The 67042-nt window shown below is 38.5% G+C and overlaps 2 protein-coding genes across 5 annotated transcripts; one reads left to right on the top strand and one right to left on the bottom strand.

The window, feature by feature from the left end:
* The first annotated feature begins 10190 nt into the window (after nucleotides 1-10190).
* LOC108668746 lies at nucleotides 10191-49859 on the top strand. Its single transcript, XM_018155992.2, has 14 exons — nucleotides 10191-10228; nucleotides 10811-10838; nucleotides 11300-11533; nucleotides 13565-14227; nucleotides 16163-16381; nucleotides 38568-38690; nucleotides 39891-40027; nucleotides 40344-40559; nucleotides 40886-41113; nucleotides 41434-41581; nucleotides 42031-42286; nucleotides 42612-42817; nucleotides 43336-43458; nucleotides 43801-49859. Exons 1-14 carry the CDS (start codon nucleotides 10191-10193, stop codon nucleotides 48478-48480), a joined length of 7299 nt encoding a protein of 2432 aa, XP_018011481.1. The 3' UTR covers nucleotides 48481-49859.
* Nucleotides 49860-50229: 370 nt separating this feature from the next.
* LOC108668747 (NADH dehydrogenase (ubiquinone) complex I, assembly factor 6) lies at nucleotides 50230-58313 on the bottom strand. Of its 4 annotated transcripts, XM_018155994.2 has the most exons (9): nucleotides 58037-58313; nucleotides 56077-56176; nucleotides 55593-55721; nucleotides 55127-55286; nucleotides 54428-54555; nucleotides 53912-54019; nucleotides 52021-52178; nucleotides 51871-51916; nucleotides 50230-51771 (listed from the first exon to the last, which is right to left on the bottom strand). In XM_018155994.2, the coding sequence occupies exons 1-8, from the start codon at nucleotides 58195-58197 to the stop codon at nucleotides 51889-51891; spliced, it is 972 nt and encodes a 323-aa protein (XP_018011483.1). In that variant the 5' UTR covers nucleotides 58198-58313; the 3' UTR covers nucleotides 50230-51771; nucleotides 51871-51888. The 4 variants fall into 4 exon arrangements, with proteins under 4 accessions (XP_018011483.1, XP_018011482.1, XP_018011484.1 ...); XM_018155993.2 differs by having other exon boundaries at nucleotides 50230-51916; XM_018155995.2 differs by having other exon boundaries at nucleotides 50230-52178; nucleotides 56077-56172.
* Between the last annotated feature and the right edge of the window lie 8729 nt (nucleotides 58314-67042).

The raw sequence follows: 67042 nt of genomic DNA, 5'->3' as shown, positions 1-67042 counted from the left end.
CGTAGCTGCCTCAGTACACGTAGCTGCCTCAGTACACGTAGCTGCCTCAGTACACGTAGATGCCTCAGTACACGTAGATGCCTCAGTACACGTAGCTGCCTTAGTACACGTAGCGGTCTAAGTACACGTAGCGGTCTAAGTATACCAAGCGTCCTCAGTACATGTACGGTCTAGTATACTTAGCTGATTAAGTGCACGTAGCGGTCGATTTCTCGTCTGTGATCGGTGGATTTAGCTTGAAAGTCATCAGAGAGTGTCTGTCTTGGTTACAAACTCGTACGTACTTATTTGTATAGCACGCCTACCCTATTTGCTACAGTACGGCCTCAGGCCTTCAATCTTATTTGCCGAGATAAATTAGTCCTAGTCAATTTTATGTTTTCTATAGTCATCAGATATATGTGTGGATTATAGCCAGTTATTTCGTAGCTCAGATGCCGTGTTGTCCGAAATAATTATGAGTTACTAATAAGGCTGTCAGCTGACGGCTTTTCAAGCTAAACCCAGCAATCACTTACGAAAAATTGTTCGCTACTTGTACATAGCCGCTTCTTGTACTTAAGCAATTTTTGATAGTACGGCTTCAGTTCTTCTATCTTGATTGCCGAGTGAAATTATACCTACCTAGAACATTATGTGTTTATTTCGGTCCTCAGCCATGTACTCGTACGTTTAGATTTTACCAAATTATTTCGTATGTCATGTGATTTCAAGCCCTGGTGATTTTTCAACAGATTCATGTATTTAAGAAGGATCTGTGGTGTATTTAGGTAGAATTACAGTACTTGCAAGCTGTTTTACCGGGACATGAAGCTCAAGTCAAGATTTATGAATCTCTGAGACTCAGATAACTAGCAAGCTTCAACAGTCAACTGAACCAATGTTCTTTGTTTCATTTCTAAATTTTTGGTATTTCTGAATGTTTACAAGTTCAACTGATGTTATTTATAAGATTACGACGTACGTATTTGTTATTTGTGAGTTATTCGTGAGCCTAATAGTCATGTAACGAAATTAAAAATTGTAATTAGACTAGGGATAGTACCTCATAGTAATCGTGCTTTGTGGTCCTTTTTTCTGGGTCAAATTTGAAGAAAACTACGATTAGAGCGGTAACTCTAGTGCATCCAGTCCATGCTCAGTCTGATAATCTGATAGTCACGAACCGTATTCTAGTTAATTAATTGTGACTGAGCATATTTTTTATGAAAATATTGGGTTATTTTTTAGTGGATTGAAAATTATTAATGAATATATTAAATATCGATTATTGAATTATTACTGAACTCTCATTTGATGATCTGGATAGAAATAGAAAAGTTCATCAAAATTGGACCTCTGAAGTTAAATGTGCAGTAAGGACACACGTCGCGGGCTCGGTAATAGTGAGCATTTGTGGACGAGGTAGTTTTCTGCCGTACTATTAAAACTGGCCGGAGTACACGTAGCGGCGCTCTATCTTCTGTGACAGATGGTTTGAGTTTGAAAAGACGTCAGATTTGAGCTGACGGCGAGTTTGAAGGAAATATTGGATACATAACATTTTTTGGGGAGTACGGAGACAAAATATTGTTTACGTACTCCCAAATATTTTCTTGATTGTATTTGTACGGGTCAGACACTATTGTGTTTCTGAACTCGCAACCGTTCTGCTTATCCGTTCAATATAATCTGTCAGCGTTAGTTGCCAGATTTGTTATGAATTTTTATTCGATTTCTAAACATGCTTATGTCAGCACCGTAATTAACGCAAAGTCATACAACGTAGCGGCAAAAATCACCTGTGACATTCCGTTAGAATGTGAACGTGCAAAGACTTGTGCCGTACAAATTTCGTTTTTAACCGAGAACACTTATTAAAAACCTCATAAAATGAAGAAAAATTCGAAAAAAAAGCAACAAACGTCCACTGTGTCATACCATTAGAATGTGAACGTTAAAATGTGACACACTAATTTCGTTTTTGAAAGAGGAGAAGACTTACAAATAATCTTATTAAAAGAGCCTACTTTTATTGCTCCTGCGCTGTGACGTCAGTGGCATCAGGCAGACTACACAGACAGGCTTCCCTGCCCCGTCTGTTATGGGTCTCGTTACTCTTGTTTTCTCTGACCGCCTCATTAGTCATGCTTGGCCACCTCCTCACCAGCTACTCACTCCATATATTTATTTATTCTAATGACTCGTGTATTATGTTTTTGGGTTGGATGGTGGGGCATTAGATGATAATTCTTTGTACCTACGTAAATAACAGATATACCTACATTATGACACATATGGCTACCAAATCAAAGTATCATACTTACGTTTTCCTAAGGTTTCCTTAGTATTTGTTTCGGACGTAGCAAGTCCCAGGCCACGATGGATCGCTGCCTCTGATAATAAGCGTTTGATTATCATATTTAAATTGAACATGATTTATTTGTAGGCATATTTTGTTGGAGTTGAAACACACGGTTTTATTTCGAGTAAATAGAAAAAATCTGCACAATAAATGTTTAAATTGCAGGATAATTAATCGATTCTCAGTGTCAATTTAAAGTCAGTTGTGAACCATTCGATAAAATTTCCGTCAAAATAGGTCAATTCTTAATTTTCGCCATGTTGCGTTTAAATTTATTCAGGTTTGGAAGCGACGGCCTGCCTACTTTAAAGCTGTCGACATTGGGAGCAGTCGAGGTTCTTGTATTTCAAGCGTTCAACTTTAACGTAGCTGTACAACTTTAGTGTGCTGTTATCAATCGATGAAATTATTGTAGCTTCGCTATGATGTATTATTTAACTGAAAAGACTGTCATTTGTATTCAGAACATTTTAGCAGTCTGGGTTCTCCAAGGTATCCGAAAATTCTTTCAAAAATAGGGTCGGTGAGGCCGCGTATAATACAATACAATAATATAGATATAGATATAATATATTTTATTATATTATAATATAAAATAATAAAATAGATAATTTCATTGTATATAACTGCTCTTGCTCATGTTCGTCAGTTGCCGATGTAAAGTTTAAGATGAAGCGAATTATGGCTTAATATAACATGAATCCACGCGCAGCAATGTACGTAGCAATTATTCTACTCTTGTCGGTCATGGTCGCAAAAAAAAGGAGTTTCTGTCTTAATAGTCTTTACTAACTTCATCGATTTAGCGAGAGGCTTCATATTTTTGCTCGTGCTCTTACTTCGAAGGATGAATTAAGAAATGAGTTTTGCTACTCATATTCCAAAAATTGTTGATATGCCTTCTTTTCATTAGAACGTTCCCACTGCGCCAACATATTCACATAAACCTTTTTCATCAAAATGTATAAATCATTCTTCCTCTTGCACCTTCACTTGATGTTGAACGCACGTCGTTCACCGCTGCATCTCATCATAAAATTACCTCCTTGTTCACCACTGCACCTCATCATAACGCCCCTCATCCCCAACTCCCCACCACTCCCCCCCACGCCGCGTTAAAGACGCATCGCTGTCTCGCCCCGGTATGTCGACCTCACCTGTTCAGTAAACAAACGCCCCAGCTTCTTGAGTGCCTCACTTCGGCCGTCGCTTTGACGTTCTCACACTTTAGTGCAGTTCAGAATTATGTTCTTTAAATTACACAGAATGAGCAAGTGAAATTAGAAACTCGCTGCCAACCTAAAATTACATAAAAGGAGCTGATGAAATACGAAGTCCCGCTCTCATTCTCGTTGACGGTGTTGCACCGAATATGAATGCAGTAAATTTGCTGCAAATTTTATTAACTCAAATTTTCAAGGATGTCTAGAAAACGTAACTAATTATATATTTTTGCGAGGTGATGAGTGGAAAATTTCTACTTCTTTCCATTCTAAAATAAATATGCATATTCTTTGTATGTGTAAGCTTTGTATGAACAGTGCATATTTTATCAGCTTAGCTACCTTTATATTGTGTTGGGGTAGTTCGAAGGGAGCTGAGTCTTGAAGTGCACGTCTTCCTTATTGTGCCCTCAGCTTGCTCAGGGAAGTAATTTTTGAGGTTTGAAATCTCATCTTGTTGTGTTATCGTTCAGTTCGCTGCTGTGTAAGTGATGTTTCTTGAGTGACGTTACTTGAGTAATCAAGTGGCACTATTGCTCAAGTGACACAAGTTGGGTCATAAGTGACGCTACTCCAGCCATCAAGTGACGTTATATCAAACCTTCACGTTACATTACTCGAGTCATCAAGTGACGCTACTCGAGTCATCAAGTGACGTTACTCAAACCTTCACGTTACATTACTGGAGTCATCAAGTGACGTCACGTTGCAGCTCGCGTCACGCAACTGCTAATCAAGCGACGTCCCAAACTGCAAGTCATTCTCTGCTCTGTCGCAATGGCGCTCATGCGTCAATCGCACGAGCCTCCCGCTGGGCAAATTAATCTTTAATTATTATCAAAAGTTGAAGCTTTCACTAAGTACACCATCGTTGAAGGCAATAAATACCTTAATGGAGATCCCCAATCTGTTGAATGTTTTGGACGCTTGAAACTTAGGGTCCAGGAAACGCTGGTAACTAATTATAACATACGACTCTGCTGTGTATAGTTAAGAATGTTTGTAGGAGTTCTGAATTCGCCGTCATTTAACATATTTTTTCTATAATTGAAACTATACTCTTATTTTAAATAATCACTTCGTCTAATTTTACCCTGAAACTTGTACGGTCCAGTTTATACAGTCCTCGAGTATCAATTACAACGCACTTCATATTCGTACACTCGACGTTTTGCTGTTCGCCATTGTTTAGCAGAACAAGGAGAAAGTAGGAAGACAATTGGCTCAGTTTTTGTGCAAATTGTGCGGTTAGTCGTTGTGCACTGCTGCGCTTGCGGTGCAATTCCTGCCTACGCCACATGTACTCTAGGCTCCTTTCTTTTGCTCTGCTAACTCTCCACTTTATTGTGGGAATTATCTTCGTTGAAAATGAATAATTTATATATGTATATTTTGAGTGGGAAATTTGATGTTGTGCGCGTTCAGATGCTCTCAGCTGACGTCGTGAATGTGAAATGGATTGTTTCATTTAACGGAAAAGGTGGCTTAATTAAAACAATAATTTATTTCACAAAAAATACACTATCTTCAATATTATGATAATATCGATGTACCAACATTTCTTATAAACGCACTTCCATGCTCGCCCACTTTATACTGCTTTGCAGCTATTCCAATCATCAGGGTGAAATTTTTTAGATACATGTATCTTGAGAGGCCAGGCATTAAATAATAAATTCTGTAGTTAAAGAAATTAACTGGGCCGCGGTGGCAACTTCGTGTCAGTCTCCGTTCACGGTGCCTGGTGTGAGGTGGTGCCTCTTGTATAGTTCAGGAGAACGAGCCCCACCGGTATATACATTCCTTAATATTGTGGATTTCGCGGGTTTCATCTAATCTCTTGCTTTATAATTGATGAAGATTCGTTAATCGTTATTAGTGTATGTGGCATCGTACTTTCAATACTGCACGTGCCATACGTAGCGAATTTAAAATCAGCGCTGGACAAATATTTTTCGAATATTCCTAACTTATATTGATCGTTTGTTTCTTGTTACAACAAATTTCTTCATTTAGGACTAAAATTTCCTAAACATTTTAATGCGCCTGGTATTTTCTTTCGTTATTTGTTTTGCACGTTCAGTATCTTTATCCGATCGTCCCATCTGCTCTAATTAAAGCTCACATACCACATGAACAAGAAAAGTTTAGATTTATTATAATTTTAGATCGGTTACTATTTTGAATGTCTACTCGCCTAGTACGATTTCACCGTGTTAATTTATTCTTCTATTTATGCTATTTCTATTTAGGAATTGATCCAAATTTCATCAGGCACAATGTTCGTCTTCTTTGATGTCATTAGTCTCTTAAAGTAGCCTATAGTGCAGCACGCATTTGTTAGCTTAACTCGTCGCCGTTTGGTCTGATCGTAAGCACTAAGTTTACGACCTCCTATATGGGGTTACGAGTTACTAAATTTGTAGTGGTTGCACGGTCCTCGTTTACGGGGTCTTCGGACTTTTTTTCCACGAGTTTATATATTTTAGATCTTATGAAGTCCAGGAAACGCTTGTGATAATTCATCTGTAAATATGAATAACAAGGAAATTACATCCCGATGAATACATACAATTTTCTATCTAATAAATTTACACTCGTTTCTAAACCGATCGAAGAATGCGATTGAAAATGAGATCGACTTGGGTTTTGTTGAGTCATTTCCGTTAGTGAAGTGACGTCACGGAGTCGCGACTTGTTCACGTATGATGATGCATCCAATGAACGCTTTATGTTCTTGACTTATCAAAAATTACTGGAGTTTTAAACACGTGTCAAATAGCTTCAGTGTGCTCACTAATCAATATGGAGAATATTAGAAAGTTTATATTTTTGCATTAAACTGAACTGAATAACGTAATGATAAATTTTATCCAATAAATGGAATTATTGGCAACCGCTTATACGCGAAAGAAAGGACCTTTCGAAAGCTTTATTTCACATAACACTCTACCCCTTTCTCTTTGCTTTTTTTAAATTATGGGGACTGTACAAAAATTATATGGGTGCCAAATCCGCACGTGCTTCTATTGCATGAATTAAATCATTACGATAGCTGCCTGAACTCTCGCGTGCCGTCGTGTTTTTTGAAGGACCTAACCACGATATTAACGGTCCTAGCAGAGGGAGTCATTGTCTCGACTATCTAATGTTAGCATCGCCCGCCGGTCATTTCGTTCGAGTATATCATTTCGGATTCTAACCAAAACTTGGATCCATAAAAATGAAATTTTTGTGCAATTTATGGGAACGCACATTTTGTTTGTTGAGTTTTAAAAGTTTTTCAAATTATCCAGTACACTTAATAATGGGTTACCATATTTTATGAATGAATCTTCATTTATTCGTTATTTGAATAGCTTGGTTGGCGAACAGAAAGATACGAGCGGTGCTATGAGCTTTATACACTGTGCACACATACTGTAATTGGAATGTGGAATAGCGCAAAGGATTAAATATTAGCAAGAGCATGTGTTATAATAACATACGTGAGCGATTGCTTGTGTTATAATAATAGTTATGAGGAAGCGAGCTGTCATTCTAGCTTTGTACTAGCACATGTGTTTACGGGGGCCACGGCGTTCTAGGGCGCCGTTTGTTGTTACGTTGCTGCTGCTGCTGCTCTCTTGGCGCTCTGCTGCAGTGACACCTGTTGGGCGCCGCCGGTGCTCCATCGCTTCCGGTCTGTCCTGTGCTGTGCCTGCTCCGCTTCTTGTTACTGGCGATTGGCGCGTCTGCGTCTCCGTTTCTTCCTTACTCTTTTCTTTCTTGTTGTTATTTTTTACTCTTTTGCTGCTAGACATTTGTGCTATCGCTCATCTACTGATTTTTTTATACTTCTAATGCTTAGAATTCCTCTTTGTATTAATTTGCTTTGGTGATAGTATGGTAAGCGCATATGCATTGTTGCTACTATGATACGATGGTACGATGATAGGTACAAAGGAATGGTGACCACGAGTCGCCACATGTGCAGCGGCCATCGCTCAGCCCTTCTCAGTCCTTGGCTTTGATCTGAGAGAAGAATTTTTGTTGAGCATATGACTACCTCGTGATAGATCACTCCGCCGTAGTGATGTAGACGTCAAACAAGTTCACAAACACCACTGAAGCTCTTTTCCTTTGGTCAAAAGTATTTCTATTTCGAGATCCATTGTTAGCTGCCGTCTATAGGCATTGATTCGTAAGCAGTTCAGGAATAAAGTACACATCGCAGTACACAGCGGAATTTTTAGGGTGGTTTATGATGTTTTTTACCTACCTACGCGTATATTCAGCACAACCCTCGAGCCTCGCCTAGTCTTGCAGTGAGACCTTATTTGACTTGTCATGCAAGACTGCGCTCGTATTATTCACGTGTTCTCCTATCCACTTTCTGTAATTCAAAAGGCAATGGGTCTCTTCGGCTGCGGTGGCTGAACCTGCATTCCTAGCAAAGCTTCGACCAGAAATATGCCGTAGTTTCAATGGAACGTGTGAAATTCCGTGAGCCTTGCCTAAATTTTTATTTAATAAAGGATGCCGTTATTCGCCATTGTTTCTTGTCAGTATACGTACAGGTTCACGCTGCCAACTTGAGCCTGTTTAGACAGCCGGGCCCAACCTTGCACGCGTCACGTGAGCCCTTATTTTCTTTTTAGCTGCTGTGCTCCGTTGCTAGTTTCTTTAGCCGGCAGCGCGCGCTTGGTGGGGGTCGGGGGTTTAAATACCGGGTCGTGTTTCGCTAAACCTGACGCACATGGTGCCTTGTCTCTTCTGTACCGTCAACGGATCGTTCGTTGCTAGTAGCAGCACTGCATGTCAGCGTCACACACCGTGGGATTTTTGTCGATACTCTGAGCTATTTAACACTTGTCGGATTGTATAGGTACAACTGTCACTACACTCGGTACGACTGTAACTTTAAAAATTTAGTCAGTCTGGCAAGGTTTATGCTTCTTGAACCGGACACTTGTTACACTGATCATGCAGTAATCCTTCAGTGGTTGAAGTCAGCGTTGTCGGCCGAATCACTTTCTGGGTGAACCAGGATATTCTGTTATGCGAAGTGTACATTTTTACTCTGACTGCTCCATTAACATGACCTCGCTCCATAACTTACTTGGATGAGTTGCGCATGCGCGTTTTTTTATTATCGCCGGCGCGCATTTTTGTCGTGCTTTGCTCTTTATACATTACTAGAGCGAGCATTTGTGCGTGCATCAGTTAATTCTTGGTTTATTATTCATATAGTTTTATTCATTCCCTTCCTTTGATGGTTGTGATTGATGGCAGCCTGTTGAATTTGTTTGTGATATTTTATAATTCTTTCCATCAAGTTTTCCCCTATCTATTCGCTAATGTGTTCATCGAGCATTTTTCGCATTTCCAATCAAAAATTATTTTTTATTTGTTTACTTGCTGCATGACGGAAGTTCTTGAATGTGGAAATGAATTTCTCCTTGTATTTCACAGTAGAAGTGTATACTCAGCTGTTACCTATACCACATATGGTATCACGGCCGTGACTGCAGAGTTTGGTGATGCGTTGGTTCTTGTACTTGGTGGCGCTAGAAGGCTTCGGTCAAGTAGAAGCTATCGGAACTTGTTCGTGCGAGTGCGAGTATCTGATGTAAAGTGACGGACTCTCACTATACCACAATGGTCCCTCTGTGCTGCTCTCGATATTGCTGGTCCTACTGCTGCGGTTATTGCTACGGCTGCTGCTCTTCTTACTGCTGCGATCATTGCTGATGTTGCTACGGCTGCTGCCATTGCTGATTAGATTGTTACGGCTGCTACCCTTCTTACTGCTGCGATCATTGCTGATGTTGCTACGGCTGCGGCCATTGCTGATTCAATTGTTACGGTTGCTGCTATTCCTATTGCTGCAGTTATTGCCGGTTGCAGTGGTTACTGTTGCAGCAATGTTGTTGCTGATGTTGATGTGACTGTTAGTGTTCCTGCTTATGTGAAAATGGATTTTGCGGCTACTGCTTTTGGACTGCTGGAGTTTTACTGCTACTGCTGCTGCTACGGTTGCTGATTTTTCCATTACATGGATTAGTTTTCATGCTGCGTACCATTCATTAATTGCTATCGTGGCTGCTCTAGTTGTTGCTTGCTCGTGTTCATGATGTAGTTATTGTTGTCTGTTTCGCTGAGAGTCTTGCCGCTGTCACGATCACTGCTTTTATTGCCACGTACTCTCAGTCTTTGTTTGTGTGTTGATGGAGACGCAGACTTTTATAGAGTAGACATGATTTAATGTTCTAGATGCGAGTGCGTAAACGTTGTAATAGCATACAAATGTTACAGTTCTATACCGACAGTAGGTATGAATCAAGTGCGCTTTAAACAGATATTTATTTCGGTTTGTTTTTCTCTTTTTATGCAGTTGAATATAAATAAGCGATTACATTATTCATTACGATAAATTAATTTTTAAGTGAAGTTTCCACATGATGGCGCTAAGTGACCCGCTTGCTCGCTCACTATATCATGTTTGTTTATGTGATCTGCAACCTTGATCCATTCCGCGGAGTTTATGAGCATAAATCAAGGATTATATTAGAAAGCACTTGAGGACCTTGGGATGGGCTGCTGCTGTTACCATCTGCGCATCTTACGATACTCCGACCACGATGTTCACTGCTGTCGAGATCTCGCGTCTAAGTGTTACGTGAGTCTAAGCGTTTGCCGCCAATTATATTTGTTGTGGAGCCCAAATATTCCGAGTTTTTCACTTTGCAAGACTAGTAGATAATTTTAAATTTCACACTGAAAACTGCGTTTCAGAAGAATGCGACTATAAATTGGAAATATGAGACTTCAGCTGCAAATCAGCTATTGCCCAAATTTCATTGTTTGATTTTTACTCTGGGACACAATTGACTGTTTAATTCAGTTCTATGATTAATACGTACTTCATGTGACCCCTCTCATTCTCTCAGTCACTGCCAATTCAATGTCATTGCGGGCCACATGACGACAATGTTTATATCCTTCATGCACACTCACTCCTGCGTTGTTATCACATCATGTGCTGCAGACAGGACAGTGGTCCCTAAATTAATTTAGCAATTTATTTAATTAATATTATTTCTTAACCCTTCATTATTGACGTTTTGCGTTGGGGATAAGAATAGCGATGAATACAACGAGGTATCATATTGGATTGAGCGGTACGAATTCGTTTAAATTTATTTATCTAAATGTGGTTCTTAATGAACTGTCTATGTCTATACGTTCTTCGCTAACGCAGCAAAAGAAAAGACGAAGAAATTGAACTCGTGCGTCGAGCACTGTTTTACTTTGATGCCGCAACTTGACCTTCTCTAGTCGTATGTTGAAGGCGTGGGTTGAGGTTAAACTTTATCCGAATAAACTGTAATAGGTACGTTTATAACATTATTACATACCGACAAGTTTATAACAGCTTTGGAATTCGTCTAAATTCAGCTTATAAACCGGAAATAGTTTTTGTAATATTTGTGGAAGAATCTTACTTTGTGAGGTGTAATGTTTGGTCCTTCCCGAAAGTGACTATTTTATGACATAAGATACATCTAGTAGATAAATTTTCGTGACTACATCCTGCTTGTGCTACTCGTACCGTGAGTGTAATGCGTACAATAAATATCACATAGCGAGACCATGTTAACTATAACATGTTGTGTGAAATGTAACATGTTATGTGAACTGTAACACGTGATGTAAACTAACATGTTCTAAGAAGTGTCTTCTACCACAGAGCGGGCTGTGCTTATCCAACGATGGACTGCACTCCTCCACTAGCGAGTTCGTGCGAAGTGGAAGCGTTCGCGCGAGCCACCACAGCGCTGGTGGAAGTCCTTCCCTAGCCGGTGGGGAGGGTGGAGCAACATCCCTCAGAGGGAGCGCCCTCGACGACGGTGGATCAAGGTTCCCCAGACTGGACCAGTGCGCCCACTTTCACTACGAGTACGTCGAGCTTCCCCCTATATCGGTGAGTGAAGAATAAGGACTTGAAGTAAATTAATATACAAAATATTACTAAAAGTTATTTCAGTGACAACTTTTCTTGAAAGAAACTCATTCTGTTCCAAAATTAAGTCACAAGTCCACGCAATTGAATTACCAGGAACGGTTTTGTAACCTTTAAAGGTCTAACTAACACTATGTACCTTTTCTAATTTTTTTTCTGCTGCATTTGAAAAACGGTCTCGTAAATGTTCGTTTCGCATCACATATTAGATAGAATCATTCAAGATTATCAATTCCGTCAAATTTAATGCATTTGTCATCTCTGTTATCCGAAATTGAACGAACCATCACCACAGTTGTGGCAAAAAATCTTCAAAAAATTTGATTATATTCCGTTGTCATTTTAAATTTACGAATGAAAAACATTCGGCGGAAAAAATGTTGGACGGTTCCCGGAAGAGCAAGACAGCGTCCGCAAGATTTGCAGGTTCGGCTGCCACCTTGATTTTCGCGCTTTCGTGATTTTCGCTGGGAAAAAATGTATAAAATCTCTTCGAGAGAAATACCTCACCGAGATATGAACACATTTCCACTTTTTCACTTGGTGTCGGTGATGTTTCTAATCCATTTAATCTAGTTCACCGTCGGCGAGATTTATATTGAATTTCTTTACCTTTTCACCTGTTGACACGGAAATTTCGTTTTTTCTGTTTCATTTCTTTTCGCTATTCGTTTAGGTCTATCCCATGATGTGTAGGTATACTTATTTGGCCTCTTTTTCAGTTCGTTTCTTGAGGTTATAATTGTTTTGTCTTCCTGACAGTGAATTTTCCTAAAACTTTCAATTTGTTTTGTCCTCAGCTGCTTCCGTCTTTTTGTTTTTCCGAGCTTTTGTGTGTTTTATTTTCAGTGTCGAATCCTCTTTATCGTAGTGTTTGCTAGCCCACAATTCGTCCATAAATTGTTTGACGCAACTATTTTTTATTTTCTTCCTACTGGCTTTCCTGCATTGTCTTTTGTGTCCTTCAAATACTTTTTGCTCGGACCACATTCTATTCAATCTCTGTCCACTTCACCAAAATTTGAAATTCCCACTGCTTCTTATTTTTTTATATTTCAACATTCGTTTCTCCTCATCCTGTCATTTCAAGTCAATGTACTTCTGCCATTCTAATAAGTTAAATTCTGGAAAAAATGTTCACATTTTCTATTCTTGGTTAGCTTCTTGCTCTAAGTCTTCTAAGAGCATATTAGGTGGCAGGAAGGACGTGACTTAAATGATTGAATTCTGTGAACTTGTCTCGTGCTAATCTCGTTAAATCACTAACCTTGTAATCGAAGTCCCAGGTTCTATTTTAATGGTCTTTTTGATGATTAAATATCCTTTATTATCCATTAGCGCAACACAATGAACACTCACTGTGGAGCTAGTACGGGATGTTATATGAGCGATACGACGGTTTAGTCTTCCAGTTGCTCTGGATATTACCTTTAATGTTCGACCTTTGATGCTCTCTATCTCTCCGTGCATTCACCGATGCCTTTCAACGCAGAACTTCAAGCTTTCGCATTTTACCAAATGTTATTAATTTTGTAAGTGCTCGATTCTAAAACTATTAGGTAGAAAGAATGTTTGGTCATTATGCCATTCCAATATCTGAGACCTCTCTTGCATTTTTTAAAATGTAATCTCAAATATTTTCTAGGCTGTTATTAACAATTATCGGTAAAATTTTAACTGTTGATGGCCTCTTCACCTTCTTTCAAACTAAGTATAAAAAAGAGTTAGTAGAATGTTAGTCCAAATGAATGTGTACAACTGAGGCTTGCGTAAGAACTATAAAACCATTCTGGTTCGAACATACTATCGTTGATAAATAACACTCGAGATGAATTTCATAGTTTCTCCATCCATTCTATAACGATAATTACAAAACGCCGTTCATGATGTAGCAGACAGAATTTCATCTAGAAACAAATTTACATCCCTGGTCTACACGTAAGACTGAGTACGTATCGAGGTTGAGGTCTCTAACTAGCTAATCATTTGCAGGTTTGCCTGGTGTCGGAAGATCTCAAGCCCCTGCCGAGGAGTACGTCGATCCGTTCGTCGTCTATAGACAGCAGAAGGGCTTCAGATCAGGACTCGCGATCTTCCTATGGGGACGGAATCATTGGCAGCCTTGCAGCGGAATGCGAAAATTATATTGACGCAGCTGTCGGCAGCGAAGATATTGCGGACGAGGTCGTTTTAGATCCCGAGAACAAGGAGAACACAGATCTTGGGGGTAAAATTGACCCTTCACTCGCCTGTAAACCTCCCCGGCCAGGCGTCGGTAAAACATGCGTTGTTGATGTTCACAAAGATGCATCTGCGTTTCCTTCAGACGTTTCCCGAAATTCTAAACCTGACAACGCCGTCTCATCCACAGGGATATCCTCCCTGTGCTCGTTTGCGGCATCCAAAACGCAAAGCACTTCGACAAAAAATCTTACCAAGACTTCTAATGAAATTCTCAACACTTGCGCTGAAGACTCCGAGAGCAAGAGCTTCTTGGTGCAAGTGACGTCTTTGGAGCGGTCGTGGGTGGTGAGAAGAACCTATGAAAATTTCCGTTTCCTTGACCGGCAGTTGCATCGCTGCTGCTACGACAGGAAAGTCTCGAAGCTCTCAGAACTCCCGCCGGAAGATCAGATGTCTGGGCCTGATAAAGAGGTGTGTGTTGGACGGTTCTTATTGATACGGTTTGTGTATAATTAAAATAGTGATACTAAATCATGAGCGCTTCATTTTAACTCGTTCATATGGCTTACCTATATTTACTCCCTCTGTTATTTTCTTAATATTTTACGGTTTATCTTGCGCCTAACTCGCACTACAGTTTCTATATCTCCTGCTCAGAGCAGACCCTCTGTTAGAGCAGATTTTGTTTTCAGACCTTCATATATATTCGTTAAAAATTTCCATCATTATGTACCATGTTCGTAATTCTTGCTGCAGACACGTCGTACCTTGCTCCCCTCAGTTGACTTTGGCTGTCCACTGGGTGGCAGTCTGCGCTACAGTGCCTACCGTAAAATGTGGTTACTTTGACCGGCGGGGTAACTTTGACCACTTTTGGTTTTTTCGACAAAAACCCCCAAAACTCAAAAACGATTCGACATAGAAAAATCTTGTCAATGGCCATCAAAGGCCTAATACTGAGGCTACGTAACACAATAGAAAGATTTAAAAAGTTTGCATATCTAATAGGTTAAAAAATTAAAAATGTGACCCACAAAAAAGAGCTATTATTTAAAGCCTGTCAGAGTACCCCCTCCAATTTTTTTATTTTTTGGTAAAATAACTCCAGGTTTTGATGCATTGTAGTAAAACTCTTCTAGTTACATATGCAAAAGACAAATTTTAGAAAAGTGTCATAGTTTGCAAAAGGGGGCGCTGCCCCCCAATGGGGTAACTTTGACCACCTAATGGCAGCCGTGACGGGGTAACATTGACCGGCTTGGAAATTAAGTTAAAATTACCATAGGTACCTATATAACATATTTTATGTTTGATATACCTATTAATGTTTTTTTCTTTATGTTTCAGACTCTACAGAGTCTTATATATGGTAATTTTAACTTAATTTCCAAACTGGTCTATGTTACCCCATCACAGCTACCATTAGGTGGTCACATTTTGCCCATTTGGGGGCTGCGCCCCCATTTGCAAACTATGACACTTTCCTAAAATCTGTCTTTTGTATATGTAACTAGAAGAGTTCTACTACAATGCACCACAACCTGGAGTTATTTGAAGTTATTTTACTAAAAAATAAAATTGATTTTACCACCCGGTCAAAGAAACCCCAAGAGCTGGGGTAACAAAGACCATCACTTTTTTTAAATTACATCAAAACTATGAGAGGCAGGAGCCAGCAATTTATGGTGAGTAAAGCTAGAGTATAGACCTGTATTTTGCTTGTTTCAATTTAAGTTTAACTTATCTAGTAAAAAATGGCATCATTTTGAAAAAAAAGTGGTCAAAGTTACCCCATTTTACGGTACTATCCTTACGTTTAGGCGACGCTGAATTCCTATCTATCCCCAGATGCTGACAACGCTGTAGTGTTCCAATGAACATTTCCTCCCTAAAACCAACGCCGCAGTGTTCCTTGTATTTGTTCCAAATACCTTCCCTCCCCAAAACCGACGCTGCAGTGTTACTTGTATTCATTTCACCGTACCTTGCCTCCCTAAAACCGACGCTTCAGTGTTCCTTGTATTTATTCAAACGTACCTTTCCTCCCCAAAACCGACGCTGCAGTGTTACTTGTATTTATTTCACCGTACCTTGCCTCCCTAAAATCGATGCAGCAGTGTTCCTTGTATTTGTTCCAACGTACCTTGCCTCCCTAAAACTGACGCTGCAGTGTTCCTTGTATTTGTTCCAACGTACCTTTCCTCCCTAAAACTGACGCTGCAGTGTTCCTTGTATTTATTTCAACGTACCTTGCCTCCCTAAAACTGACGCTGCAGTGTTCCTTGTATTTGTTCCAACGTACCTTTCCCACCTTAAACTGACGCTGCAGTGTTACGTTGTTTTAGTTTTTACAAATTTTTTCCCTCGTGAACCGACGCTAATTTCCCCCTTGTCACCTGTCTGCAGGCGACGCTGCAGTGCGTGTTGTCCTCGTATCTCGCTGGGCTGAGTCGCATCGCGGGACCGCTGATCACATGCGGCCCCGTGCTGGGGTGGCTGGAGCTCGACAACAGAGGACATCGTCTTATCGTCACCGATGACTCGGACATCAACACGCCCGCCGTTGCCGCCGCCTACGTCGTCAAGCGATACCTGGCACAGGCTTCTGATGAAATCACCTTCGAGGTCAGTCATCGTGCTTTTGACTCTCGAAGTTGCATACATGTGATTAATGCGTCTTGGGAATTATTTCGCCTCTTGTGCGACCACAGTAGAAAACGGACGTTATTCAATGTCATTTTCCCGATACTTTTAATCATTTCTATTCCAATCTAATTTTTTAGCTTCAGATAATTTTTGCAACTGTCTGTTTACTGGATCAATGTATTTTTCTGTTTATAAATGTCTAGTCTGATAAGATTCTAAGACTAATTGATGCTCTCGTCGAGCAGCTCTCACGTAAGCAATTCGCTCGCACTTTCAAACGGAATGTTCGCCTCTGATAACACAGTCTGGATTATTGCCTGATCGTGTTTCTTGGCTTAAATTTAGGTTGGAATTTGCCCCTAAGGCATAAGTTTAAGGTTTAATGTTCTCACATTATTTCCACACATTTCCCCGAGGTATTTCATATCATTGTTTACTGCACATGCTTCCAAATTATTGCGTCATTTCCCACTGCCCTACAATCAAGCCTTTAATTGTACATGATCTGGAAGCGATCCTTTCCTTTTCATCTTTTGCTTGTTTTACGGTCCAAAAAAGTCCGATGCTCATAAAAATCACGTTCACTGAACTCACAAAATCAGCTACGAAGCTAAATACAATATGCTTTGAATATATTTTCAATTATATTAGTCGGTTTTCGTCTGAATATTGTCTGACCTTTTTCATTGCTAAATTTAATTATCACCTCTAACTTGTGACGGCCCATGAAGGAAAAATAGAAGATATCGACCTTAATGAACGTGCTGCGAGACCGTCTATGCTCGAGTTCATGCCTATTTGTGTCCTATGACTGGAAGTCCGTCGAATCTAATGGCTCATTGTAAGTTAACTGCTAACTGATCGTTATTGTGAGCAATCATTTCACCTTGGAATCGCTCCTAAGATGCGCCGAACTCGCATTCGATGGGCGCATTTCGCTGTCGTCAGTAAACGCGCTCCGGAAGTTGATCCTGATTTCCTTTATCGTCTCTTGGTCAATAATCGATTGTGCCAGGCAACGGTTCACGCCATAGCTCCAACGGTGTTGTGTATAATGAATGCCCGTCATTAAATACCTCATTATTTATGACGGTCGTTATCTCGGTGTCTGTCCATGCATTCGTAATTGTGGTCACTACTTGAAGCTCACTACGCTGGTGATATGAATAATTCATATTCTGGATGACGAAGTGGGAAAACTGAACTGCTCAACTGCTATGTTTTGCATTGGTATGACGAAAAACCTAACACCCTACAGCTAGTCAACACTGACCGCCACCGGTTTTACTGACCAATAAGCCTAATCAAGCTTTTGCGAGTCGTGTTGAGCGATTCTTACGTGAAGAAACGTGTTTGATTTTTGTGGATGCCGCTCGTTAGTGGCTTCTGAAGCCTACTATAACCCTTCTACTCGAGGTCCCCTGCACGATAGGTAATGTCGGCTAGTTATTAGCCAAATTGAATGGCTGCCGTAGGTCGCCTCGTGTCAACGCTCATTATCATTATTATAATGGTTCCTTGGTCACCGACAAGGCTACAAAAGCGCCAGGGAGAGAAATCGGTGTAGAAATCTCAACTTGAAAGATTTGCCTTACTCAGATCTTGCCTAACTAAATCCATTATAAAAAAACAGAAGTTGATTACAATAGTTCTAATATAAAAGTATGCTAAACGGTCTTTCAATATTCGTTTGCATAAATCGACCCTGAGAACATCGATGTTTATCGCTAGTGTTGTGACCGGCATTTCGGCCACGCGGTCATGCACGCTCAGTCCTAACCAGGCAGCAGGCACTGGGTTTGCGTGGAGCTAAACGTGTTGTGTGGGGCGGGAGTGTTAGGTACCCAGTCGTCTAAAATTGTTGACCAGTTGTCCGTTTTTTGTATATCTGTAAAGTTACTTACATTTGGAGGTTTTAAACTTCATTATTATTACTTTTGAACTTCATTTTTATTACTTGTAAACTTCATTATTTTTAATAAAATTTGAAGTTCATTGTTTAATTCGTGCAGCCTCACGTGTGTCGTTGAAAATTGTTCACCAGTTGTCCGTATTTCGTATATTATCTGGTATGCTCCTTACAGGAGGTTTTGAAGTTTATTAGCCTTAGTCAGTTTGTAATTGAAAGTTGTCCAGTGTAACTGACAGCTCAGATATATCTGGATAATATTTAAAGTAAATTGGAAAGTAGAATAAGTTTAACGAAATGATCATACCTCGGGCCCGGCTGATGCTGATCGAGGTACTATTTTTACCTATTTTTAATTTTGATTTTAATATTTTTAGAAAAGTGAATTTAGCTGAAACGCACATTATTTTATCTCAGAATTTAGAAAAAATAATGCCATTTTATGTAAATTCACTATGTATTTTTAATTTAGATATCAATATTTTTAACACGTAAAATTAGCAAATACGCACTTTATTTTACCTCAAAATTTAGAGAAAATAATGCCCTTTTAAGTAAATTGAGTATGTAGTTATTTTTTATTGTGACACTTAGCCGTTGCGCTCCTATATGGATACATTTGTGAAACAACTTATATGCTAATTTTATAGTAACATTAAAGAACTTCAAATTTATTTTGTACATCTTTAAGACTATTGAAAGTTTGAATTAAACCAGCATTACGCAACTTTAATTGAAGAATGGCAGCAGAACTTCTGTGGTGCCTTGTACGTTACGTACTTAGTGCGATCCTTGAGCTGGTTAGGATTCTTCATTCATTTTTATATCAGCTTGTAAGGGGTAGACTAGCTTGCGATGAATTAAATCAAGTCATACATTCATTCTAACTCACGCCCACTCCTAAATTCATTGAATACGAAATTTTTCTACTGCCAGAGTGGGCATACAGGTTCAACAACCATTATTTATCTGATTTCTACCTATATTCGTGGTGCGAATAAATAATTTTATAGTCAACAAATATTCTTTGTTTTACGTTGAAAGTCAGTCTCGCGGAGCTCCTTTCATCCGTAAAGCTGAGAAATTGAAAATTCGGTGGACAGTTTGCTCAGCTCCCATGTCCCTCACAGTGATGACAGACAAGAGTTTTCTTTACTATTATCATTATTGTATCAATGGGTATTTTTTTCTGATAATCTCCCACTTCTGGATTGCAGACAAACTTGTGCGACAAAAAAAAAATGAATCGCGATTAATCGTATTGCGTCGGTAAATTTTCTAGTGGGTTTTTCACATAGTGAAGGGTAAAATATTAACAAAATCTTCTAAATTTATTTCTGGTTGCGACCTGGCAACGCTGTGCTGCGGTGTGTGCGGATTGCGGAAAGTCATTCAGTCAGAGTCTCAGTCTCTCAGAACAGAGTCAGTATCTCTACCGCCTCCGCAGGGTAAGGTTGTGCGTCGCTCGGTCACACGAGTTACAGGGTTTCCGTTCTCTATAGTTCATCCTACGCGGCGCCTCCGTGACCACTCAGATATCGAACCCGCTTGTGCTTGTCTGCTACTGCGAATTTATCGTTAGCGTGTCACTTCATTGAACATTGTGAGGAAAGGCATCGTGTAACACGTGGTGTAGCGGTCATCATTTTGTCGTGTGCTGAAAATATGTCGTGTTCTTTCTTAGGAACGAAAATTCCCGAACGAAATTTCAGTCTGGATTTCTTGTGTACGGAGCACACTCCTCGTGTAAGTGTATCTTCTAAGGAAAGTAGTATTGAATTTTTCTTGTAACATTCTAGCGTTGGAAAGGCTGCAGTTACGTTTGTTCTTCGACAAAAGTTATCATTCCATGCTTCAAATTTCTCGATCACGCGATCGTCTTGAAAATTGCCACACTAGTAGAGTGTGAGTGAAATTCAGATCTCACTCCGCATATTATTGAACCTAAAACTTCAAACACATGGACATAACCAAACCGAATGTGTGCCAGTCAAGGCAGAGAAAATCAACAAGGTCTGTCTTCTGTTGTGCACTGCGCAGTGGATTGTAATGTAGTTTCAATGTTTAATGTGGTAACACAACTGTTTACTATTTTTCCTCTTTTCCTGACCTATGAAGTGATGGTATTTTCGAGTGTCGTGCAAATGCTGGTGTGATTCTAGCGCTACACAAACACAGCATTTCACTCACGGGCAGTTTTGCGGCGAGTGAAAGCGCCAGTCCTTGGAATATTGCGCTCCTGCTCACCGCATTTCATGCAGTGTACATCGCCATTATTAATTATTTTTCTGGAATAGTAAAACTCAATTGATAACAAAGCTCTGTAAGTTGGAGTTTGTTTTGTATCTCATTGAACTTCCATAAATTTACCGACGCTCGATTAACGTTCTTTGATCTCGTTTATTCACATAGGAGTGTTTCAGATGTTTGCTCTGGAAATTAGTTCAGAAATTAATACTGAGTTCTGAAGCATGTGTCCTATTCTGTAACTTAACGGTTCAATAACCTCAATCTTCCTTCGTACTTTTAATTAAGTGTAAATTTCCAGTCAATTTACCTAATTCTACTTGATTATAAATTATTTTACAGTTTTCATCACTGAGATTTTTTTATTTATTTTTTTATTGACCCACTCTAGAGCGGCTTTAGAGCTTTTCAGTGTTTCCCCCCCCCTTGTTTTTCATAGTACCTATAGAGGAACGTCGCTTCTCCTTTCATGCTCCCCCAGTCGGCTGCTCAAAGACAACTCCATGTGTCGCGGCGTGGGCTTCCCATGCTATGTATAGAATGTTCTTAGCTCGCTACTTGAGTGCAAACATTTTAATTCCTTAATGCCGGGTAGCGCACATTCATTAATGCACGAAGATCTTTTACACGTTACAAAAAATAAATACTTGAATTTAACCATAAATTACCGGAATTTTCTCAAAAGATTGTAAATCCATGTATGACATGTACCACGCACCACTGTGTGTTTGACAGGTTCTCAAATACAACGTTTTCTGGATATTGAGTTAGTTTTGTCATTGTTTTGTTGATACCTATTGCAGAAAAGGTCTACTTTTCCGTTTACTTTTTGTGGCAGAATCGTTAGTTTTATTGGTGATTCCTTCTCCCTTCTTGGCAAAGAAATTTGCGCTCACGTTTGTGCAAAAAGTAAAGACTGAAGGAACTCATTCATTAACGTCGAGGGCATCAATTAGAGAATTGTGCTTGTAATTATAAAGCTTCTTTCTACAGCCCTCTGTGCCATGGCTTAGGCTCAATTAATTAGCTATAGCAAGATCAACAACCGACCACTGCGGCTATGGTGAGTAACTTGTTACATTTTAGTAATTGATCATCATTTTAATCATTTTTTAATTCATAAAGTCTGTTACTAAAATTCTCTTAAATTCAAACTGTAATGGATAGTAACCTTATTTCTGCTGCCTATTTAATTGTCATATACTTAGATCTCTATGGTACATTTTTCTAGCTGAAAGCGAGTTTTATCTATTCCTCTAATACACGTACCACAATGAGCTCGCCAGCTCCATTAATTGCCCTTTGACACTTGGCAGTCGCCATGTATGTTAATTTATCTCGTTTCCCTGCCCTCGGGATTCTGCTTAGCGCTAATGAGATTCCTGCTCCAATAATCAGTTCTGGAGGCGAGAGCCGGTCGCTCGGTGTGATCTCATTAATAATAAAGTTGTCAGCTGCATGAGCAAGAAGAAAGCCGATGAAAGCTTGTAGAATTCCCAGTTTTTTTTTTTTTAATTTCACTTAGTTTCCCCAGCCGATGAAATCAAATTTAACTTTTTCTTTTAAGTTAGCGTGTAAACTTCATAATTTTACTACGTTTTGCTCTGCGTGAAAGGAGGCTAACGTTTATTTTTCATCACGGAAAAAAATCTCAAACTAGTTTACGCTCTCTCGTTGACCACAGGTCTTCCCCTCCTAAAAATTGATTCTCGAACTAATTTTGTTGAAAATTGTCCTTCGCTGTGGCGTGCTAATCAATCCTGCTATTATTTATCACTCATTCGGGCATAAGTACTAATCGCGAGATCTTCACAAATCTTCAAAAAATCTAACCGATCTACTTTGAAAAAATGTCTAGCAGCAATCAAGCAGTGTAAATATTTCATGATTGAAATGAACGCAACTTCCTTTTTTATGCAACCTACCGTCAACGTGAAAGAGGGTGAAGAACGCGTGTTCATCGTACCAGCTCCACCCTTAAATTGTTGCAGTTTGTGTAGTTTATTACCGCTTCCTATAGTTTATTGATGCGGCTGAAAATCGTCTACTATTCCCGAGTGCAAACATTTTAGTTCCTTAACTCCTGCGCATGGTAGCGCAGATTCGTAAGTGCACGAGTTCGTTTACACGTTGCAAAGGTTAAATGATTGAATTTTTTCATAAATTAACCAAAATTTAACTGCTGTTCAAGTGCAGCTGCTGCGTATTCTTCCGACGCCAGTTTTCAGTCCAGAACGAGGGCACGCGCTATGTTCATGCATATGGTGACTACCGAGCTGAAGATATCGCTCGACGCACGACTGCCCTGGGGTACGACTTCTAATTGCTGCGCGCTTTCTTCCAGTTGCTTCCAAACTACGCTGCTTTTGGTTACCTTATCCTCATTGATTGGTCGTTTTCTTTCACAGTGATCAAAGTGAAATTAAATTATTTGTAAATTTTAATACTTTTAAACACATTTTCTCCTGGTACAGAACATATAAGAACTTTTTGTATGGTGAAAATTTTCATCCTATTAACGACCTTAGAATCGAACACAGTGCAATTAATATAGGTAACAATTCTGAATCAGTTGGCAGTTGCAGCTGTGTGATCCCGAGAACAATTTCGTTTGCCGGCTAAAAGTAAGTGAGACACTGTGATATTTGCGTATTTCCATGAGACACTGTGATATTTGCGTATTTCCAGCAAAAAGTTTATATTCCCCCTAATACATAGCGCATATGCAGCGCTCTGGGGTTTGGATGCAAAAGTAGGCCGTATCTTGTATACGGGGGCTCGGGAGAAAGCTTGCTCATTTGCTCTGAGCCAGAGAAACGAGCACCTCTTCTGCATGGTGTTCATCTTGACATGATTCGTATTGGGCTTGTTTGGATAATTTTTGTCCAGTTTATTGATATAATCGTCATGTTTCGAAGTGTTTTTGTTTCTAATGGGTAATACATTTTACCCTTGTTAGCAGAATGCAGATTCTTGACGTCAATTTATTCGTGATTGCAGCCGTATGTTTACTCGTTTCAAGTGCAACACAAATTGAAAATAACGTTATATAATCTTGGTTGCTTTATGCGATTTGTTACTGACAAATAAACGCTGTGATTTCCTGACTCAATTGATCCCGAACTTTCCTCGTCGGCTAGGCTAACGCTGTGGCGAGCTTTCAATGCAATTCCAAATGTTTTAAATTGCGAATATGAATATTTTTATTTTATTTGTTTTTATCTCACATTTTTATTTATCTGTGAGCGGCAGGTCGTAGGCCTTTGGATGGCAGCCTATTTACAAAAAAAATGATGACCTCTGCGGCATGGGTAAAGGTCGTTGAGTTTTGCGCTGAGTGTGCACTGCGCATCTGCATGGGGCTTTCAAAAAAGTTTAGACGTTTTTTAAAGCCAAGAATGAGGTTCACGGCTGGCGGCTTCATGGAGGCAGAAAGTTTACAGGTTTACTGGGAGTAGCAAAATATCTTGGTTCTTTGTTAAAGATTGCAGGTGCTCTGAAATTTTTCTTTCAGGCTCCCGAACATTTTTTGACCGTGAATGACCATTTTTTGTTCAGCTTAAGCCTACAATTGTTTGTTATGGCTCGACTCTTAGAGCTTAGGATGTCCCTTGTGGTTTTTACCTGTTTATTTGGCGTCGGGCTTTTCTTACTAATCAATTGTTTTCGTTCCTGGATTTTCTTTGTTTGTTTTACTTTTTTTTATCTTGACACGCGTTTTTTCACTGTTCTTCTTTACGGCAGATTTTTTTGAATTTATTCCGTTGAAATGGTATTAAAATCTTGTTTTTTCTGAATGTGGCGTGTATAGCAAGGTGCAGCGCGTACGAGGCTGCAGTAAATGCGCATGCTGCTGCCGTTTGTCAAGCTGAAGACCTTGAAATGCCCTACCTTAGCATAGCTGAAGCTGCTCTTGCTCTTGTTGATCTTCCTGTTGGTTCTGGCGCGCATTACGACTCGTCTAGAGGCCCGTCGTTATGACTAGTGTACGACTTGCTATACTCGATAATAATTGTGATGATAGTGAGTAGGAGCTAAATGCTTTTTAATAGGGCATCACACATTTTTAAACTGCCACTTCTACTATGAAAGAAAAACTCAAGTTATTCTTTCAATACTGATTAGCGAATGAAGAAAAATTTTTGTAATGATATCTCAAATCAGAGGCTTGGGTGAGGCAAATTTTTTATCATCAGCTGGTTTTTGTCTCTGTGGCCTGGCAAGGGGATGAGTAGCAATTAAGAACGACTGACAATCATGTTTTGTTTAGACGTAGCAATACGGTTATGAGATTGCAACTGCATGAGTTGCTATGGACTGACCAATCAGCTACGTATAGCGTCTCATGATGGGCGGTCAAGTATTAACTGAGCCCCTATATACTACTCCCGTTGACTCAAGTGCACTCGCCTGCATGGTCTCTGTTGATGAGACGCCAGGTTTGTCTGCCATCTTCATCTGCTAGCACACGCGGCCTCTTCATTCATATATAATCGAGGCTTCATGTACCGTCACACAACCTGTCTCATGATCGACCTGAAGAACTGTTCAATTATTCAAATGTTCGTTTGTCGTGAGGAAAGAACTACGAGCGATGATAGGAGGCTCGTATATAATGATTAAAGATTTTTTCGACTCAACTGAAGAATGTCATGTTTAGCCCATCGGTATAGATGCTCAGCGGTAAAATTTTCGGTAATTTATTTTAAATAAATCGGTAATTTATTTTAAATAAATCGGTAATTTATTTTAGCTCATCGGTAAAATATACACATTTCGGACCACTGTAAACTGATCGATTACCTTACACTTACACGGTCGTGCTTCCCATGAAGGACTTGCAGCTTTTAATGTTTCAATGTTGAATGGTTAGATGACATTTCTTCTTGATGCCTGTAGGCATCTCAACGGAGAACTTTCTAGTAGATTCTCGTCGTTTGAAAAATTCGGTACACAACCAGATTACCGAGCTACCTTAACATCATTCTTCGTTATACAATCGCGGGAATTTCAAAATAGTTGTTTGAGTGAGTTATTTGAGCCGGTGCAGGAAGTGCAGTAGTTGATGCATAATTTACTATGAATTTTACTTATGTCGGTAAAACAAGATACATATTACTGAACTTTTATCCCTAAAAAATCTATAACGATGCAAATGAATTTCTGTCGCCCTAGATAACACGCCGGATGTTGTAGGTACTTATCTGTCGTCAGCTGATTCTGTTAACACTCGCTCATTATGTACTCCGCGCTCACAAACTTTCTCATAGGACATTTTTCAATTTTCAACAAGGCAATACGGACTACAATTATTTCTTAAGCGCTCAATTCAATAAAAGTATAAAGTTTGATGTATAAAGTGTGGAAACTTTTTATACCGTTATTTCAAAGCCTAAATGGGAGACCGTATTTGCAGAAAACAGTATGAATATTTTTTAAAGATACTGAATGTTTTTGTACTTGAGAAGAACACTAAACAAGTATTTACGTTTGTAGCACGTTAGAATTGATCTAGAAAACAATATGTCTTTGAGATCCTGCATTAATATTTTACACTGAGCCATAAATTGATGCTATTCGAGATTAAATATCATAATATAGATCTGGCTATGTAGTTCTTGGCTGTGCATGATCGTTATGCGCAACTGAAAAAATAAAATACACTTCCTCTGGCCAATGAGGCGACATGTAATGAGCAATCTTTAATAGTTTACTGACAAAATGATTACGTGATTCACTATAGCTCATATTTTTCATTGTTACCGTGGTTGTTCAACGTAGAGCGTGTGATAGGCGGTGAAATTTCCTGACACAGGGGCGGAAGTCGGGTTAGTTTGACCCAGTGCTGAAGGTTGTTCCAGGCCATCGCGGCCTCCCCTGCTACGGGGACAGCCTTACAAGCCAAGTGAAAATGTTGCTCTTATATATTATATAATGTTGCTCTTGTATATTATATAATGTTGCTTTTATAGTTGCAAGAACCAATGCTATCTATCAGTGCTTGGTATTTTTATACAGTATAAATCCAGTATACTAAACGGCCGTTGGCTACAGTGAATTGCGGTGTATATTCGGTCGGAAAATTGTCCATGATTCTGTAAAAATATGTAACAGGCCATTTGTGACGGGTTGCTGCCGTGAAAATATTGTCGGAACATTGCCTATAAATGTCATGTACATGTTGAACTAGACCGTAAGTGTGTTTTGCCACTAAAACGATGTTACTATTTTTTATGTTTCAATGCAATTTTTTCGTGTTTAAAAACTATATATGAGAACAATTCTTTCCCGGAAGCGCCGTTGACACGCTTTGAGACGACCTAAAGATATTGTTTTTGTGTCTTGTGCATTCGTACCGTATCCAACTCGTATTTATATGAATGCCATGTGTATTAGACGGGGTTGTTTGAAGACCCCTGAAATATATTTTTTATTAAAATTATCACATTTAGATGCAAACTGCCTATTTCTCTTTCACTGCCACGCAACTGCAGTGCTGTTGAACGAAATTTTGAGGCAGCTCTCTGATTATATATGTAATATATTGCAGCCTCGGGCTCACATGCAAGTTCGTTGTATTAGCAGCAGACAACTTGTTCCAAATTAGTAATCATTTACTATAGACCATTAATGCACTTTTACTTTGCGAAAGCTGGCTCTCGTATCTTATCGCAATGTTGTCTGCTGTATCCTAATCCTATTAGTCCTTTGAACATTGCCGTTCCCATGGGTCTCGTATAAACTCTTTGAGTGTGAGCTTCCTTTGTAAGAGTTTCAATGCAATGTTAGTATCGGGGTTACTGGATTATATTGAAGAAGCTAACTGTTCGCTAGCGGTGAAAGATATTCAAAGCACACGTATTCACTGATCTTGCACTTCCGTTAATCTCTGTCAATGGACTGAAGATTCTTGTAGCTTATAAATGCAGTCATGTTCTTGATATTTTTGGTCTGATTTGTCTACTGGGGATATTACAGTATAAATCACGGTGTTGGCGTTGATTTGTTATTTCGGCGAAAATATGATTAGGAACGTATATATACGTTGAGTATCGCAATCCATGTCGCTCATGATAGCAAGATTTCTCGGAAAAACAGAACAATTCTTAGGCTCGTAGCATGTCCCCCAAGTTAGTATATCCCAATAATTTTCAAGAGCTGCTTTGATTCATCTTGCTCAGCCTCTCTGCCTACGGCTGCTCTGTCTTAGATTTCAGATTTGAATGCCGGCTTTGCTTCGGTCACTCACCTGAAAGCAGCTTCTGTATTTGGACAAGAGACAAGTTCTGAGGCGTACGCTGAACTCGATCGCTGCGTCTGCTCTTGCTTCTGTCTGCTACCTTGGTCTTCCGTACGCTTTATGCACATGTTTTATGAAATTAATAATACTCATCTTTTGCATTGTTACTTTCAACGGAGAGTTGACGCAATTGCACAAAATTTATGTCAAAACGCACTACCACGCAATATCTTGCAACCTTCGAACGTTTTCATTGACAGGCGCGAAGTTATGTAATCGTTCCTCTTAAAATAATCCAATTTTAGATCCAGTGCTATTATGTTTCATCGCCTGGGCTTTTGTTAGATAATTTTTTTGCGTTGTTATACCTGGGATTTTGTGCAAAGTTGAAGAAGAAATTAGCTACGCGCTGCAATATTTGTTTTTCCCCCATTCATTTCAATTTTTAAACGGCCTTATCTTTTGAATTGTTATCTCTCACGAAATTATCTTCTGTTCGTGTATTGGAGCCAACAAGCAAGCAGAGATGATCTGAATTTTAACCATGCATTTTCACCTGAACTTGAGATTCAGATTCATTGGAACTACTTCTTAACATCCACAATTATTCGAACTCCGGGAGCATTTCCTGGTGCTTCTTTTTCTCAATATATATACTCCCTCTCGTATGTAAAATATGTGCTCTGTGGCGAGGGTTTGTCACAATGGACGCAGTGTATGGCCGCGACCAGCCTTATCTATTACACAGACCTGCAAGCCTTGGCTAGCTTAGACCATAACTCCGTGGCTTTGGCTTTACCTTCCAAGAAGTTTTTCTGGCTTCTGTTTCCATCACATCAGGCACTGGAATTTTAATGTTATCATGTTAGCAAAATAATTTCGTTCCAAAATAAATTGAAAATTAAGATGTAGATCATATAAGGAAGAAAAAAAATGTACGTAACCTGTAGAATTGTCAACTCCTGAACGAATTTCGTAGAAGCTATCGGCTTTTCAATGAAGGATGTGAACGTTTTTCGATAAGTAATTTTTCCCGAAGTTGCACTAGAAAAATATCTTTTTTGTTTCGGTTTCTATGAATTTCTGTTGCAATAATTTGACACTTGACTAAACCCGCAGATGGAGTCGTACATGATGCTTTGTTGCATTTGTTTATGCGTTAAATACCGCTGGTCACACCGCTGAATGCTGTATCAGGATGCAAGTTTAGGTTATAAATGCTGTGACCATTTCATAACGGCCGTTTCAGCGCAAAATTGAGCTTAATTCCTTCTATTATGAAGCACGAAATGAGAAGTTATGTTTTATTTTCGGTATGTCCTCGTCCTTCTATATTATGCCCTCGTCATTCTATATTATGCCCTCGTCCTTCTATATTATGCCCTCGTCCTTTTCAATATGTCCTTCTCCTTCTATATATTTACACTTTAACGCTATTATTCGTACGTAACACTTTACATTCCGTTTTGTTTTGTATAATTGCGCATTAGAGGCTCATGGCACTCGCGTTATTGCATTGTAATTGCTCTGCTGCGTGACCGCGCATGCTAATTGTGGCAACGTTGCACCACGATGGCCTCAAACTATTGTTTAATTACCACACTTTCTATTAAATTTACATTTTTCAAGTAAAAACTGACAATTTAGATATGTTGCAGTTGGCGAAATACGCCAAATGAAACGAACATGTTAACGGTAAAATATACCTACTATGATTAATTTTTAAGTTTATTTATTTATATTTTTGTATAAGCTTTTGCTCTTGAAAATTGAATGCAAAATTTTGTTTTGTCAAGCCGCTTGCTGAATTTACTCCATTCAGCAAACCTCACGTTAAAAATTTTATTTGAAGTTTATTAACGATTTTGTGCTTCAAGCGCACATTGTAGGTTGGTAAATATTTGTCATTTGTTTTAGAGCTCGCTCACTAATGAGACGCTCAACAGCAGTTAAATTATATGATGATTGCTGTTTGTTTCAACTTTTGTGTCCACATGGTTGTTAAAATCCCGGAAGACATTAACCTTGAAGCTGGCAGGCATCAATTGGTGTAGCCGTGACGGCGCATCCTTCACAAGATCTGTTCAATGTCGTCCTCGAGCCAAAAATGCGTCGCCCAATGAGGCTCTTCGGTCCTCATTGTTTCGCATGAGCTAATCTTACAGAGTGCCCAGCTCACCCATGGCCGTTATGGGAGCAACGCTCATTTCCTGTCTTTTCTTTTAATGTAGTAATGTCTGCCTTACTGATAGTCGCTGCATCAACTCTGTGTGTGTGATATTTAATTCAATATACGTTCTCTAACGCAAGGTCTCGTTTCCTTCTTTGGCACGAGCTAGGTATAATTCTTAATGCATTGGCTTCTGAATGTATCGAAGTATTGCCTTCTGAAAGGCTTTTTATACATCCCTGATGGATGATAGTTAATGCATTATACGGGCTATTTATTACTACCACTCTACCTTCACTTAATAGGCTTAATTTACTTCTATAATTTTTTCAATTTCGCTCTTCGCTGAACCAGGAGCGTTCTTTTCCTTCATGGTGTGCAATACGCGCGCGTGCCACGCCGCTTTCACTCCATGTTCGCACACTCACCTTTAGCCAGCCTACGCAGACCCTTTGCCTTCGTCGCAGTTTAACGCAAACTTTACAGTTGCATGATGAGGCCGATCGGAGATTGCCTTAATGTTTTGCAGTACTGCGCACATCTGCTTGAAGAACTTTTTGTAACATGTATATATCATTACGAACAACGTCGTAAAGTGTACATTTTGTTCTCATTTTATTATCGGTTCAGTTTGTTTGCTCGTGATGATATATTTAAACGTTTTATTTTTGTCTTTATAGTATGAATTAAAATAACGTTTCAGTGTGAAGTGAAAATGCCGAACGCGCCTTTGCAGCTCCATAGTCCGCACCCAAGTTTTGTCGCCCTGTTGATGGTATCATAGATATTTTTTTGGCCTCCTCTTCATCAGGAGCGGCCGTTTGCAGGCAGTTTTGTACATAACATTGTTGTTATGCGCTGTAACACAATTATGCTCTGCTCCTTGAGCCAGACATGAGGTTGCTTGTCTTGAGTTGACGTCGGCCTGTATTTTGGTTCGTCAAAACATCAATTGTTGAAATTTTGTGATATAAAATTTCTTGTATTACCTGCTACGGAAAGATAGCCCGGCTGTTTCAGCAGCAGCAGGTCAAAGAGCGACTTCTGGCTGTGAAATATTTTCTGTTTAAAATGATTTTTTTTGTTATTGGTTTGTTTTAATGAGACTGTTTTACTGTGGGTATCGAAAATTTTCTTCGTGATTGCTCGTTTAAAACACGTTATTTCTGTATGAAATTCTTGTAGAATAATAATCACGGCTTAGGCGGCGATCCATCGTGGCCTGGGATGCTATGTCCCAAACAAATACTAAGGATACTAAGGCTTATGGATTAGGAACAAAAGTTTCAGGAAATTTTTTCAACGCCTGGTGTATTTTATATTGACCAAAGAGAACTGTCGGATTTAAGAAATACTTCTGTTGTAATTAGGGCTGTAATAAGCCACAGGACTGTTCCAGAGTTCCACTGCAAGCCTCCTTTATTCGGGCTAAATAGCACTAAGTATGCCAATGAGTATATGTGAGCCTGAGGAGTTTTAATCGATAGTTTAGTAAGATAAAAATGAAATCCAACTTTGGGGAAGAAATATGAGCGCCAGTGTGTTGAGCCATGAAATGATCCTGAATGCAAACTAGCAAAGCCAAACCCGCTGTCCAATATTGGGAGGAAGCGCCATGATGAAGGGCTTTCCATATGTTTTATGACGTCCCATAAAAGAAATGCATTATATCAGTGAAGCCATATGGTTGTTCTATATATTTGCGCACATAATCTTCTGGAATGAGCGACATTGCTGCGACATAACAGTCGTTACATAATATAGTAATATATACAAACACGCGGGTAATGAAATTGCTAACAGGAAATAATATTGATTTATTGCAGTTGCCTAGTCAGCCCAGATTTAAATCTTACCCAAAAGCTGTGAAGCAGTTGCTAGTGTATGTAAAATATGCACGAAAGAGGAATAGTTCAGTAACAAAAGGGGATCTGTCTGAATCACTTTTCACATTTTTTTAAAATTTTATAAATGTATTTAAATATTACATTAGTTTATTGAACCATTTGCTACTTGATTCACTAATCCGATTAGTCTCTGTCGTGCCGCCTGCCGCCGCTACGCTGTAACATTTTATCGATAACTGCACTTCAGATACCATCACGCTGGTAGAAGAATTCATTTCAACAATTCTCAGCCGGCGTTTCATAGTAATTCTTTGCCTCGTATAGACCCTTTAAAGTTTAACGACCTCAATTTAGGGCTACGTTATCACTTCATACGCTCTTGAGTTTTCGCAAGAGATTCTTTTCTAGACCGCGCGTGTCTTTCAAGCTTGCTTATCTCGACGCTATTCCACAGACGCTGTTCCGACTCTGTCCGGCATCAAATTGTTTATCAAGTGATGCCGCGTAGAATTTGTTCGTCGCATGAAACACGAAGTCTTGTGCAAGTTAGGGTGGCCTCTTCTCCGGCACCTTGCGTTAGTTTTTCTGAGATTTTTTCTCGCACTTCCGGTGTTGTTAACGTTTTTTGTTGTGGTCTTGTAGAACTTCACTTAACCAGCTTTCTGCGCTAAGACAAGCTTCGGCTCGCACGTCCCCTCTATCTTCTATGTTCAGCCTTGTCCCATAATTGTAAACTTCTTATGTTTTGAACAAATAATCGACAGTATAGGAGAAATAAAAAACATTAACTTGAATCATTCTGCAGCACAGGCTTCTTGGTATTCTTCGTCAATTGAAAATGATTAACATTAAATGAGCTGAAGTTAGGTTTACGTTCTTCAGTTTGGTTATTCCAGCATTCTATGCCAATATTTATTCGGAATTCTTAGCAAAGCTTTTCGCAACTGGCCGTGTTCTAGTAGAAATTTTTCGATCATCACTTCGGATTAGCTGTGTTATATGGAAAACAATCGACGAATTGGGCTCATTGTGTATGTATTTTATTCCCAATGGAATTCCAAGCGATCATGTTCCAAATAATTAGGCTGGAAGACAAAGAGAAGGTTTGATGAATCAGTGATGAAAAACATCCAAAAATTCATGACATTCATTCATGGGCTATCTTAAGTTCATAATTACTAGCAGACTTTCTTGGAATTTAATTTTTCTTCACTCAATTTGTGGCTGATGCAAAATAATCATGCCTTAAAAAGCTAACCTTTTGTATTCAACGTTTTTTCACCGGTAATGTTTCAGTCTTTTTGATGCGAAAAGAATGTGAATCTTTACATCAATTGAATTAAGTACAGTACATTAATGATTTAGTTTTTTAATGATTCATTGCATAACTGCAATTTTTCCATCCACAAAATTTGTACTTAAAGTAATTTATCTACAATTTATCGTAATTAAATTACTAACAATTTTAATCTACAACCCTCTATTTTCATTTTCTTATTATTAGTTTTTCCCCTCATGCCTTCAAAAGTTTTAGATAGTTTATATTCAGCATTCGAAATGCATACTTTGTTAAGGGCCACCTCCACACGCTTGCTCTGTAGGAACCAACGTAACGGACGTTGCTTGTTCTTACTCACCGTCGACCGCCGCGGCTATCGACACCTGTGCTCCCTCTGAGCTCTTTCCCATCGCTCTTGATTCCTCTTGTTGCAGTCGCGAGTCTTTGTTGCCTCGAACTTTCTCTGAGTTGCATTAAAAAATTGCTCCCGAAATATTTCATTTAGTTTAGGTTTTACTGTCGGCTGCTCCGCAATATTTTTATTGCATTATTTTGCTGTTATTGACCAGCAAAGCAGAATTACTATTTTTGCTTGAAACGCCAACATTCGTTTTATGAAGTATTAGATTACGTTTTTGTCCAATACATTTGTCCGCATTTAAATGCTGATTGAAAGGCGTCAGTGAATACGCTGGGCTCAATAACGTTTATTTCTTATACTGCATTAGAGTAACTGATGATAAATAATGAGAGAGCAACTTGAATAAAGTCGTTCTATATTTTACATTCATGCAAAGCTCCGCTACTGCGAGGTTCGTTTACCATCACGGCAGTTCTAACTTCTATGTCTCATTTTAAAACCGTAGGCGGCTACTGCCAGTCGTCGGTCTGCAGTTCAGTGTCCATAGATATTCCTGACTTTGTAAGAGCTGGGGGATCTCGGTAGGTGTGACTAGACGTGGGCGTAGTGACGGTGACTCCGCTCACTGGCTTGCTGCTTGCGGTTGTAAATCTTGTCTTCCGCACAAATCATCTCTTCTCCCATGTAATTTATCTCGTGCACCGCCACTGAATCATTTGCGACAGGAATAAACATTTCGCCTGTAAAGTCAAGTGTCACTGTCATGCATAGAAGTTTCATATATTAAGCTGGCTTCTTCTTTCCTTTGTTTCGAGCGGACAGGTTCTTTTGCATCGTCAATTTGTTGCTTATAAACTATTCCAACTAGACTTTGCCTGGACAGAATATTTTGGTTCTACTTAAAAATGTTTTTACGTGATCTTGGGTTTCTCAGTGTAACTTGCCTAGCGAAAAAGAAGGTGTATTCTAGTGTCTTTCCATACAAGCTGAAAGTGTTGCCTCGAGAATACTTTGAAAATTCGAATATTCAGCGTGGATCACTTACAGTTAAAATTTCTCATTGAATTTACTCAAGATCCGATGATCTATTCAACATCTCCCAAGAAATTATTAGGGAAATTTTGCTTTCAAGTGTTGCCCTGTTCGGAAGCTGTGCTCTGAAGTGTTGCTGTGTTCGGAAGCTGTGCTCTGAAGTGTTGCTGTGTTCGGAAGCTGTGCTCTGAAGTGTTGCTCTGTTCGGAAGCTGTGCTCAGAAGTGTCGCCCTGTTCGGAAGCTGTGCTCAGAAGTGTNCGGAAGCTGTGATCAGAAGTGTCGCCCTGATCGGAAGCTGTGCTCAGAAGTGTTGCTGTGTTCGGAAGCTGTACTCAGAAGTGTCGCTGTGTTCGGAAGCTGTACTCAGAAGTGTCGCTGTGTTCGGAAGCTGTACTCAGAAGTGTCGCTGTGTTCGGAAGCTGTGCTCAGCAGTGTTGCTCTGTTCGGAAGCTGTGCTCAGAGGTGTTGCTGTGTTCGAAGGTTGCGCTGCCATGCGCGGCCCCCAAACCACTAACAAAAATTACTGCACAGCCGCTGACGTCGCGATTAACGACCCTTGCTCTTGACGCGCTGGTCTCTTGCTTGGCTCTCCCTTCCTGCTACGAGTTGATAAACTGTGCTGGGATCAGATGTTGTTCGTGTGTGATAGTTTTTTTGTAGAACGAGCATAACATATAGTTTAGAGAATAAGTAGATTAAGAATTGATTTTGTTATCGTTTTTGTTCTGTTGGTGCAATATGGATACGGTACGTGTTCAATAATTGCATTTATTATCAAGATATTATTTATATATTTTGGGGCTGAAGTCAGTTTTTATCGCTGCTCATTCTCTTTCATGACTGAACTTCAAACTAATTTACATTTTTGATTCGTCTGAGGACATTCGTCTCCTCATCCTCAAAATTGAATCGTTAGCGATTAATTTACTTTCAAGTGGTTATTGTACTGACATTTTTGGGCGTCAAATGAAACGGATTTATACTTCGGTAGTATATCGGTAAATGTTTTTTTGTTCGGTTGCCAGTGATAGGAAGCTTATTTATTCTTACGAGTGTTTTCTATTAAGACTTGTCCTCTTCTATCTATTTGCATGTGCCTGTCAAAGTCAACCCATAATTCCTGTTGCGGGGAAATGAAACAGTACCGCGCAAATATGTTGATGCAGCAGCACATGCCTAATTCAACTAGTGTGTGCCACGCACCGGGCGGGTCCCAGGATGTCCAAGACCACCGGAAGTGAAACTGTTGATGGTGTTCTGTTACTAACTGAGACCCATGCACTGGCCTGTGCATGTGCATCTGTCTGTACATTCTTTGCTCAATATTTCTAACGCAAATGTATAGAAATACGCCTAGGCTCGATGATAATAGACTCCTTGTTTTGTAAGGACTGGTGATGGTATCGGGAATTTAAAATAAGCTCTGCGTATGGTATCAATAATTTATTACCAAGCTCTTCTTATTAGTTATGTAAAGCGGATGTACTAGAACTTTGATTAATTTCCAAGTAATTAATCAGCTTCTGGCATGTTAGTAATAGTTTCATCGCCCAATTTGCTCTATTGGTTCCTTGACGAATCTCATTTATAGTTCAACGCAATAATTTATTTGTGCGTTGTATTAAAATAATAAATATATTATTTATAAGATCATTACCACGCCTTTCGCGTTACCCAATGACCACGCCAAGTTTCTCAGTAGCTCCAGTTTTCATAATGTCCCACTCGATTGCTTCGCGTGTATTGCCTGAATTCCATGAGCGTCGAGGCGCTAAATTATCACTGGCCTGCTGCGATTAACGGCGTGCTTTACGATCCGAGTAATGGCGGCTCCAACGGATGGGGACGGCCGAGCGACCCTCGGTCCGAGAAATCATGGAGACGGGGCCAGCGCCTACGATAACGTGACCACCGATATATGTCACTGTATTATGGATACTTCTGCTACTGCGAGGGATCCTTGTACAGTGAGAAATAAGGAGACAGAAGTCGCCAAACCAGCGGCCTGAGATTTTGCGGCTATCTAAGATTCGCCTCTGATGTTCGATAAAGTATATTATTACTTCTGTTCCGCGAGCTCACGTTCTAAGGTAACTCGTTCGTAAAGCTCGTTTTTTTAAGGTTGATTCATATTATGTGGTTGCGTTAGACAGTTAGTACGAGCATACAACGATTATATATTCTACGAGCCGCGCAATATCGTCACGTTCCCGTTACCCCTAAAAATAAACTAGATAATTCCTGACTTGTGTCAAGAGTACCGGTACAGCTATTCCTATATGATATTTTGGTAATTGTAGCTCTTTGATATGCGGGCTGCAGCATTGTTTGCGTAGTGATGCTCTGTCTGGAAGGTAGTTCGTTATTAGATATGTTCAGCTGCACGCGCTATGGCCATGTGTATACGATATTGATTATTGGAGAACACTAGACTGTTGCGCTGTGCTTTTCTCAATGGAACTCTCGACACTTCCTGTTTACATAGATCCCTGTAATTCTGAAATCGTCGTCATTTTTATGACGGAAGTCATAAAAATAGTTAATTCTGAAATAGTGCTATGATGATTTGGTTTAGCCGACACTCTTTGGCTCATGTTTCACGCAGCTAAGTAGTTGGCGGGAGAGTAGAACTGTATATAGGGACTGGGCCTAACAATCGATTGCAATTATGATGACCGGGGGGCGGGGGGACATTTATGTCCTCACATTCCCGTGTTCTTGGTAATAATGTGATTTTCATGACAATAGGCTACGCTGCCTGACTCATGATAAGTACTGCTTGATCCATCATGGCCCTAATTCCGATACATATTTGACCATGTGTACGAGAAACGTTATATTAAAGCTTAATGAGAGCAGCAATGACTTACATTAAATGTGAGTTTAGCAATCACTGATGTAAGTCATAAATCCCGCAGCAACTTCGTCTTTGAATGTCTATTAAAATAATAGTATTGGGATTTTTTCTTCGGAATAATTATTATTCCGTGCACCGAGTCTTCCATGAGCGTCATTTTCCCTTTTTTAAAGTTTCATTCAAAATTACTTACTTAGGAACACTTTTTCTATTATTTCGTTAGTTCTGATAATATTTGTATCTACTCTTGAGTAAAGATTCCTTTTCTATGCTCTTTGAAGCAATTGCTTCAAGTGTCTGTTATTTAAGAAAATACAAAATATTTTCTATTGTTCAGAAATCTTTATAATTTAATAATATTTTCTATTGTACATTACTAGCGTTAAACGGGGTGATGCTGTGTGTGATACGTAAAACTGAGTTAATAGACGAATTGCGTTTACTATCATTCGGCATATTATGTGCACAGTCCCTGCGCGTATATATTTCTTGATCTCTCAGAAGTTACAATGTTTGGTTTTCCGCGGCAATTCGAAGCGCCAGCCGACTATTAATCTTGCTTACTTTCGTTTGTTTAAGTGAGTTGGTCGGAGTGTCAAGCCGCAGGTCGCATCGTATTTTCCCCCATTACGTTTGACTGCTTTTGCTGCCATTACTGAACTGCAACGCGAAGGAGAAAGTTAAAAACTTCGTCATTGGATGGCCCGGTTTACGCCGTTAGTTTCGAAATCTTTACATGTATTCAAATGTGCACATATTGATTCTATAGTATGGTAGTTGTAGGTGTCTATTGAGTATCGCATTAAGTGTTATAAGTTTTACACCATACAGCCCTCGGTAATTATTTTCTGACCTACAACTGATCAATAAGTTTGAAGTTGGTTTTTCACGACACGTGTATGGTTCTTTTCGCCTTGTCCTGACTTGAACAGTATCAATGTTTTAATGCAATACGTACCTCGGTTCCCTGGGCTCGTATAATGCCGAACTTACCTCGGTTCCCTGGGCTCGTATTAATGCTAGACGCACCTATACCTCGGTCCCCTGCGGGCTCGTATTAATGCCAGATGTACCTTGGTCCCCTGCTCTGTTATTAATGCCAGATAAACCTCGGTCTCTAGGGCTCGTATTAATGCTATATGTACGGTACCTCGGTCCTCTGCTCTGGTATTAATGCTAGATGTCCCTCGGTCCCCCGTGTTGATGGTATCTTGCCTCACAGGTTGGTGACATGATCAGCGTGATCGACATGCCTCCGGCCGAAGAGAGCGTCTGGTGGAGAGGCAAGCGGGGCTTTCAAGTGGGCTTCTTCCCGTACGAGTGTGTACAAGTCATCGGTGATAAGGTAACAAATTTGCATCTTCGCAACTAATTTCATGTATCTAATTATCAAACTTATGATGTGTGTTAATAACTGACGTATCAACAGTATACCTACTATTTGTATGTAGCGAAACTCTGTATGAAAAAACTGAATTGGTAAAAATATAAAAAAACGCTCGTGTACGACATCGTTTTTCATAATATTTCCCATCCCGTTGAAATCCCAATGAAAACTCGCACTCCCAAAATTAAAATAAATTAGTTTTGAAAGTCTTATTTTGCATGCAATGTTAGAGTGAACGTTATCGCACTCAAAATCTTGAACCAGAATTTCTGCTTAATTCATACTAAATAACTTATTCTAATATTCTAACCAAGCAGATTTTCAATTTATTTATTTAAGTGTGGATTAAGCTACTTCACATCCGATGGTTTAGTGCCTCGAGTGTGGGAGCTGAGTTGATCAAATAATTTATTCGACTCTGGCTTAGTAGAATAATTGGTATTAATTTATTTATTATTTAATACTTAGTATTAATAGATTTATTATATTAATACTTAAGGTTAATTGATTTATTATTTTAATACTTATTATTAATGAGAGTCGAGTTATGACACGTCCTCTTTTACTTCCTTGCAGCAACAAGGAAAAGAAGACATCCAGTCATCCTTCCCACGAAGACGATGACGGCACTGAAGATGAGGGTGAAGAAGGCAGTGGTGACAACAATGAAAGCAGCACAACGTACGTGTTTTCTCTTTATTGAATTATAATAATGTTAGATCTTGCTCATTTTCTCCCTACAGCAGTTACGAGCTAAAAGCCTGCAACAGATGGGTAAATAGAGTAAAGCGAGACAACCGGGACGATATAGGTAAAAAGTTACCACTTCGACTGAACCGGGACAATGTCCGCACCATACAGTCATTTCTATCCCCCTGGTTGTCTCGCTCTGAACCGGGACTTGCCCAGTTTGTCGTAAATTATTAAATTAATAAATTAAATTAATTATTTATTATTTAATATTTATTATTAATTGATTTATTATTTAATACTTGGTATTAATTGATTTATTATTTAATACTTATTAATAATTATTTATTATTTAATACTTATTATTAATTGATTTATTATTTAATACTTATTATTGATTGATTTATTATGTTGATACTTAGTATTAATTGATTTATAATTTGAATACTTATTACAACTTGTTGTCAGGTGCCCCAGGCTCTACACCCGCACCCCCTGGGTGTTGCAGGCAGTCGCTGTGCCCCGTCCTCTCCTCTGCAGAGACGCGCCGCCGCTCCTACCAAGCCTGTGCTCAGGAAGCATGGCAAGCTCATCGCTTTCTTCAGGTACTCACCGTGCTTCTTCTTCAGCCTGGTTTACGATTGTCCTGTATCCTGTTCATATTTTATTTTATGTTTGTTTTCACGTTCAATTTTCTCTAACAATAGTAGTACCTTAATTAAGAAGAGAAAAATATCCACTAAGCAGTATTTTAGGAGGAAGGATTTACAAGGTTAAAGTTTGCGGTATTTCAATATAATATAGGCATTGTTATTTTTTCAGAGAACTGGATCAAAAATTTCTTGTTTTTACCTAAATCATTTCATTAGTGATATGCTCATATAAATACACTGCTCTATTTATTTTTCTCCCTTCTTTCAGGAGCTTTATTCTTTCCCGACCATCCCGACGCAAGCTCAAGCGCCAAGGCATTTTGAAGGAACGAGTTTTTGGCTGCGACTTGGGTGAACATTTGTCAAATTCTGGCCACAACTTGCCGATGGTGCTCAAGTGCTGTGCTGAGTTCATCGAAAGCCACGGAACTGTCGACGGCATCTACAGACTCTCTGGCATAACTTCTAATATCCAGAAGCTAAGGTTTGTATATAAAGTATTGAAGAGTGGAATTATTTTAAGCCACCATGCAGGATTTTCACCTTCTGGTTCTGTAGAACGGAAATCGCTAAATTTCATTCAGATGTGTAATTAAATGTGGATAAGCACTTATCTGTTTTACACTTTAAACTAAAATACGGAGAGGTACCGTATGCTCATAAGCACTTACCTCTCTACACTTGAAACTAGAATACGGAGAGGTATGCTCAATTTACCTAAATATGCTGTCTAAAATAATATATTTCGGACTACTTACTGAACCTCATTACATCATAATGTTTGAAATGTTCTAATAATTTTTCTCCTAGGAACGCGTTCGATGAAGACCGCATTCCGGATCTTTACGGTGACGAAAGCATCTTGCAAGACATCCACTGCGTGGGCAGCGTGCTTAAGATGTATTTCCGTGAGCTGCCGAACCCGCTGCTCACGTACCAGCTCTACGAGAGCTTCGTCGCCGCCGTTACGCAGAGCGAAGAGGAGAGACTCTTGCACGTCAGGGACGTCGTCAGGCAACTTCCTCCTCCTAACTCCAGGTTATACTTCTTTTTATATTGCAATCAAAATTTCCCTTAATTGAAATTACATGTTTATCGTTTAGTAATTCCAGTTTTCAATCGTTTAAGTTTTCTGCTCCAATAATTTCTCTGCGTTAGTTTATAATTTTCTGCGTTCCAATAATATTTTTGCAATAATTTTTCCTGTTTTGTGATCTGTGGATCGCTACTAGGATACTACGTCTTGAATAGCCACGCTAAATAATACAATTTATAAAATGACACAATATTATCAGTGTTCTGAAATCGGTTGATTTTCTATCTATCATTTGATTATATAAAGTACCTTTATGTTTCAGGACGCTGGAGTACCTAATTAGGCACCTGGCTCGTGTGGCGTGCCACAGCAGCGAGACGGGCATGACGCCTAAGAACATCGCCATCGTGTGGGCACCAAACTTGCTCCGCTGCAAGGAACTCGAAGAGGGCGGGGTGGCGGCGCTGCAGGTCAGACTGCTTCTTTTGGGACAAAAATCCTATGTTTACCAGCCACTATTTTAGGACCTATTTATGCCGTCTATGTATTGTGGCTGCCGATCGACATGTGGTTTCGACAGAAATGCCGAATTTCGTTCAGCTTTTTTTTTTTGAGAAGTATTTTAACAGGAATGTTTTCTTGATAAAGCATAACAATATTCATTATTCTCGTTTGAAATACAAAGTGAATATTTTAACTGGCTCGACGTTGCATTTCATTTTTTGCTGTAGTATACGGTCAATGATGCACAAAGTTACTGCAACGAGTCACAATCGTACGTAATGTGGTGAAAAATTTTCTCCGACACCTTCCATAAAAGATTATCGTTAATGAAATGATTCATAATTTAATATCGCACTAAATTCTGCCCTAGTCTATGATCGTTGTAAAATTTTATGCTCTGGACTCGTGACCACAGGATGTGGGCACACAAGCAGTCGTGACGGAGTATCTCATCCGTTACGTGGAGCTCATATTCTGTGAACAAAAACCTTCACCCTCACCTCGGCCTATCCGATACGGCACTCATCTCACTGACGTAGCTGGCACACCTAAGAAGAGTCGCCCCAAGAGCCTGGCCATCTCTACACCAACCAAGCTCCTCACCATAGAGGAGGCCAGACTGCGCGTTCTTACTGCCGCTATCAAGCCCGATCAGAAGTACATTGAAGTTGGTAAGTTTTCACTGGAAATTACATAATCAGATTTTTAAGGTTGTAGATTTAGTTTACCCGCGAAATTCTTAAAATGGTTGGTGAGCAAACACCGCACGGCTGAAGAGTTCCTCACAACATTAAATATCGTAGCGAAGGTCAATTTTTGCGAAAGACGTTGCCTGCTGCCTCGAATAAATGGAATTATAAAGAGCAAAAATGTTTCACACTTTTTGGTACATACCGAGTTTTAATAATGATGTTTCCATCAATGTAGGAAGGTTGCGTACAATCTGATTGAAATGGAGGTTGCATACTATATTTTTAATCGAAATGCATTTTTCAGGTGGTGGACCTCAGTCTCTACCCAAGAATTATCACACCGTCATAGAGCTGCCGAACCGTAAAGGCGGAAGTCTGAAGCAGAAAAAATCTCCGCTTGGCTGGAAGAACATTTTCAGCAAAGGACGCACACTCTCGAAACAAACCCTCCCTGAACTACAGCACGACCGAAAAATTTCTGCGCCATTTGATCTCAATTTGACAGCTTCCGTAAGAATATATGGATTGGCGTTTTAAACTTCCAACTCCAGTAATTTTGTTTTTCTCAATTTTCGGAAATTGTTCCTAACACATGCAATGTTTCATTAATCTCAATAAAGTATTGACTCTAACTTGAGTTTAATCTTTGATTTAATTCTTTCTCCTATCATCCTATCAGTAATATGTGTGCCCCGTTTTTCGGTCTCATCTTATACCAAAATTCCCAGGCATGTCCAGAGAAAAATTAAGTTTTTCGTGTTTCCTGTTCCGCAAAAATTTACCTCGATCTAATCCGACTGATCTGGTGTCGTTTTCTTGCAACAACTTGTTATTATACTACTGACCTTCACATTTTTTGATTGTCTTCTCGTTCAAAAACCTGGTCCGAAGTTAAGAAATAGAATGAGATATTTTCGTTCCCTGCCTGTTAACCCGATTTTTGTCATGACCTGAGATTCATCTTTGGGTTTTTACCTCTAACTACCTGGAGACCGACTAACTTTCTCCTACCCTGGCATGGTAATAAGGCATGCGGGTTGAGGGTGGACGCAGCTTCTGGTGTGGGCAGGCAGCTTCGTCCCGTCAAATCTGAAGAATCACTTGTGTCTACTCCCGCGTCACAAGGGGGATCAACTAACAGAAACTCAAAGGTTTGATCCTGTTTCCACTTCAGAGCACCGACTAAAGAGACTTAATGCGACGTTTTACTACAATTGAGGGTTATTTTTGCTAAAACTTGGATTTACTGTGAACCAGGTTTTATGAAATCAATGGTAATCGTGGTTAAAAGTGAAGTTGAAAATGGCTAACTGGACAACTTGAGTTCAAATAGACATGTGAGCCAGTCTGTATTCAGTTAATTAACCAACTAACAATCAATAATATAATATATCGTATTACTCTGATTATTTTTAATAGTCTGGTTTCTTTGCATTATCTTTTTTGAATGCATAAACATTTGCTCTGCATCTATTATTATTCTTACCTTACAGGCTGTTGCTACTCCGGAAAAAATCTGCGCGTCTCGGCAAAACAACGGGCAAACATATGCTGGTCAGCATCGCGGCCAGGATATGGACACAAATTGTTCGACTGATGATCCGTCGGCTGCTAATGGCAGTATAAATGATAGTCCCATTCCATCACCCCGGACGCACAATCGTTCTGTGTCACACGATTCCTACTTCAATCTCCTGGAGAGGGACGGTGGGAAGACAGCGCCCCGCGAGGGTGCCGTTGCCGAGGAGGGTGAAAGCGATCTCGAGTTGTCTCCCGAGTCTTCAAAAATGTTCATTGATATAAGCGAGCTTAATATTGACTTCAACACTAGTGAAGCAGAAATGAAAATATTTTCTGAGGATGAAACGCTCAAATCTACCTCTATTGAAGGATCACTGTCACGTTCTACGCTCGATATGGAAAACTTGAGTATGGAATCTGGATCGATAAAAAGTAAGGAAAATCTTAATAGATATGATAAGAAGAGTCTTAAAGATAAACTACGTCACAAATTTGCTTCACCAGCTCTCTCACGGAAAGAATGTTGTACGGGTCTGAACAAAGAATCAAATTCTGAATCTCAACCTTTGAGCGGGAGTCCCAGGTTCAGTAAAGAATCTCCACCCACTGTGAAGACAGAGGACAATAAGCTGTCAAATACCCTACTATCATCCTCACGGCATCCTTGTAACTTGGAATTAAAATCAGTGCCTTTTATTTCAAATGATGAAAATAATCGGTCTTCGACTCAGCAAGCGGAAAAAATGAAAGGTTCGTCTACGGAACATGATAAGAGTAGCGCTAGTGATCTCACTATTGAAGGAGGCAATTCAAGCTTTGAAGATTCACGTTCAGACCGTAGTTTTGAAAGTGCTCTAATCGATCCTGAACTCATGGCAAAACTTACAAAAATTCAGAGTTCCCCTTGTGCTACGGCATCTGAAAACAGTAGCGTGTCTTTGGCTGAAGCCACTGTTTCTGATAATGAATCATTTAATCTTGGTAGTAGTGGGAGTAATGGTGTCTTAGCTGATGTGAACTCGCATATAGCAATTCCCGTCAGTAAAAGCGTCACTGAGACTAGGGAAGTGGCTGATGAATTAGCTAATACTGGGTTGAAGACTGTGAGCCCAGTCCCTGCTGTCATGGCCGAATCTTTCCCAGGTTACTCCAACTGTAGTGATGTTATAATGAAGAACGACGTAGACAACGTGTCTTTAGGAGAAACAAAAAGTGAGTGTATTGAACTCGCTCACCGGCCTTCTTCGTTGTGCCCTAGTACTGAGGGCCTACTTGGCCTTGGACCGAGAGGCACTTCACCAGAAACACCGCAAGGTGATTCTACGTTCAATGATATTCTGTATCATCCCCTTAGTGATACAACTGAGCCTTCAACGCCCAGTGAATCGCATTTCGGTAACGGAGTCGCCGAGATTACTACTCCTCTGGCATCATCAGCGTCCAACTTTCTAATTCGTAGAACTCCTTTATCCCCCGACATCAGCAGCAGTAGTGCTGATGATCCAATCGAAAACGTGCCCATTTACGAAAACGTAGATAAAAATTCTTCTCTGTGCGCCTCAATTTTGAGTCACGGTGAAGAAAGTGATGGTAACTACGAAAATGTGATGTACCTCTCTTCAGAGAAATTAGGGGCAAGCAGAGCTGACGAAAATTCCCACTTCACCAATACAATTATTAGGAAGAAATCTTTGCCGAAAAAAGTAACGCACGTGAATAGTTCGGACGTTAATGCCTCGTCGGTAGATGACGCGATGGTTGATGAATCCTATGAAAGTTTAAATTCTTGCGGCACTAAAGCTGGTCTTCTTGAAACAGCACTCGATGATGATTACGAGGCTTATAATTTTACGTCGCAGCCTGAATACGAAAATGTCAACATACACAATTCAGAAGCGACGGTAACACTTGCACCTATAATTCAATCAAGTCCAGAACTCTGTGTGGATATGGATGGCGAAAGCGTTTATCAACAAGTTAAGTATTTGCGTCGATCTATTCAAGAGGTCAACGATTTGCTTGTCGATAACGACAAAGATGATGAAGCAATGAAAATTATTGGAAACGTGAGTTGTGTTCCAGTATCTTGTGCATTAACCTACGATCACAACGACTCGGAACCGGGAGAACATTCAGTTGATATCACGAACATTCAAAATAGTCAGCCCCTTAAAAAAGTTGAATCGAAAAATGCAGATGATACCGAATGCCTGGAATCCCCCATGACCCCTTCATCTTCTAGTTTACCCACAGAAGTATTGGTGTTTCCTTGCTTCTCGTCCCCGACGGAATCCACGACAGATGACGTCACTTCATCCGACGCGTCGGAAGCTCTTTTATTAACTGCAAGTCCGTCTTTCCGACGATCCCCGGCTACTAGTATCCTAAACTTTTCTCCTCCGACGCCTTCTGGCTCCTCGGCTATAGACGCTGTAACCAGAGTCTCTGCAGAATGCAACAACCCCACTTTACAGCCTCCTATTCAAAGTGTCCCTGTTGTTGCTGATAATGATGGACTCGGCGAAAGAGAGGCTCTCCATTCTCACCATACCCCAATTTCACCCCATTTGAGTGTAGGGTCTTCAGTAAAGTCTTCTGAATCTTCATCATCGCAGTCGAATCCAGCATCATCACAGGCCACCTCGCCATCATCAGGCACTGCAAGTCTATCATCTTGTTCGCCAGATGTGACACCTACGGGAGAAAATTCCCATTTGTTGGCATCATTTTCTTGTGCGAATGATACTTCCTCTGATGCTGTCACATCTGCACTGGCAGGAGAAAGAAACGACGACGCTGACATGGAGCCATTGCTCATGGATACTGACATGGAAACAAATCCAGTCACTCCCACTCTTCAGTGTTCTCCGGAATCTAGTCAAATCGAGGAGGACAATGAATTGCTGCTAGACCAAGAAACGTCTATTAAACCTATTTCGGATATATCGTCGGACCTCAATGATGAAGCAGTATGGACTGAAGTAACACATACTCCTATTGATTCTGAAACTTGGCATCCTTCTCAAGTGGAAAAAGTTCCCGTTAGCCCAATAACACAATCTCTTCAGCGTCACAAAACGTCACCAGACATTCCAAAACCGCACACTCCAGTTGACAATAGCGCACAACTGTCCAAAGAGGCCGAAGATGTACCTTACAAAGCCAAGAGCGGCCCTGTAAAAAAAGACATCACAAACGCTCTTATCGAGCCAGAAGACGAAGCCATCAAGAGAGAGCGCATTGAAAAGTACAAAGAAGAAAGAAGGATGATTCTGAGAGAAAAATTCAAGTCGGAGAGTTTCCGAGGTGAGAAAGATGAAATGCTGTTAAGATTAAAACAAAAGGCTATTAGTCCTTCCCGAGTTGAGGACGACTCATTCCTTGCGAGCGATGGCATAGCAGAAAAAGTCCCTTGCACTGATCAATTTTTGCCGCCAAAGCCATCAGACGTGTTGAGCTTGAATAATCGTGATGCGGACGAAGTCGTCCTTCGCGCGAGGGATTCGGCACCTAAAATCGTAGAAGGAAAAAATATTTCTTCAAATACCTGTGCAATCGAAGGAACAAGTGTGGATTCGGAGCTTAAACAAGACTACGAATCTTCCTCGCAACGCTTATCCACTTCTCAACTTGTAGAGAAAGAGCGTCGGTTAACTAATGTGGACCGACATAGCTCCCCTACCTCTTCAAGTTATTCGAAAGTAGGAAGTTTACCGCAGTGCGCGGAATCTTTTAAACTTCTCAAGTCGACGTCGTCTACATCACCTCTCACAGGACAAACTAACATGCGTTTCAGCGGTGCCCGTAAAGGACCAGAGATTGTAGCTGACAAGGACGATGTTAGTGTGAAAGATTTGGTCTCAGTTTGGGGAAAAGATGATACCACATCGAAAAGCCCTACTGATAAAGATGCCCGAGCCAAGTATGAAACGGGCCTTTACTTCGGTGGCCAGACGAATAAGAACCAAACTCGCGATAAACCACCTCGCTTTCATCGAGGCCTCAGTCACGATCCAGCTCATCCAAAAGTTCCGACTGATCACGTTTCTGTGCATGGTCGAGTAAATAGAGCACTTAGCTGCAACGCCGAACTGTCTGATAAGGCAAGTTTTGCGAAACAATCAAAGGTTTCAGAAGGGGAGAGCCTTCCAGAAGGAAATGGAACAACTATTGTCAGAAATGTCTTGTGCCCATCTGGTAGCATTGGAGGCAAATCCTTTCCTGACAAAATTAACGACAAATTTGGAACTCACGACGGAAATGGTCGCAAACTAATATCGAGCAACATTCGCAATGAACAGTCTCTCAATGCCTCGAAGATACCCGACACTATGCCTTCTAAACCGACTCGCACCAGCGTCCGTTCGGCTGGTCCGAGTAGCAGCGCTAGTCCAATTTTCAAGCAATCGTTCCCGTCGTCCAAATTGCCGTTGTCTTCCAATGTAACTTCTAGTAGCTCTCGACCTGCCGGTGCCTCGTGCAGTAAGGTAGCCTCTAGTGCAACTCTATCTAAGCCGTCTGCAGTGTCTCAGCAGCAGCGGAAAATACGTGACATGGCTGCCATGTTTGAAGGTCCTTGCGGAAGCTCCACTCCTGCTCCCGCCGGACCCCCAACTAAAATCATGAGGCAATCATCACGAGAAGGAAAATAGTGAACGTGCCTCAGTGACTTTATGTTGTTCTTTCTTGTTTATATTTTAGATAATATTGCAATTTCCCGCTGTATCGTGTTGGCGACAACACCGGTGTTCCTTTGAATATTCGTCAAAGTTAAAGGACATGTTTTAAATATTTAACGTTGATGCATTTGTAAGTGCGGAGTTCGTATATCTCATGGCGAATATCCCTAACATACCAAAGATTTATTTAAGGGTTTCTGTCTTCTCTTTTTTGCTTTAGTATTACGAAAACGGCCGCTCTCTTATTTATTTTTCGGTTCATTGAAAGACTAACTTGGTTAAACGGAACGGTTAAATTTGTCTTTTCTAGGCTTCGAGATTAAGAGTTTACATCAAGCGTTCAGTTCCACACTTTTTTTGTCGGGTCGCGTACCAAAATGGAGATTGATGAGTTTCGCAATCTGTTTTAACTGAAGCATAGAAATATAATCACCTTAGATGGCGATTTAGGATAATGTTCAACTAGAAAGATTGAAGGTAATTTCCACTTTTTCGAAATGCTTCTGAAAATTTTTCAATCCGGTTAGGCGCCTTTCGATGATTGCGAAAAATATTGTGCATTTGGTTTGCATCATGAATTTTTCTACGATTGAGCAGCACATTTTAATCGTTGATTAAACCATGGTCACTGGCTTCATTACGATGCACACAGTACAATCTTTCTTAGTGTTTCAAGTATATAGAGGTGTAATGGTGTTGCTGCGAATGAAAAAAGGTGTTGCTAGACTCTTTAGTTCGAAGAGATAAGGGCCAGGGCACAAAGTTAATTTGTAATATTATTTAGCATTTGAAAACGAAGTTTTTTTAAAACTGATTTATGTAAGGTGTTTGCAGCTATGAGAAAAATGTCTCGCAAATAAACGGTTTGTAAACCAAGTAGCGCACGCAAGAGAGATTCTTTTACACTCGGCGCTATATTCTAACGATTTTTTTTTTATCTTGGTGGGATCAGATACTACGCTCTCTAAGTGCAGGTCTGACCTTGAGGTCTAGTCATTTGATGTACATTTTTTCCAAACATCCTGTCATTATGATGTAAATTTTCGCCTAACTTCTACCCCAAGTACGCTTGTGGTTTCTTCTTAACTCTATATGGCCATTCCACTCATTACGGTTCGACGCTCAGCTCCTGATTTCCCTATTACTGTAAGAGAATCTCTATTTTAAAGCATTGCGTCAGAGGTGATGAGACGATGTACTGCACTTCAGATTTGAGGTGATATTTTGATGCTGCATAGATGAATAAGTACGTCAAACACACTAAAATTATTGCACGATAACAATCTATATGCTTATTAGCCATAGGTCGTATACTGTGTACTGTCGAATATGAACAAATCTGATTTATTGGTCCTATGATCTGATTGCCTTATTGATGGTGGCTAATTCAACACCCGGGGGATGAAATCAACTCAAAATGTTGGATATATTCATTCCTAGTTAAACCTAATATTTTAAATTGAGATATTAACTAGATCTCACCATTGATAATTTTAACTAGACTGCTTCTTTCGTCCTCTAGAGTACGTTAAATTTACTCTAGAAACGCAGTCTTCCATCATATGAATATTTAGCTAGACGAACTAGGAAGCTTTTATTCTCTATAGTATTATACATCAAGTTTGATAGTAAACTTCAGCGTTTCCCATGTAATCCAGTCATTCTTATTTCTCCGGTTAACATGAAGGTTTGAATGATCATGAAACTGATTATTATAATTTGTATATTGGCACCTTCTGTTGCTCCTTGCATTACAGTGATAACATAACTCAAAAGCATGATGTGCACAAAGGAAATTTTATTCGTCAAAGTTTGGTTTGCCGTTTGTTTTTGTCTCTTGGATGAACCAAACTGGATTGTCTGCAGAGTTTGGAATTGCTTTGCAAGAGTTTATTCCGGTATTCACAAGCGACATGATAATCTCATTCCAGTTGCAGTTTTTACATTGATGAATGAAGCATGTCAACTTTGTTTCCGTTATTTCGTATCTAAACTCTGAGTAGGATTTTTGAGTAGTATTTTACAAATATTTTAAAATAGTTTCCACGGAACGCACATAAAATGTTATTGTGATTTTGTGAGACGTGCAGCACGACGCGGATACTATATTATCCTAATGACACTAGCCTCGTTGTCACTATCGTGAACCTATCATTAGGGTGTATCATTTGTGATTGAATTAATTGTGTCGGGACGCACGTGGGAACCAACTTTGATGTAACCATAAAGTTGGATTGCTACGTCCCACACAAACCTTATCGTCGTATTTCTCTCGCATAAATGATCTTGCCATAAATGCCCAGCGATGTACGAGGCATGTACTTTGACGTTTAGATCGTGTATATTAATCCTTATAATTAATTCATTACGGCCCTAATCTAAGACATTTTTTGCAATAAACCTTTAAAACAGTCATCAATTCTTTGAAGAACCTTCAAAAAATCCTTCAATTGCACACGTCTTTAGCCGAAGAAATAAAAACTATTTAATCAAATCAGATTTTAGGGTTTGTGAAATAAATTTTTCATCAACTATTTACTGTATTACGTAGTACAATTGCAAAGTTAGGCAATGCCGCAATGTATACCGGCACATGACGCAAGTTCTTCATGGACACAAGTTATAAGGTGGATCATATGTGAAGATGCTTTCTAAACGTTCAATTAAATGAATAAAACTAAGGCCTTATGAATAACATTCTGGAATTGAGATTTTGAAGTCCATGAGTAGAAAGATGATTGGCAATTAATTTAAATACTTAATGAAAGTTGAATTAATCCTTCTAAAACAGAGCAACTCCCAACAATGAATAACAATAGGCGTACTTCGTAATACTTCAACATGATAAATAGATCGGCTACTGCAGTGCAAACGTGATGACAAAGTTCACGGAATTGGGAGTCCTGAAATATAACTTGAACACATTCCGATAAGTGGAAGCCTGCAAAACAGCAGCCAGCTTGACTGGCAGAAGAATTTACAGACTCGGTCTCAATTTTGCGGTCAATGTTTTAATAGGCAGTGAAGAATTTACAGACTTTGTCTCAGTTTCGCCCACCAAAACTTGACCGACAGAAGAATTTGCAGACGTTGTCTCAGTTTCGCCCACCAAAACTTGACCGACAGCAGAATTTGCAGACGTCTCAGTTTCGCCCACCGAAACTTGACCGACAGAAGTATTTACAGACGTTGTCTCAGTTTCGCCCACCACAACTTGACCGACAGAAGAATTTACAGACGTTGTCTCAGTTTCGCCCACCAAAACTTGACCGACAGAATAATTTACAGACGTTGTCTCAGTTTCGCTCACCAAAACTTGACCGACAGCAGAATTTGCAGACGTCTCAGTTTCGCCCACCGAAACTTGACCGACAGAAGAATTTACAGACGTTGTCTCAGTTTCGCCCACCACAACTTGACAGGCAGAGAAGAATTTACAGACGTTGTCTCAGTTTCGCCCACCACAACTTGACTGACAGAAGAATTTACAGACGTTGTCTCAGTTTCGCCCACCACAACTTGACTGGCAGAGAAGAACTTCTCGAGGTCCACTGAGGGTGGAAGACGTCGAAGTCCACGAGGCGCAGCTTTTGCAGCGCCGCCGATACCGACACGGCCGGTAGCAGAGCTACGCGAGCAGAACGCGTCAGTTTGTGAGACAACTCGCGTGCCTGTCGAGGGATAGAATGTTTAATCAATGCAAGTAACACAATCAAAACTATTCATTGAAAATATTTAGTCCTGCATATCTACGCCATACGCAAGTTTATTGCAATTAGAAAAAAAATTGAAGACATGAATTTATGTTTTTTGCCTTCTTTCCTCGGCCCAATGAAATTAGCTCTAGTAAATGACTGTATTTCTACCACAAACCTAAGAGCAGGAGGAAAATTGAGTTCATTTCATCAGTTTTCAGCCAATTTCCAAAAGCTCAAAATTAATGGATGGGGAATGTACACTGCAGAAATGGATTTCAATACCTATTCAATTTGAATTCATGCTTTTCAACATCTTCAATACCAACCTCTTCCACAAAGATCTTAAAGTCAATCTGGCATACAAATTATACCAAACAATAATCCTAATTGATGCTCTTTCCGCTTGTTTTTAATCACGATTTTATCAATACTTTTCTTATGCCAGCAACCTGATAATAAAGGATTATAATAAATGATATTATTACATATAATAAATAATAATAATAGCGTTTTCAGCGTTTATTAGGCCGTAGGCCTGTCGCCGATTCTTAACATCGCAGAACATTCACAGCTTGTTGCGGTCTCGAACTCACAACTCACTGCTCCAATTCTGCTGTGCTTAACCGCCCGGCCTCCTTGCCGATTCGGATCAGAAACTGGCGCACAGAGCTGGGATCGAACCCGCACCTCTCTGCTAAAATCTTGGTACTCTGAACTGTAACCACTGGGCCACCCTGCCCATTCACAGTATCTTCCATGGTCTAGCATTAAATTTTGTTGATTATTTCAACATTAGGACAGTATGTAATATATTCATGATTTCGTAGCAACTCAAATATAAGGAACTTGGAAAAAACAGGAGAAATTATAGCTCAAAATTGTTCATACTTTCCAGTTTCAGCCTCAAAGCCTTAACTTTAAATATTTGTCAGTCCACGAATAAGTTTGCTTTGACACTTTAAATGCGAAAAATAAAATAGTGAAGGATGAAATTCTCGGTGGATTGCTCGAGCAAGAAGAAATAATAGATAAATCAATAGTACCCAAACTTTTAGTGATATCATGTACACCACTTGGAGGTCCTAAACGATCGACCTGCACCACCAATACAACAAATCTGCTTTTCTGTCTCTTATGTTCAAAATAAATAACTAAGGTTAATGGTTTGAATGGGACTTGTTACCGTAACGAATGATCTATTTTATTTTTTGGGGGAATTGCTCTTTCTGATAAACAAAAAACTGACTAAAAATCATTCACGACTCCAAAAGGATAACCACACCACACTGAATGTTTTAATACCAGTTTTACCACAGCACAACTACAAGGGAAGACTCATATTGACATTCATCACAATTGATTCACAATTCTTTGTAAATGGCAGGATTGAAGACGAAGAGGATGTCAAAGAGACAATGAAGACAAAAAGGATTGCAAAAACTTGAAAGATAACACAAAGTACTTCGATGAAATTAAATAAGTTATGGGAGCATCAAAAAAGCGTACTTTTCACACAATGAAATCAGGTAAATACAATGTGGTGAATATCATATGACGGTGTGAAGCAAATTCGTCTCTTGCTTTTTCTACGCTAATAATGACGAACTAAAATTCAAATTTTTGGTGTTAATTGAACAGAATTTCAATTTCATTCACGAGCTCAAAAGCCTTAAAATTGATGCTGACCACTATGAAGATAAACTTACATGTTCGATGTGTTGATGAGAATGAGAGGCAATGTCGTAAACCACTTCTTTCAACTTCTGTTCCCTGCATCCACGCAAGACCTCCTCTTCAGATATACCATGCTGTGCCTGATCAATATTTATTTACTATAAAACACAAGGAAATTATAAGGTGTAACCCCAAACAGTGCACATGAACTTATTCCAAACGCCTCACTTCTGGGCCACGGTATCAATCCAATAGATTTCATATATAATGACAACATGTCTTTTTTTTATCTGCCAAGTAACAAATTGGGATTTTAGGCAATATGTATTGTGCATGTTTAAAATCTTGCAGAGGTTTTTTCGAGTGTTCTAGCTATTTCCAGGTGACCTTGATCCTTTCCAAGAAGTGACAACTAGTTCAGTTTCATCTCTTTTTAATTAACACAAGTCAAGATAATCAAGAAGGAATCAGGTCCTGAATTGAATATCACAACATAGCTAAAACTCAATAAGTTTCAACACACTGAACTTTGCAGAACAGGTACTCACAAGCAGCTGTCGAGGCAGCATGACCTGGCGTTTGGAGGCCAAGAAAGGAACCCCACGCAGCACACGAAGGATTCCTTCACTCTTGCCCACATGACTGGCACAGTGGTCAGCATCTACACTGCTCACACCTTATATTGGTATAAAAATGTTTCAATTGAAGATTCAACTCCAACTAAATTTATTGTGAGAGGTAGATTATCTATCACTGTTTATATACAACATAATTACATTTAAAAATAAAAAAGTTCAGTTTAAGATTGATCTTATAATCTTGTTATAATTATATAGGTAATCTTGTAAAAACATATCATTGATCAATACAAAGATAAGAGTTATTTTTCAATTTAAACTTGAGTTGCTTACACATAAGTAGACTAATTTTGAGCAAAACAAACAAAAAAAGGGTTATATTTATTAAAATTAATTTCATTAAGCAAAATAATTACATATATATTGAACAAACAACTTGTGGTCATTGTCCAGCTTAGACATGACAAAACAGAGTAGAAAAATAAGAATAAAAATAGTTTAATGTCTACATTTGTAAACACAAAAACATTACAATAGAATATGACCCAAAATATTTACTTGTCAATGATTAAAAAAAATTTATTAGCATTAGAGGATTTTGTAAAATGATTCTTTCCCTGAAATAACCAAGCAAAACTTTAACATCAGCCAATAATAAGAGTGACTGACCAGCAGCTTGAAGAGTGAGATAATAAATAGCAGAGTTTGAGGCCTCAGCATAAGTTTCTAGTTCTTTTATGCTGTTAAAGCCAGGCTTCTGAATCAGTTCATCTCTGCTGTCTATGAGTTGACGTAGCCACCGCTTGCTCAGCCTATGTTTCTTAATGGCCTGTAATAAGAAAAATTTAAAAGTACAGTTATTTCTTACTTTTTTTCTTGTAAGAAAAGAACTTCATTCTATAATATTGCTTTTCTAGCCAAAGTCAGTTTGAACATTCAGATGTGCTTAAAAAATGTATTGGATACATCTCTACATTACTCAAATTATTAAATTTAGGTATCAATTTCTGATTTTTCAACATTATATTGAACCTCACAAGCAATGTAAGTTTTACATCAAATTTGTAACATGTCAAAAATTTGAAATTAATATGAAAATAAGAATTTCTCCTAAATTCAGGACCTAGAGAGGTACCCGATGAAGCTGTCTTGCCACAGGCTGTGCAGGAGGTGCTCTGTCACTGTACAGATTGTTCAGAGTCTCACGCCAGAACTCCAATCTCATCATGCCCGCAAGAGGTTCTCTGGTTGTGGTCACTCCAATCTAAATTTAGGTGGGAATATCACAAAAGACCAAAAAATCAGAAGAAATGTATAAATATTTATTGTACCTATACAAAATTGAACTTGACCAATTGAATTGTCTTATGGCAGTCATAAATGATATTCATATCATAGCTATATAAAGCCAAAAATAATTAGGACTGTAATACCAGCTTCTTATACCATAGAAGCATTTTTAACATTTATTTAGGAAAAAAATCGGAAGAACTTCAAATTCACTTGAGATAGATGACTTGCCCTGCTTAAATTGAGATGAATTTCATATTCTATTTAAAATTCAGAACACAATTTTCTCTTTAAATAAAGCAAGCAAATACAGTGGGGATTCAACAAACCTGAGCCAGTTCAATATTAAAAGCACGGATGGCCAAGACATCAGTTCGGCAAGATTCAGGAAGGAGGAGTGTAGCCAAGAAATTTTCATGGTCATTCTGTCTGGAAAACAAATGTTATCAAAATAATGTCAATTCAATAATATACCACTTCATAAAATCTGTTGCTATTACATAGCACAATATTTTATTGAATGAAAGATATTGTCTTTTTAAACTATTTCTTTGGTCTATTAATGTCAGGAGAAAAATAAATACAAAATAATCTCATTTTTGTAAACATCCATGGCTTCTATATAGCCCTACACAATAAGTAGTCATTATGGATACCCATTTGAATGCCACAATATATTTACAGTGACATGCAAGCATACACAAATTAACATACATTAGATTGATTTTAGATTAAGTTTTAATTGACAAAAATTATATCTGCTTAATATTGCAGTGCAAAACGTAATATTCCTTGTAAAATTAAAATTTTTAAGGATCTAAGCCATTCTAGTGTGTAATGAATGCTTACTTTGTAGGTAAATTTTGGTTTCATAGCATGTCTGGTATAGAGGAGAAGAAGTATACAATCTAGCTTTCTACTTCATTCTAAATTAAACTGAAAAGGTAAATATATTTTTTACGAGATTTCAAACATTTTAATATATAACAGCCCAATTACATACTCAAGTCAAAACTTTAGATTTGGCTGCATTTGTGTTTATTATTTACATATTTTTCTTTGAATGGGTCAAAAGATATTTGTTTCAGTATCAAGCTTTCAAGAAAATTTTAACCTGAACTTGGGAAAGATGTTTACAGCCAGATACAACATTCTTAATTGTAATGGCAGATATAAAATGGTGGAAGCTAAAAATGCTTCCAGTGATCAAATTTGGACCATCACAATAATTTTTACTTTCTATCTGTACACATGTACCCAAATTGTCATATATGGATTCTTTCACTGATTAATATGCAAGAAATTCAATTGAATCTTAGATCTTCCTGGCAATTAAAAGAAAACAAAAAAAAAACTTCTTTCAACTGTAAGACAACATATATTGCAATTTATGAATGTTGCAAGCAGCAAAATATTCATAAATTGATAATAAATAAAATGTGCACTTAAAAATTACTTTTTAAAGATAACACTTCCAAAGAATCTAGTGTCTCTAATGTTACACATGTACAATGAATTACTAATTTTATTACTATCAAATATTCAAAAAATTAATTTTTAAATTTTATTATATTTAAAAAAAAATAAATTTTTTGCTAAATTATGTATTCTGTCAATTGATTCATGCATTGTCTCTGACTTTATGCAAGTGTGCAAAATTTTAAGATTGATTGGACAGGTAGAAGTGTGTTAAATATTGATTATAATATATGTAGCAGATAAAGTTATTTTTTTTATTTTTTTATTAATATAACTAAACATTTTCAAATTTTCAAAATTATTTATTCTGTCAAATTGATTCATACATTGTCTCCAACTTTATGCAAGTGTGCAAAATTTCAGATCAATTGGAGTGGAGAAGTGTGTTAAATATTGATTATAAGATATGTACTAGCAGACAAACAAAGAAACATACAACAAGAAGTGAAGTTAAAGAGAAGTGTTGTAGTAACATGCGTTTAAAAATTGCTTTTTAAAGACATCACTTCTGAAGAAACCAGTGCCTCCAATGTTATGCATGTACAACGAATTTCTAATTTTATTATCAAATATCACAAAAATTAATTTTAAAATTTTATTTTTATAAATAAAAAATGAAATTTTTCAAATTTATTTATTCTGTCAATTGATTCGTGCATTGTCTCTGACTACCATAGACGCAAGTGTGCAAAATTTCAGATTGATTGGACAGGGAGAAGCGTGTTGAATCTAGATTCTAAGATTTGTAGCAGACGGACAAACAAACTAGAAATAAAGTTAAAGAGTAGTGTTGTAGAAATCAGAGCTCACCTGACTGAGTTGAGGCAGTAATGGATTGCATCATCAGATTTGTTGCTTGACAAATTACTCATAAATGAACTATGAATGCAAAATAACTTGGGTAAGACATATTTTGGACTGTAATATGGCAAAAAATTTTGAAGCAAACCTACTTTTGAAGGAGGAAACATTATTTAAATAAGTTTCTACCTAATATTTTCAAAGGAGAAAGAATGAACAGAATACTTTTTAGCAAATATCCTGAAATATGTAGATGGAAGCATACACTTTATTTGGCAAAGAGTACCTACCATCAAACGGATAAGGGATGGTTTTGAGCATTTTTTTGTAAATAACTTCTTACCATGAAACATTTCATAAACAAGTTTGGGCTCATTTTGAAGGTCTTTGCAAGGTTTATTGTATGGCATCTCTGAAAAATTCCATATGCTATACGTAAGGTGCCAGATGCAAAATAAAAGCCTCCCAAATTACCTCTTCGAACAGGGTAATAAGGGACACTTGAAATGAAACTCAATTTTAAAACATTTGAAGCATGCAGTGTACTCATCCATTACTAACAGTACTCTGAAGTTTTCCTTTGTAGATTATGTAGACAGAAGTCTTCCTCTTCCTTCGTAGATGATGTAGATGTAGAATTAATGACAATTTTTGTGATTTTTACTTGTTTTTCCTTTATTGATATGATATTACTGCATACATGGACATGCCATTGAGCATTGACAATGACTTTGTCCACCGCAAGCTTCATATCAGTAGCCATGTAGCATTTCTTCTGCATCTATAAGCTTACATGATGGCTTGTAATTTTGCACCATTTTAATTGGGTCAAGTGAATTCACTATAACAAAAAATATCATAAAAACGTACCTGAAACAGAAAGGAATACTTTAGTGACAACCATCATATTTTTTGGAGAAATAAATCATGGTTTAGGATAATAACTTTTCATTCTATGTTGCCCAGTTCACAAGCTATCTGTGACCTTCTATGCACAATTTTGTGCTGACCAATGATGCATTGATTTTTCGTTCAGTAAAATTTTTTCCCTGAATGAGGTAAATGTAGTCAAAAAATTTTGAACATTGTTAATTGATTTTTTTTGTTAACTGGAACTTTTGCTAACCAAGGTTCTATTGTAAATATGTGTTTAAGGGTGTCCCTTATTACCCTGGAGGGGTGTCCCTTATTACCCCATCTTGCGGCAATGGCTGCCAATATTTTGGGGGATGAGCTACTGTAAAAGGGGGTTACTTTGACTCCCGGAGTAACTTAGACCACTTTTAGTTTTTTTAACAAAAAACTCCAAAACTCAAAAACTATTTGACATAGAAAATTTTGTTAATGGGCATTAAAGGCCTAATACTGAGGCTACGTAACACAATAGAAAGATAAAAAATTATGCATATCTAATAGGTTAAAAAATGAAAAATGTGACCCACAAAAAAGAGCTATTATTTAAAGCCTGTCATAGAACCCCCTCCAATTTTTTTCATTTTTTGGTTAAATAACTCCAGGTTTTGATACATTGTAGTAGAACTCTCCTAGTTACATATGCAAATGACAAATTTTAGGAAAGTGTCATAGTTTGCAAATGGGGGGTGCCGCCCCCCAATGGGGGAACTCTGACCACCTAATGGCAGCCAAGACGGGGTAGCATTGACTGGCTTGGAAACAGGGTTGGCGATTTTTTTGATTTTTTTTTTAAAATCAAAAAAATCAAAAATCAATGATTTATTTGATTTTTTCATGATTTTTTTTATTTATTTGATTTTTTTGATTTTTTCAACTTTTTTGTCTATTTGAAGTGTTATTTTTTTATGTTGCAGTTAGCCTACTAACAATAACAGTATATGGATCATAATGGATGGCTAAAAAGGTATTTGGAGTTATTTTACCAAAAAATATAATTGATTTTACCACCCAGTCTAAGATACCCCAAGAGCTGGGGTAACAAAGACCATCACTTTTTTACATCAAAACTATGAGAGGCAGGAGCCAGCAATTTATGGTGAGTGAACCTACAGTATAAACCTGTATTTTGCATGTTTCAAATTAAGTTTAATTTTGCTAGTAAAAAATGGCATCATTAAAAAAAGTAGTCTAAGAGACCCCATTTTATGGTATGCAAATTAAAAAATTTGGTCATTATAGGGTTAAGTATATTCATAAGTGCATTTTGACAAGGGAAGAGGCAGGTATAAATTTTTAAGCTTTCAGGGTTGGATTTTCTCACTTATTATGGAAATCTTGCAGCCTCAAAGTGACAAATTTTCAATACATTTGGAATCTTGTGGCCCAATTGTGCACTTTAATCAACAATAAAATAGGAGGTATATACACATTTAATCCAACAGGAGCCCCCCAGCATTGTGGCAAAGTAGAGGCTTTTTAGACTCAAGTTCATCAAGTAGACCAGTAGAGTAGCATGGACACCAGCATTATCATACATATGGTATTGTTTGAATCTTGAAGAGACATAAAAATTAAAAATGGGGTGGTAATTCTAAAAACATCTCTGGTATGCCACTGTCTCACAGTTCCAAAAATGGCAAGAAAGCTCCGGTCACTGCTCAAAAGATATATTCCACATCTATAAGCTATCACAAAGCTTATTTTGGTACATTGCCAGTTGCCTCATTACTGTTTGCTGCTAGGCCTTCTGACCATGAGCCCCTGGCTGTCTGGCAGAATAAACTATATGGCCAAATGATACACAAGTTACCACTCAGCCAATATTGTCAAACGGGGTAATAAGGGACGGTTTTGAGCATTTTTTGTTCATAACTTCTTACCATGAAATATTTCATCAACAACTTTGGGCTCATTTTAAAGGTCTTTGCAAGGGCTATTGTATGGCATCTCCAAAAAAAATCCATATGTTATTTGTAAGGTGCTGGACGCAATATAAAAGCCTCCCAAATTTTCCTGGGAATGGGGTAATAAGGGACACTTGATTTTAAAATATTTGAAGCATGCTTAGTTTACTCATTTATTACTAACAGTACTCTGAAGTCCTCCTCCTCCTTTTTAGATGATGTAAATGTAGAATAAATGACATTTTATGTGATTTTTACTCATTTTTTCTTTATTGCTATGATATTATGTTATCCATACATTGTAGTATTATTGATGTTATATTACCATATCCATGTACATGCAATTGAGCATTGACCTTGTCTACAGTACTGCAAGCTTCATATCAGTAGCCATATAGCATTTCTTCTGTATCTGTAAGCCTACACAACGACTTGTAATTTCACACAATTTTAATCAAGTCAAGTGATTGCACTACCGTCAACCAGGGCTACTCAGGACGATTTCGAACATTTTTCATTCATAACTTCTTACCATGAAACATTTCATAAACAAGATTAGGCTCATTTCAAAGCTCTTTGCAAGGGCTATCACATGGTTTCTCCAAAATAATTCCATATGCTATTCGTAAGGTGCCAGAAGCAAAAAAAGAGTGTCCCAAGTAGCCCCGTCGAATGGGGCTACTCAGAACACTTGGAATAAAACTTCATTTTAAAACATTTGAAGCAAGCAGAGTGTACTCATCCATTACTAACAGTACTCTGAAGTCTTCCTCTTTCATTGTAGATGATGTAGAGGTAGAATAAATGACATTTTCTGTGATTTTTACTTGTTTTTCCTTTATTGATATGATATTACCATAAACATTAATTACTGTCTACTGGGGTGACTTTGGCAGGGTTTTTGATTTTGTTTTGCAAACAAAAACGGGGTTGTAAACGCCAGGGTCGTAAACGAGGTCATAAACGTCCAAGTGACTGGCCATCATTTATGACCCTGCTTTTGTTTGCAAAACAAAATCAAAAATGCAGTGGAAGTCACCCCAGTTGACGGGACCCTATTATTGATGGGATATTACTGTATTATTGATGTGATATTACCATATCCATGAACATGCCATTGAGCATTTACAACAACCTTGTTCACTGCAAGCTTCATATCAGCAGCCTTATATCATTTTTTCTGTATCTGTCAGCTTACAGGACGGCTTGTAATTTCACACCATTTAAATTGGGTTAAGTGAATTTACTATAAAAATATAACTCAGTACTCACTGCAGTGAGTGACAGAGAGCGCATTTTCTTGTCAACAAAAACTTGAGGTCACGGATGGACGGACGGACAGACGGGCATGGCGAGCACAATAGTGCATTTTTTCCATAAATGAGATAATGCGCTAAAAAGATCGTGAAAAACATACCTGAAACAGAAAGGAATGTTTTAGTGACAACCATCATATGTTTTGGAGAAATAAATCATAGTTTAGGTTAATTACTTTTCATTCTATGATGCCTGGTGCACAATTCTATATATGACATTCTATGCTCAATTTTGTGATGACCGACGATGCACTAATTATTTGACAAGTGAAATTTTTTTTGCTGAGCAAGGTAAATGTAATCAATATTCTTTGTTTTTAATCAATTTTTTTCTCAACTGGAGCCTTTGCTAACTGAGGTTCTACTGTAAATGTGTTTTTGGGGGTGTCCCGAATAGCCCCAGGGGGGTGTCCCGAGTAGCCCCGCCATGCGGAAATGGCCGCCATTTTTTTTGGATTGAGGTATGTAAATTCAGCAAATAAAGTTTTCATGCTGACACTTGTCTGCCACTTTTTTCTAAGCAAAATTTTTAATACGGCAAATATTTTTTTTACTACAGACCTTAGCAGAAGTAGCTTTTCAAAATATCATTTTTCACCATTTTTTTCAGGAATTTTTCATAGCTAGTAAATGTAGTATTTTTGAACTTCCTTTATACTACATAGGTAGGAAAAATGTTGACGTTTATGCCATTATATTTAGTTTTGCAATATTCCAATTAGTTTTGCTACTAAAACAGTTTTACGCTGTGTTGGAGGACTGTCCCAAGTTACCCCGCCCGTCCCGAGTAGCCCTGGTTGACGGTATGTTTATAGGCTGAATCAATGTATATAACATTCAAATTAATCTGTGAAAAAAATTCTGAAACGATATTTTTGAAAGCTGTTTGTGTCTCTACGCAGTCATGCAGAAGCTCCATGCTGCAAGACATTAAAAAATGAGCTTGCACAGGCCTCAAGTGACAAACAATTTTTGCCTAGAAATGTTGACGTTTTCATAAAATTGTCGATAACAGTTATGAAAAACACCAAAATTCTTAGCTCATCATAAAGGGTAGAAATTTTCTTTCAGATTGTTTCTTCCATTGGTTCTTGGAGCAAGAAATGGTGCTATTTTTCTGTCATTTAGAGAAGCAAGTCATAAATCTTGTTCAGAATCGTTTGGAATTAAACTGATTCTAAAGCCTTCAAAGCTAGAGTGAGCAAACGTGCGCAGCATGTCTTGTCCACAGCAGGATGGCATTCTAATTTTGAAGGTTCATACTTCATATATTATTTTGATCCACCAAGACCACTTTTTCAACCCAACATTGTTATTTGAGGTAAAAAATGAACTTCTTAAAGGCTTAAAACATGTATGCTAACTTGCTCAGTTTCTATAAAGTACCTAATCACTTGGAAGCTGCATGCCTGCACCTTTCACTCAACAATTAAAATTAGACTTATAAAAAGTATTAGTTAGTTGAAAATTTGTCTTCTAAGTTGACCGCAATGAACTAAACTTTATCAAATAATTATAACTACGCTGCAAAGCAGAGTTTTCCATCATGCACACTAAACATGCAATTCAGAGTTCAGACAAGCAGAACTACATATCACGTGGGCTAACGTGCAACTGAATTAAATACCCAGCTTCTTTTCTGCATCCCGCTCCTGGTGCATAATCTAGCGGGATGATCAATGCAGACGGTAACCGAGTCCAACTAATCATTCATATATTTAGTGCAAGAGAATGATCAATTATGTTGTTTCTGATCAAACAAGAAAACTTTTTATGTTTCTGATCAAACGAACAAAACTTTCTGATCAAACAAACGAAAACAAAATTTTTGAAGATAATTCTGAAAGCGTAACGTGTATTTAATTCTAATACGAATCATTAATTTTAGCATTGTATTTCCAAAAGTCAAGTATTGCATTTCCTTCAATTGAAAAACATTCTTTTACATCAAAAACAACTAATTTTTTCTCACAGTTCCTATGATGATTGACGAATGACGATCTCACTCATATAGCTAAAAATTTTAAATTGAATGATTTTGTCATTTCAAAGACTCCATTGATTACAGAACTTTAATTTTCGCAAGTGTATTCAAGAAAAGTTTCTCAAATAGTAGGGACATTTCCATTATCGTTCTGAAATAGAAGCATCATTTCCGTTCTTATATATAAACAGGATTAATAAAATACTTATCAAATCTATCCAATGTCATTCAATTTGTGATGTATGATTGACAGTTTCACTTTCATTCCTATGATGCTCATTTTTACCGGTTGAAGCTGTAGAATTAAATTAAATTAAAAAATTAATTAAAATTAAATTTTACTAAATCAAATTTTATTATTTAATACACTAGATGGTACATGCTGTAGAAATAAATTCTATTAGAAAAATGTTAAATTAAAAATCTTATTATATTTTTTAAATTAAAAATTAATTTTTATTAAATTAAATTGTATTATTAATGCACTATATGGTACATGCTCTATGTTTTATATAATGAAATAGTTTCCCATTTTAAACAACAAACATTTACTAAAAGACACAAAACGTTCAAAAACGCGTGATGGCAGACGAAATCATTCAGAATTTGAAGTGAATTTATTAAGATAAATTCAACATAATAAGGCAAAAAATGCGCGATGGCAGACAAAATCATTCAGAATTTGAAGTGAATTTATTAAGATAAATTCAACATAATAGGGCAAAAAAAAATGGAAAAAATTCAAATCTGGAATGTATAAATGGATTTTTATAATAAAAAAAAACTTTCAATCATTTAAACATCAGTATGGAATGTGAATCAAATCTATTTATTACCACGTTTTTCTTAGCTCACTTTTGTGTCTGTGATGATCAAATCTTGCAATAGATATTTCACCAACTTTCCCATTAGCTAGCGCTCTGAAACTTTTAGGGAAGCTCAGCTCCTGATAACAATACAATAATCAATAATTTGTTGCACGTTTCCAGGCGTATAAACTCTAAAGGAACTCACAAGCAGGGGTTGGAACCTTTAATGCACGTCATCCTCGAGAGGATATTCGTGTTTAGACTGCGTATATCGATGATACGCTTCGTATCATTGATACATACATCAAGTCAAGTAAATTGGCTCGCAACAACGTGTTTCATGTGTAGCAATGGACTAAAAATGAGAAAATAAAATACTTAAAAAACTAAAAAGTAGAAAATAAAATGTATAAAAAAATCATGACCGCAACTATGCGCGATCTTCAACAAACGTTTTGTTTATTTGTTTACATTACGATGTTTTTGTTTTTTCTGCAAGATATTTTTGGCGGAAACGGTAAAGCAATGCGGATTGCGGAAGTTGCAAATTTTATGAAATGACATGTTAGCGAAGTGCAAACTGCGATTTTTTAATCAAACAAAAATTTATGACATTCGAGCCGCGAGATTTCATACCTACTGAAATTATATGATATTAGAGCCGCGAGATTTCATACCTACTGAAATTATATGATATTAGAGCCGCGATATTTCAGACAAAAATAGGACTTTTCCAGACTAGGCTGCAGCACTGCTGAGTGCTGACGGTGTGTAAGCGATTCAGTCTCAGTGCACATCCTGCTCTGGTCAGGTGATTATCTAGGTGTTAAAACTCTCTCAAGCCGCATTCGATGAAGATTAGTTGACGTGCATCAGTGATCAGCCCTCCAAATGTCAGTAATCAGTATCGTGCTTGGTCTGACAAAATGTTGAAAGTGATAAGATTGGTACCTATTTTATTTAATGTTGTTGCACAATTGCCATTTATAATTAGCCTTCCAAAATTTTTGCAAAAGAGCATAAGCTTAATTCTCGTTAATCTTCCCACCGATTTAGGACTTGCTTCTCCTCTGCTGCATTTGACAGTATTTCATTTATTTTATTGATTATCCTGCGAGTCTGCAACCTGCAGAATTTGTGGCAATTTTTTCACAGAATTAGCTTGCAACAGAATTGGAACAGGCAGACTATCTTTCCAATATTGCATTTTTTCCCACTTAGGTCAACAAAGATCTTCAGATATTGAATATTCACCTGCTTTCTGCACCCTGGGGAGGAATGGGAACCTTGTCAGAATTTAAGAAAAACCAGTTTGGCAGTTTCCAATTAAATCATAAAATGACCTCACAGGCTCAGTCTCACTACCACACTCAGGAATCAGGATGATGTATGTTTTCGGTGAATTTTCCCGCGCATTTTCACTTTTTTTAAGCTATTGCTGTGCACAGTTGGCGCAATGTAATGAAAATTGATTATCTTTGTAGTACGGCGCACCGCGCAGGTTGTTAAAATGACAAAATAAATTCCCGCGCACCTGGCACATCTTCCTGACCATGACCTCACTAGTTTGATTACATCCTTTAGAATTGCTTGACACTGCTCTCATGCTCTGTTCCCAGGAGAGTCACTTCCTATTGTTATTATTGGGAGCCGCAAAAAAAAATTTCCATGATATAGCTATTTTAAATAGCTAGCCTACTAACCAATGAAATCCCACTCTCACACTCCTACTTGGGCCTTGGCTACTTGAAGCCCTTCTAATTGACCAACCTATTTAACTAGTAACTACTTATGACCAAACTGTTATATCAAAATACTATGTAGACTTGTAGCAGATTGTTCGTTTTATCATATATTGTATACTTACGAGAAAACTCCGAGGCTCCGCCTTGCCTTCGACCGCAGTTCAAACTGGAATCAGGCGCAACCGCAACAGTGCTGACACTCATGACAGCACACATAAATACCCACCAACCTCACCCTTGCACTAGGTCTTACTTACTTGGTTACTTGGTTAAGATGAGGCGCGTCACCGACTGAAGTATTGGCGCCCCCATTCAGCATCTTCGTGGATTACTAAATGTTGT

The sequence above is a fragment of the Hyalella azteca genome, unplaced genomic scaffold, assembly GCF_000764305.2.
Source record: "Hyalella azteca isolate HAZT.00-mixed unplaced genomic scaffold, Hazt_2.0.2 contig12551, whole genome shotgun sequence".
NCBI lineage: Eukaryota > Metazoa > Arthropoda > Malacostraca > Amphipoda > Hyalellidae > Hyalella > Hyalella azteca.
The sequence above is the reverse complement of the archived record's forward strand: the minus strand, read 5'-3'. Positions and strand labels throughout refer to the sequence as shown.

Coding starts and splice junctions, on each gene's coding strand:
- LOC108668747 (XM_018155993.2), bottom strand. CDS start 58,197: ATGTTTCCTCCTTCAAAAGTAGGTTTGCTTCAAAATTTTTTGCCATAT. Junction 56,177..58,036: donor TACTGCCTCAACTCAGTCAG/GTGAGCTCTGAT, acceptor TTTGTTTTCCAG/ACAGAATGACCATGAAAATT. Junction 54,556..55,126: donor TCTCACTCTTCAAGCTGCTG/GTCAGTCACTCT, acceptor TACCAATATAAG/GTGTGAGCAGTGTAGATGCT.
- LOC108668746 (XM_018155992.2), top strand. CDS start 10,191: ATGTTCACTGCTGTCGAGATCTCGCGTCTAAGTGTTAC. Junction 41,114..41,433: donor CTTCCTCCTCCTAACTCCAG/GTTATACTTCTT, acceptor TTTATGTTTCAG/GACGCTGGAGTACCTAATTA. Junction 41,582..42,030: donor GCGGGGTGGCGGCGCTGCAG/GTCAGACTGCTT, acceptor TCGTGACCACAG/GATGTGGGCACACAAGCAGT.